The 72,089-nt window shown below is 45.6% G+C and overlaps 1 long non-coding RNA gene across 1 annotated transcript; it reads left to right on the top strand.

The window, feature by feature from the left end:
* Positions 1–19,697: 19,697 nt before the first annotated feature.
* Positions 19,698–57,357, top strand: LOC147708125 (uncharacterized). Its single transcript, XR_015296491.1, has 4 exons — positions 19,698–19,802; positions 44,475–44,580; positions 55,545–55,685; positions 56,169–57,357. It is a non-coding gene; the product is annotated as an uncharacterized LOC147708125 (long non-coding RNA).
* The last annotated feature ends 14,732 nt before the right edge of the window (positions 57,358–72,089 follow it).

Here is a 72,089-nt window from a genome sequence, read left to right as displayed (position 1 = left end):
AGAGGGGCAGGGTGGACTAGCTTTAAGGGCAATCAGGCAGTGCCTGATGGGCTGGTCTGACAGATCAGTGTGTGGGCTGTTTTTTCCAGTTTTGGGCCAGTTTTATGGCCAGGTGGGCCAGCTTTTAATGTTTATTTCATATATATTACCAGTTTATTATATATATATGATTCGCTAATTTGGGCCACTTTCATTATAGTGCCCAGGCCTATTTTTGTCCCAGTCTGACCCTGAAGTGGAGCAGTTTTAACTGCAATTTCGCTCCACAAGTGGGTTGACAAAAAGGTTGGCTATTCCCTGTTTCACATTTACAAAATGTTTTAGCCCATCCCTTTTAAGGTGTGCACTTGCAAAGATACTTGGTCTCATTTTACACTTACTGGTACTTTAGTCAGACTTACACAGCATGTGTAAACAACCCATTTATTATAGCAAAACTAATTTGTATCTATGTCTATATTTTACAGTGTTGGGGTAACAACTCTTTAGTTATAGTTAGGATGACCAGAGATAGTGATTTGTTTTATATTTGTACCTTAAAACCTTTGCACCCGTTTGACGAATGTCTGTGAAACTTTGCAGACCTGGAGCTCCCGTTTCAATCTAGAAGTCCTGAAAGTTTTACAGCATTTCATCATGGGATTGCAAAGAAAACAGGGCTGTCTCAAAACTGGCGTAAAATCCAATGTATTTTAAATAGACTTTTGCATTTAGTGTAGCACAAAAAAGCCGTCATTTGGATTTTGACGAAATTTAAAAGAGTTATACATTATGATGCTCGGGTAAGTAAGGCAAGTATTTCATAAGTTTTAAGTGCTTTTAATGTAGTTATAACTGTGGGTGAGGTAGCACTGTGGTACTACCTAAGTATATAGCGATGCCTGTCATTAGCTTATTGGCTAATGACTGCCTTTACAAAAGTAAAAGGCAGCTATCTTGTCTTTAGCTTGAGATTTCCTGTGTTCTGTGTTATGCTACTCAATGTAGGTAAGTATTAGGTTTGATATTCTTCCCATACCTATTACTAAAGTGGCAGTAGGTAGGGCAAAATATTTATAAGTTTATATATATATATTTTTTTTTTAACAAATACGGAGTAATGCAGAAGTGTTGCGGTACCCCCAAAAAATTACTTCTGAGCTACCAAAAAAATGTTGGGAAAATATACTCTAAGACACTTTCAGCTAGATTCATCATGGTCCCGATTTGCGAGTCCTTAATAGCGATTAATAAGGAATCGCTACTAAGGACTCTCAAGTCGGGATTCATGTAGAAATTGCAATATAAATTGCGATTCCTACAGCCTCCTTATTTGCGATTAGCAAATTGCTAATCGCAAATAAGGAATAACTCCCCATTCATTACTATGAGCCTAAAGGCCCATAGGAATGAATGGGGAGTCATTCCTTATTTGCGATTAGCAATTTGCTAATCGCAAATAAGATTGCGATTTCAAGGGTGCCAGGGGTGTCCAAAGGACACCCTGTAGCACCCCTGAACTGGGAATGTAGCATGATGTTGCGAAAGGACATGTGTGTGTGTAACATACCACTTAAGTTTCCGCTATTTACCACGAAGTCAGACTTCACGGTAAATAGTGGCCGGAAATTGCGAATTCGCACATTTTGAAAGTTTCATGAATTGCATTTAAGGAATCTCAAATAGAGATTCCTTAAATGCTATTCCTCGTTAAAATGCGAAATCTGTAATAGCGAATATTGCATTTGGGATGATGAATCCCAAATGCAATAATTGCGCTCGCAAAGGGCCAGATTCTCAGAATCTGGCCCTTTGCAAGCGGAATTTCCCTTGATGAATCTGGCTGTTTATTTTAATACTAGAGTGTGCTAAAGTGTTTTTTTTCCATATTTTAATATGCACAAAATAAGTGTGAGGAGTAGCATGTTAATTCTTAAAAATTACCATGTTACCACATTACTTAGGAAAAAAACGCAGTTCACTGTTTTAAAAATAAAGGGAAATTTTACAACAACAATGTAAACCTACGAAAAATAATTTGGGGTACAACTACTCTCCCGTGTTACTCTGTAGCTATTAAAAAAATATCTAGAAAGTTATAAATAATTTGCTCTACCTATTACCACTTTACCAGAGTGGAAGTAGTAAGAGTAAAAATAAACAAATGTAATGCTTACCTACATCGTGCAGCGTAACACACAACATAGGAAGATTGTATCTAAAAACAACATGGCTACTTTTAAATTTTGTAAAGGCAATGATTAGCTAATCAACTAATGATTTCTAATAACTATGTACTGAGGTATTACTGCAAAATACCCCCATATTTTGCAACAATACCACAATAACAAATATTACTAGCTTTAAACGCATTTAAACTTATAATTACATTACTTACCTGCACTACACAAAATAAACATGTGTGCACCAAAATATGTAATTCTGACAAATTTAAACAAAATATGACTTCCGGTTTTTGCACTACACAAAATATAAAAGTGTATGCTCCATATATTTGATTTAGGCATCTTTTGGTAGCACCCTTTTTGTTTTAGACCCCTTCAGCCAACCCCGCAAAAATGTTAGTCCACCGACAATTAAACTGGTGGATGACTTCATCCCTACATATTACAGCATGAATGCATACACCTACATTTTGCATTTTCTTATCATTTGAAGCTATCAATATATTGATAGTTGTGTACTTCCTCGATACACTCCTCTGCTGAATCGCAATGAACACCGTAACACATGACACTATTGTATGGTGTGCTGTGCAGAGAGGCCTAGGAATGCTAGTGCATGAATATGAATGCTTTCATGTCACAACGAAGGTTTGTTAGAAATTCGCACTGCCTTGAGCCTCAACTTCAAAGTTCAATATTGTAATGATCTTTCATCGAAATCACAAACTCACTCAGAAACCTAGAGGAGACTCATTCCACAATATGTACCATACAAGACTTCTTGCAATGCCTTAAGGGTTCTTCCTCTCATAGTCAAGAAAGAGAGTGGGAGAGGTGTGTCTTGAAAAACCCCCACTTTCCATTGCTCACAATCCTGCATGTTTCTAAAGCTATAACCAGTGCATAATTTGTGCTGGGGTTTGCTGGTGCTCAGCACTGGCATTCCATTGTTAACAGCGGCACTTATATATGGCAGTCCCCCACATGGTGGCACTGTCTGTCTATTTTTGAAAAAAGCTCATCCGTTTAAGAAGTAAATACCCTCCCCTTTCTTCCCCTCTTTTCTCCTCTCCCTTCTCCCATACTTCTCCCCATTTCAAATCTCATTGTCTTCCATGCATCCCCCGCTCCCCACCCTTCCTTCCTCCATACAGTTGTCTTCTATTTCCAACCCTCTCCTCATCTCCTTTCCTCCAGTCTTCTCTCTCCCATGTCCATCTTTCTTTCCTCACATCTCCAGCCTCCCTCGTTTTTCTCATTCTCCTCCCTCTTCTCTTGCTTCATACCTAACACAGTACAATTCAGCCATTATGTTACAACACTATTATAGCACATCACTCAAACAATACCACAAACATACATGTCCTGAAACATTAACTCGACTGCACTTTACCACATTATTCTGTACCCACGATACCATTCCTTTCACTCTACCCTTCTAATATCTCACACTGCCCATATATACCGCAGCCATAAACCACACCACCACAGGCACCAACTTCTCTGGAACACACGGACTCGAGTCCCAACAATATTTCATTTTAGGAACCAGTGCCTGGACTGGCTTTTCAGGTACTCGAGCACTGCCAGCTGAGTCTGCTTGAAAGGGCCAGTGTGTGAGTCATGTTTCTTTCTTTTGTCCCGTAGGCCATGACAGGGCCAACAAAAAAGCATCCCACATGCTGGCCCTTTCAAGCTGGCCGAAATGGCAGTGCAAGACTCCTAGACTGCCCAAAAGCTCTCCCCAACTCTGAGAAGGGCTCCAGAAAGTACCCCAAAGTCTGGGCTTTGCCTAGGTACAGTGGTACCCACGGAGAAGCTTTCTTTTCTTACTGTATTTTCAGAGGCGCTCAGCTCCTTTCACTGCTGCTACACAGTGTGATCACAGGTGGGGGTGGCGGTTCTTAATTTAAGATGAGGGTTTCTGGTGCCGGTGCTGAGCACCAGAAACCCTCATCAACACCAGCGCTTACACTGCCAACTCAACCCTAAGATATTGAAGCGCTTTCCATGAGGATCAGTTAAAGATACATTCAGTGTTGGTAGGCATGGGGAGATTAGGTGATTTGCCCAGAATCACAGGATGTTGAGCCTACGCCGAGACTCGAACAGGGTTTTCCAGCTCCAAAGTAGGGAGCTCTACATCCTCTCCCCACTTGTAGGGTTTCATGGTTATTAGTTGCTTCTGTTGTAGGCGACGTTAATAGGAGCAATGGACTGGTACAAGCTACCTCTTGACGAGAGCCCCGGGACATCATTTTTCATAAAATAACCACTCAGGGTGGGGGGTTGCAGGTTCGCTGTGACATTGGGACCACGCCCCCTGAGGACTCTCATTGTGGTGGGCAGTAAAGCTTTTTGCAGCTCCATCCTTTAGATCAGTGTGTATGATTTTAATTAACACTGGAATTCTAACATCTTCACACGGAATGCCATATCCGCCCCTTCACCGCTTTATTGATAAACCTTTCATTGCTTCCAAGAATAGAATCCACAAACCAAACATTAAATCGTAATTATTTACACTTTTACCATAGTTACCAAGTGGTCCATTGTTTTGTGTAATACTTTGAGATAGTCCTGGCCTTTCAGGCACCACAATGCTGCCTTATGGGACTTGTAGTTTTCTTTTAACATTATAAGTAGGCTTGATAAAAGGTCAGTTGTTTGCAATGCTTTGACATTTTACATAATGTCTACTGCTTAATCCACATATAAATGAAATATAAACCCTATTCGCCTGCTTTATGGAAGCCAGTCAGTCAAATATCTTTATTTCGGTTAATTAAAACCATAAAAGCAGTACACAATTCAAAATTTAAAACATTCACACAACAAACAGAGGTAAGATTACAATTAAACAAATATGCACATGATTGCAGTTCCTATATGAATGCATTAAAAAAGAAATATAAAAACAAGGAAAGGGCATTTTAAAAAGATTAGATACAGAGAGAAGATACTAAGCAGCCTAGAGTCACTTAAGGTGCCAATACCTAATATATTTGGCACGTTTCTCCACTACGTATTTAACAAAATATCTACTTTAGTGATTATTTGTCTGGGAGGGACTCATATTATTTAAACGAGCTGCTGCAACCAAGAAGCTAGCCACACCAAATGTAACCTGCACAGAGTCAAGCATTTGCAGGTGTAGAAGAGCAGGCCTCACCTGAACAAAGTTTAGGTCTTTTAGGATTGGAAGCAAAAAATTTTTACGGGCCAGCAGATAACGATCGCAAAGCATCACTAAATGAAGCGTGTCCTGTGTAGAAAAGCTATCACAGGTACATGGTGGAATATTTTCCGGAGTCCCCCACTTAGTGTAGGATCCAAGCACGAGATGTATGAGGTTGAACCTAAACCTTACTAAGAGAAACCGGTGGTAAGGTTTGGTTACATACTTTAGGTAAGGTTCCATGGCTAGGGAGGTAGAGAGTTGGTATATTGTCCTCACCGTTGGTTTTCTGAGCTCAGCCTCTTCCCTCTCTGTCTCCAACACATTTCGGAAGTGCAACTTGACCCATCTTACATCCTCTTTCTTAAGGCCCTGTGGTTGGAAATACATGTCCGGACGCCCCAGCCTCGTGCATGCCGCTCTAACATACGCCAACCAGGGTATGTTGTCCGCTTTATCCAGGGCCATACGGTCTTTGAGTATGCGGTGATTCAACGTGATCTCATCATTTGTCCAAGTTTTAACCCAGCATAGCAGCGGGGACATTTTTAGGAGATCAGTAATGTAGCCCAAGCCCACTTCATTGTGAATTGAGTATGTGGGAGATGACTTTGGGAGTGACAGCAGAGCTCGTATAAAGTTATTTTCTATGATTTGAATGCCTTGTGATGAGGCGTACCCCCAAATATCTGCCCCGTACGATGCAATTGCTACGCATTTGGATTTAAAAATACGAATCATGGCCTCCATGGGTCTTGACCCAAGTCTTTTGGAAAAGTGCATGAGAGCTGTAGTAGATCTAGTGACTGCGTTTTCCTTCAGTTTCAACTGGGTACCCCAAGTTCCTCTTTCGTCAAAGGTGACACCCAAATAACAAAAGAAAGGTACCCTCGATATTGGTGTTTCGTTGCAACTAAAGGTTTTAATCTTCATGTTTTTCTTACGTGAGCCAGTTACCATGACATGGGATTTTGCTGTGTTGATCTTTAGATCCAAAGCTTCCATAAATGCTCCGAAATGGTCTAACAGTCTTTGAAGCCCCCTGCCTGTGCGGGCTATAAGGACGGCGTCATCCGCGTATAGGAGGACCGGAATAGGTGATCCTCCCATACGCGGGACGTCCGGGGTGGCTAAATTCAGGGATTTGCCCAGGGAATTAATGTAGAGTGTGAATAGGAGAGGGGCCAGGATGCAGCCTTGTCTGACCCCTCTCCCAGATCTGAATTTCTCCGTACACCTACCTTCCCTTGTTACCCTTACAGAAGCAAATAAGTTCTGGTGGAGATGATGCAAAAAATTAACCAAAGTAGTATCCAACCCCAGGTCCCGCAAAATAATCCATAGTTTAGAGCGATTAACCAAATCAAAAGCGGAAGATAAATCCATAAAACCTAAATATAAAAGCCCCTTCTTCACCACAGTGTATTTACTAATTATAAGGTGAAGGTTTAAGCATTGGTCTATGGTCCCCCTATGTGCTCTAAAACCATACTGCAAGTCGGAGAGAACCCCGCTCTCCTCCAGCCAATCCCCGAGTCTTTGAAGAATCACTCTGCCCAGGATTTTAACGGCAGAATCCAGCAAGGAGATTGGCCTATAGCAGGCGGGGTCCCCCCTGTTCCCCTTCTTAAAAATGGGAACAATAATAGAGGTAGCCCAGGAAGAAGGGAAACCAGCCGAAGGTATCGCATTAAAGACATTTGTTAGTATTTTTGACCAAAATTGCGGATACTGAATATAGAGATCAGGAGGGACCCCATCGGGTCCAGGGGCCTTACGTTTACTTGTATTTTTAATTGCCCTTTCCACCTCGGTGTTGTTGAATTCCATATCCATATCCATATTGCTTGGAACAAGGGGACTAACTAGTGAATTTGGTACTGTGGTTTCATAAATCTGTTTGAAGTGGTGAAGCCATCTATCCTCTTCAATCACACAGTCCATATCAGTTTTCCCATCCTCGGTAAAGAAAGGCTGATTGACAATGGCCCAAAAATTTTTGCTGTCTCTTAATACATCTGTGGCTAATAAGCTTTCCCAGGCTTCCTCCTTAATTTGAGACTTGCGCTTGGTGAGTGCAAATTTATAATCCTTTCTAAGGTTTGCCACTAATATCCTGTCTCTGGGTCTCTGTTTTAATGCTTTCAGCAGGGCACTGTGGTTTCGCGAGCATTCTCTATCGAACCATTTATGGGTGTTCTTAATACCTTGTCCACCATTCCTTAACTCCAGGTTCTTAGAGATCCTTGTGCAAATATCCACATAGGCGGCCACAACGTCGGAGCCCAAGGAAGTGGGATCTAAGCAGACTGCCATATTTACCTCAGTTTCCTGTGCTAATGTGTGAAAAAACTGTTCGGGGACAATCTTCTCCCACTTTATCCGCCTGCCCTGGTCCTTTGATAGCAGATCTCTAGGAGCTGCCACGCCTGTTTTGCAGCCATTAACAAAACAATCTAGGTCCAACGTTAGAAGGACAGGGTTATGATCGCTAAAGGTAGCAGTCACGACCCTATACTCAAGTGCCTTCGCTAGGACCCCTGCTGAGACGAAGATATAGTCAATGACAGTGTTTGCCTCTCTCCCAATAAATGTGGGCGCTCTGTATTCATTATTTCCTTGACCTGGTTCAAACAGATTTAAATTAGCAAGAAAGGTCTCGAGCCACTCACCCTCCTTTGTATGTTCGAAGTGGGGAATGCCCTCGACCGGTACTCCCCCATATCTATCGTTGTAACAATCCCCCTCACAGGGATGTATATTAAAATCACCCAGGATAACCATCTCTGGGGAGGAAGTGCAATCGTGACTGTAGACTGACATAAAATCTAGCAGGGAAGTCAAATGCTCATTCACAGAAGAACCCTCCCTGGAGTTATAAAGATTAATAAACAATAAAATATGAGAGTCCGAGATCGTCCACTCAACTATTAATGTATTTGTGGGCGCTGAGTCAAGTTTTTTGAAGACCCCCGCCAAATTCAAAGAGATTATTATGAGCAGACCACCCTTGGCTCTCCCTCTTGCACTTGAAACTGCTGGAGCAGAAAAGCTATTAAAACCATCCAATGAGAAACTAGGTGATGTGTCCCGTGTTTCTTGGATCGCCAAGATATCATAATGTTTAACAAACCCCTGCCATATGGGGTCCGAAGCCTTGGCAGTTAGTCCCGCAACATTCCAGGTGAGGATTTTACAGATGGGTTTGTCAGAATTAGGCAGGTCGAGCCTGTTAGGCAATCCTCTACTCTCGCCAGCTACAGGACCCTTATCAATAGACAGAGATGAATTTGGCTTTTGCAAGTCCAGGGTACTAATTTCCTTTTGCAATTGGATAGATGTGATATGATGCCTTTGACCATTCGGAGAGTCCTGTGTTTGTCAGTCGACCCAATCCGTGGACGACAGACAATCATAGCGATTAGCAGTTGGAAAGTTGTTAAGATTATCCTGCCCGTATGCAAAATGGTGGTAATGGTGAGGTTGAGTATAATGTGGCCCAGCGTAAACACCTCCTTGGCGCGGTCTACCCCTTCTTCTCCTGACCAAGTTCCATTCCACATCCCCCCCCTCCTCCCAGCCATAAGGTGGTATTTCCCATGGGGGGTTAAATCTCTGTCTGAATTTTGAGTCTTGTGGGCCCTTTAGCCAGCTCCATCTATTGTCAACTTGGTTACCTGGTAGATAGAAATAGGAGAGAGGCCTAGCGGTCACAGTGCTTGCTTGGTATCTAGGTGCACCGCTGCTACATATATAATCAACAACTTCAGTGTTCTCAAAGGTGACCACAACGCAGTCCCCTTGTAAGTTTTTCCTGTTGCCTCCCACCCACGGAGTTCTCTTCACCATTAGGATGTTGCTAGGTATGTTAGGCGGAAGGGGGTGGTTTTTGGACAACCAGTGGCATACTTTATTTTTGAGAGCCTGATAAGATTCTACCTCTGATGGAGAAATTTCAGTGACGCCGGTGAGGATGACTACGTATGGACAGGCATCGGGAGGGAGATGGATATTTCTGCGAGCAGCTGCCTTTGGTCTTGGGACTACATCAAGATTGGAAATCTGTGGGGTGGGCTCGTTAGATGTAACTTGCGAGGTTGGATTGGATTTGGTTACATTCGAAACTTGTCCTGTTTCAAGAGGCTTTGCTTTAATACCACCCTGTTTTGGAGTGTTGATAGCTTTCTTAGGCACGTTGTTTTTAGACACAGGTACGCCAATACCATTCAAAGATGACTTAATGGCTGTATTAGCTGTGTTGGCGACCTGGGGTGTCTTAGAGTTCGAAGTAAAACTAGGAGCACTAATATCCTTATGTATGTTCATTAGGATGGTTTCCAGGCAGCGTAATCTAGCCTCTATGGGTTCGAGCAAGACTTTTAACATATTAAGAATATTATTATTGTCCATACTTAATCCGCTCCCCTCTTGAGGTAGTTTAGCAACTTCCCCACTCAGCTCCAGGATTTCCTCCAGACTATGGTCAATAATTGTATCATCTGGAAGACTCAGAGGTAGGCCGTTCTTGTTCGGGATCAACCCCCCTATGTCATTGGGAGAGGCTACTAAGTTGTTGTTCATAGTGACAGTGTCAGAAGTAACATTATGATGAGTAGGAGCCGTGTGGGCTTTCTTCCCCTTGTTAGTGACTGATTTGGTGACCTTCTGTTTTTGTTTAGGGATTGCCCCTTCTTTTAAACCCCTTTCATTGATGTCAATTACCTTGGCAGGGGGGTTTGGCTCAGTTTGGTGAGTTCCACTATCTATCAAGAGGTTAAGATTGGGGGAGGCTTCCAGATCCAGTTGTAAGTTAGTACCCTCAAGGTCTCCGTTGACCCCGGTACTATGTACAATGGCATGAGTGTTTGAGCGAGAGTCTATGTTAGGCGTCTGTGCCTGGGCGATGAGACCCAAAGAAGATGTCTTGGCTAAGGCTAGATCTTGGGATACTCTCCTGTCCATTAAAATTATTCCCTCGTCGATTAGTGCATGGGTACGGGTGATGAAATCATCCAGAGTCCCAGTGAGTTTTTTTGCTCCAGCTGCAGCCATGCTTCTGGTTTCCCGACAGTTCATAGCAGAATACAAGTAATCTAGGAGCTTTTAAACTATGGGGTATGTCACGTATAGTTAATGCTAAACACTGAGGTGCATCTATTAACCCTCTGTATAATAATAGAGCATTTACACTACTTACAGTTCCAGAGGAAAAAATGATGGCAGGAGCTGGTGGTGTTCGACCAGGGTTTGTGGCCAAGGCCAGGCTCCTCAGGCCTCTGAGGGCCACAGAGGGCCCGCCCTTTGCCCGGGCTTCGCCCCGGGCGTCCCGCTCGCGTCCCGCGACGCTGATGGCTTGCTCTTTTGAGCGCCCCTCCTGGCGCCTTGGTCGTGCGTCAGGGAACGCGCCGCCGCCGCTAGGGCTGCCGGGATTTGGAGTCCCGGAGCGGCGGTGGCGTGCCTGGTGGTGGCGGTCGGAGAAGACGGCGCTATCCGGCTTGGCGTGGGTCCACTGGACTACTCCTGTCCCAATAGTTTCTTGCCAGGTATGATTTGCCAGGTATGGGTTCTCTCACACTATGCTGCTGCTCCCCCCGCTCCACCGAGGGCTTGCTCTTTTGAGCGCCCCTCCTGGCGTCTTGGTCGTGCGTCAGGGAACGCGCCGCCGCCGCTAGGGCTGCCGGGATTTGGAGTCCCGGAGCGGCGGTGGCGTGCCTGGTGGTGGCGGTCGGCGAAGACGGCGCTATCCGGCTTGGCGTGGGTCCACTGGACTACTCCTGTCCCAATAGTTTCTTGCCAGGTATGATTTGCCAGGTATGGGTTCTCTCACACTATGCTGCTGCTCCCCCCGCTCCACCGAGGGCTTGCTCTTTTGAGCGCCCCTCCTGGCGCCTTGGTCGTGCGTCAGGGAACGCGCCGCCGCCGCTAGGGCTGCCGGGATTTGGAGTCCCGGAGCGGCGGTGGCGTGCCTGGTGGTGGCGGTCGGCGAAGACGGCGCTATCCGGCTTGGCGTGGGTCCACTGGACTACTCCTGTCCCAATAGTTTCTTGCCAGGTATGATTTGCCAGGTATGGGTTCTCTCACACTATGCTGCTGCTTTATGGAAGCACATTATTTCATTCACATCGTGCATGAAAACAAGCATCGCCAAGCCCATTTGTTTTGACTTTTGGATAGTGTATGGAGAAATATGTTTTTACAAAGCTTGACATACAGGCATGATGGGTAAAGCAGGGGTACACTTTTCTAACACAAGTGGAGTTTAAAAATGGGAGTGTGATCCCCTTTCCCCCTCCTCTCCTCCCTCTTTATTTTCTTCAATAAATCAAACTTTAAAAAAAATGGGAGTGTGAGAAAGATAGTGCATGAGTAACAGTGTATCAGTGTGTATGCAAGAACATGAGTGTGGGCCTTGGTTGTGAGACGGGTGTGAGAAAATGTGTGATAGTGAGTCCGTGTGAGAGAGTGTGATAATATGACAGTGTGAGAGAGTGAGATGTTCTGGTGTGATACATACATGGATTACATGTTGAGATAAGCATATAGTACTCGCAGGATCAACCAGGTAGTCACACCTGCCGGAGATAGGAGGACCTGCGTGCCTGTCCCTGACCTACCATCGCATCCCTTGGCAGCTTGATGTGGGAGCCCCCACTTGCCAGCAGGAGGGCTGGGTGTACAGGGTAGTCACATGGGCAACGGTGGGTCCAGCCTGCTCTGTGATGACAGAAAGGAGCAATGCTCTCAAAACAAAACAACTGCCAGTACTGGAAAAAAAGTTTTTTGTTATTAACCAAAACAACTGCTATGAATGAAACATGGCAGAAAGGAGCAATGGGCACAGGTGCAGGCTGAGCGAAGCACAGGGTTGCCGGTATGAAAGGCTAGAACATGTCAGGGAACGATTGTTCTGAGATGCCGTGGAGATGTGCTGATGGAAGAAGGGCTACGGCACGGTTCACGAGGCCAGACCACCAGGTGATATATAGCTACTGACTGGTTGGACCAATGATGGGGCCAGGTGTCAAGCTGCTTAGCCTTCACACTGCTGGTTCGGGGGTCCCCTGGGAGTACAGAGCAGACCAGCCAAGCTCTAACTTTCCTATGACGGAACGATCAGACTACAAATGTGACTGATGTACCTTGTTCCTACTAAGGTGGTGGAAGGTACCTGCCTTTGTTGTAATTTGTGCCCACTAAGTGACTGAGAGGGCCATCTTTATCACCTATTCCCGTCACGTCATGCGAAGCTATACATTTTAATATAAAGTTCACACCTCTTTTTAACTTTAAGGGAGTACTCCTATATCGCCCTCCTGGGACTAGAGCAGCCTTTCTCACCAACTTAAGAACCATAACAGAATCAATAGCCATCGAAGAGTCTACCACAGTTATGGGTGACTTTAACTTTTATTTAGAACAAGGAACTGATAGGGACACTGTCGCCCTTACATCAGACCTAGAAATAATGGGCCTAAGACAATTAGTCACGGCCCCTACCCACCAGGCAGGACACACGCTGGATGGCATATTCTCCAATGTAGAAGGTCTACACGTAACCAATATTCTCCCCATGACTTGGACAGATCATTCTGCCATATTTAGCAGCCTACCTATTAAGGGATCATTAAGGAAGAAGGTCTCATCCTTTAAGCCAGGTGCTTTTAAAGTATGGAGGGACATAAACCATAATGACCTAAATATACTCCTGAATAAGACTAGTCCTGCCCTATCCAATGAACCTAACACCACAACTCACCAATTCCATGAATGGCTTGGTGATGCTACAAATCAACTAGTACCCATCAAATCCCACTCAAGGAACAGGAGCACACCGACTGCTCAGTGGTACACAGAGGAGTTAAGAACCCAAAAACAATTAGTTAGGAACAGGGAAAGGCAATGGCGCAGAACTTATGATATTGAAAGCAAGACTAAATATAAAGAAGCACTTACCATGTACAAAACTATGATAACTGCAGCTAAAAAATACTTCTCGCAACAAATAGAAAAAGCGAAAAATTCCAGCAAGCAACTTTATGACATTACCAAAACCCTATCTGGTAACACACCGGATTTAAACCCGCCCCCGTCACAATCACTCTGCGACGCTTTGTCCAAGTTCTTCTACTCTAAGGTAAACAATATATACCAAGCTTTTACATCAAAATCAAACATTAGCAGTGCCCCCACTCCCCCTACCATCTTAGGAAATACCATGACCAGTTTTAAAACCATAACCACTGATCAAATAAAGGCCATTGTCAGGTCAATCAAATCGGGGTCAGCTCTGGATCCCTGTCCCACCTCTGTTCTCTCCACGGTACTGGATACAACCATCCCGATTATTACTCATGTCTGTAATACGATATTGAGTTCAGGGACCTATCCTGATTCTTTAAAAAACACGCTGATCAAGCCTCTTCTCAAAAAACCCACTCTAGATAAGGAGGACTTGAAGAACTACCGGCCTATAGCAAGTCTCCCTTTCTTAGCTAAAGTGACGGAAAAGGCTATGAACCAGCAGCTATCTGAACATATAGAAAGTAATCATCTGCTCGATGATACACAGTTCGGTTTCTGTAAGTACCATGGTACGGAAACCGCCCTCATTAAAGCCGCAGATGATATTAGAATCATCCGTGACCAAGGAGGTACAGCACTACTAGTACTCCTAGATCTCTCGGCTACCTTCGACACGGTCGACCATAAGACCTTGGTCGACCGTGTCGGAAGGATGGGTGTTCAGCTCACTGCGAGAGACCTGCTCACCTCCTTTCTGGCCAACAGAACACAGGCAGTCACCCTGGGACCATACCAATCCGCCAAATTGTCATTACCGTGTGGGGTTCCTCAAGGCTCATCCCTAAGTCCGACACTATTTAACATCTATGTGTCGGACCTTGCTAGTGTCATCAAAGCATATGGGATGAGCCTAACCTCATACGCCGATGACACGCAACTGGTGTTGGCCATCAAGGGTGATGGGCAGGAGGTGGCAGAACGCTTCCAAAATGGAATGGCTGCTATTGGTGAGTGGATGGCAGGGAACTGCCTGAAGCTCAACTCCGATAAAACGGAGGTGGTCATCTTTGGAACTCTCTCCCCTGCTTGGTCTGCTACCTGGTGGCCTCCTGCTTTTGGTACCCCTCCAAGTCCTACTTCTAAGGTCAGGAACCTGGGAGTAACCTTTGACGATCATTTTAACTTCATGGCACATGCAAACAAGGTAGCGGCCTCCGCCCACTATAAACTCAGAATGATAAGAAAAATCATCCCTTTTCTGCCGGACGTGGCCGCCAAAACTCTGGTCTCATCCTTGGTTTTAACATCCTTAGATTACTGTAATGGACTTTTTCTTAATGCACAAGCCCGAGTCACAAAAAAGCTGCAGACTATACAGAACGCAGCAGCACGCTTGTTGTCTAGAACACCTAAATTCGCCCCCATTTCAGACACCTTGAGGACTTACCACTGGTTGACCATCCAAAACAGGATTAAGTTTAAGTCTCTATGCACAGTTTATAAAGCACTACATGACCAAGGACCTCGCTTCCTCAAGGACCAGCTCACTCCTTACAATCCGGTTAAACAGCTCCGATCCACATCCCTTAATCAACTAGTGGTCCCACGTTCCAGAACAGTCTCTTGGGGCGACCGCCGCTTCTTAGTTGCGGCTCCTAAAATCTGGAATACTCTGCCACAACACATTAAAACCAGTCCCTCACTCCTGCAGTTTCGAAAAAGACTGAAAACTTGGCTATTTAACCAATAACATGGCATATCTATCTGCACGAGCTTCTATTCTCTGGGGAGGGACATCTCTGTAGTCTAGCGCCGAGACGCCTACGGGTATTCGTTCGCACTCTATAAATGTCCGTAAATAAATCTGAGTGAAAGCATCTGACCTCCTACAGCCCTGCGTAGGGTTGAAGAGTCATATAAGCTCTCATCGGAGCTTCCAGGGCGGCCAAGCCATCTGGAAGGGCCAAGCATTCCTATGACGAGTGCAGACAAATGTGCAGGCTTGAAGTGACCAGATGTTTGGGCTTGAAGAAAGGCCACTTGGTCACACAGTGACTTATGAAAAAGATTCTGCTCACCCTTACAGGGGCCAGGAACTCGATGGAAGGGTTCTCAGAACCCCAGCTGGACCTCAGGCACCAGGCTATGATGGGTGTCATGGAACTTAGACTGAGAGCTCCAACACACCTTTTGCTTCTGGCCAAGCAGTGAATCTCGACCGGTGCCTATGGGACCCCATACTGGGCACTTTGCCACACAGTGGACAGTAGAATGCAACCAAGGACTTCCAAACCCCAGGGCTAGATTTAGCTCTGACCCAAGGCCTGGTCAGAGCTTCTCAACAAAGCCATGAAGGGCAGTCATCCGCTGCCCGAAGGACCGCTTTCGAGGCACTTTGCGACACGGCAGGTCAGAGAATGGAGCCCAGAGTCTTATGGCTTCCAACCCCTGGAGTAGCCGGAGCTCTGACCCTGGGCCCAGTCAGAGGTTCTTAATTCTGTCAGGCAGGGGAAAACTGCCCTGGCCTGCATGACCCAGTACTGGGTCCTTAGGGACACATTGTGCTGGAGAATAAAGCCTATGTCTAGAACCGGTCAATTCTCTACTGTGATGCCCAATCAGAGCCTCTTCCTCTGGTCAAGCAGGGGAGCCCTTTCCCGGCCTATCTGCATGACCCTGTCCCGGGCACATTGCCACATGGTGGGCCAGCGAAAGGAGCCCACGGCCTGGGGCCTTCCAAACTAGGATCAGGCTGGGCTCTGACACTGGTCCCAGTCACAGCTTTTTCACCCATACAAGCAGGGAAGAACTCCCCAGGCCTGTGAAACCCCGACCTGGCCACTTAGCAACACAACAGGCAGATTGTATCCCATGACCAGCGGGTTTGCATGGCTGGGCCTGCTGGAGCTTCGACTGGGGCCCATTCAGACCTTCATCTGCCAGCAAAGCATGAGAGCCCTCCCTAGTCCTGATGACCCTGACAATGACATGCTGTGATACAGTAGGCCAACGAATGGAGCCAGGGCTAAGAGCTTGCACCTCCTGAATCTTACATGGGGCACAGAGTTTCCCGGACACTCTAGAACACAGGGGTTCAGCACATGGATCCCAGGTGGGCCCTAACCAGGACTTTGCCCTGGGTCCTTGGCAGCGTTTTCCATCCACTGAAAAGAGTGACTGGCCATCTGGTTTCTTGTAGGGGGCAACCAAGATCCATGCACCATGCAGGGAGAGCAACTAATGGATATCTGTTCAGCCATACCTTGCCCTCCTGATATGGAGCAAGCCCATAAGCCATTCATGTAATCCAGGGGTACTCATAGTACGGCCCGCGGGCCAGTGGCGGCCCGGCAAGCCTTCCCTGGCGGCCCGCGGACCCCCGAGACATCATACCTGTGTTTCCCGAGTTTTTTTTTAAAGTGTCTGCAGCAGCGAGAGAGACTCTTGCTGCTTTGTGGGGGCTGCCGGCGGGCGATCCTAGGAATGGCCACAGTAAAGCTGCAGGGGCCTAAGGAGAGGTGAAATACAAAGGCATCATTAACATGCAAATGGTCTTTTAATGACCTGTGAAGTGCTCGGGTGCGGCTGTGAGCGTGTGTGTGCCCCTGCTGGCGCACAGGCAGGGTGAGGTGACAGAGGGTGACAGAGGGAGTGGGAGGGAAAGGGAGGGGGACGGAGAGTGAGAGAGAGAGAGAGAGAGAGAGAGAGAGTGAGAGGGAGTGAGTGAGTGAGAGGGAGGGAGTGAGTGAGTGAGGGAGGGAGAGGGAGTGAGTGAGGGAGAGGGAGTGAGGGAGAGGGAGTGAGGGAGAGGGAGTGAGTGACTGAGAGGGAATGAGAGAGAATGAGTAAATGAGTGGGAGTGAGTGAGTGGGAGTGAGTGAATGGGAGTGAGAGGGAGAGTGTGAGAGGGAGAGAGAGAGGGGGAGAGAGGGAGTGAGTGAGGGAGAGGGAGTGAGTGAGGGAGAGGGAGTTAGTGGGAGTGAGTGAGTAAATGAGTTGAGTGAGTGAGAGGGAGTGAGTGAGAGCGAGTGAGTAAAGGGATGAAGTGAGTGAGAGGGATGGAGTGAGAGGGAGGGAGTGGGAGGGAGGGAGGGAGGGAGTGGGAGGGAGTGAGTGAGAGGGTGGGAGAGAGTGAGAGGGAGTGAGTGGGAGGGAGTGAGTGAGTGGGAGGGAGTGAGTGAGAGGGAGGGAGTGAGTGAGAGGGAGGGAGTGAGTGAGAGGGAGGGAGTGAATGAGAGGGATGGAGTGAGTGAGAGGGATGGAGTGAGTGGGAGGGAGGGAGTGAGTGGGAGGGAGGGAGTGAGTGGGAGTGAGTGGGAGTGAGTGAGTGAGTGGAGGGAGTGAGAGGGAGGGAGTGAGAGGGAGGGAGGGAGTGAGAGGGATAGAGTGAGTGAGAGGGATGGAGTGAGTGAGAGGGATGGAGTGAGAGGGATGGAGTGAGTGGGAGGGAGTGAGAGGGAGGGAGTGAGTGAGTGAGAGGGAGGGAGGGAGTGAGAGGGATGGAGTGAGTGAGAGGGATGGAGTGAGTGAGGGATGGAGTGAGTGAGAGAGATGGAGTGAGTGGGAGGGATGGAGTGAGTGGGAGGGAGGGAGTGGGAGGGAGTGAGTGAGAGGGTGGGAGAGAGTGATAGGGAGTGAGTGAGAGGGAGGGAGAGAGTGAGAGGGATGGAGTGAGTGGGAGGGAGTGAGTGGGAGTGAGTGAGTGAGTGAGAGGGAGGGAGTGAGAGGGAGAGAGAGGGAGGGAGGGGGAGGGAGTGAGAGAGTGACTGAGAAAGTGAGAGTGAGTGAGAATGAGTGAGAGGGAGGGAGTGAGTGAGAGGGAGTGAGTGAGAGGGAGTGAGTGAGAGTGAGAGGGAGTGAGTGAGAGGGAGTGAGTGAGAGAAAATGAGTAAATGAGTGGGAGTGAGTGAGTGAGAGGGAGTGAGTGAGAGGGATGGAGTGAGTGAGAGGGATGGAGTGAGTGAGAGGGATGGAGTGAGTGGGAGGGAGGGAGGGAATGAGTGGGACTGAGTGAGTGAGTGAGTGAGAGGGAGGGAGTGAGAGGGAGGGAGTGAGTGAGAGTGAGAGTGAGGGAGTGAATGAGAGGGAGTGAGTGAGAGGGAGGGAGTGAGCGAGTGAGAGAGAGGGAGAGAGTGAGAGTGAATGAGTGAGTGGGAGAGGGAGTGAGTGAGACGGAGAGGGAGTGAGACGGACAGGGAGGGAGAGGGAGTGAGATGGAGACAGAGAGGGAGGGAAAGGGAGGGAGTGAGAGGGAGGGAAAGGGAAGGAGACGGAGAGGGAGGGAAAGGAAGGGAAATGGAGGGAGAGGGAGGGAAAGGGAGTGAAAGGGGGTGAGACAGAGAGTGAGTGAGAGGGAGGGAAAGGGAGGGGGACGGAGAGGGAGTGAGACAGTCGGAGTGAGACAGAGGAAGACAGGAGAGAGGGAGGGTGAGAGGGAGAGAGAGCTAGAGAGAGGGAGGGAGACCAAGAGAGATGTGTGTATGCCGGGACGGCTCAGTGGACGAAGGCGTCCGCTGCAGGGACCTATGATCAACCTCATGGTCAGTTTTATGTTGTTGCTATATCCCTTCCCTCTCCCCCACTGACCCTGCCCCCCCACCGATGCGGCCCTCGGACACAAACCAAACTGTAAATTTGGCCCCCGAGAGAAAGTTTGTGAGTACCCATGATGTAATCCGTAAACACAGCGTGGCCTTGGGACATTCAAGTAAATCCCTGACTGGGTGTGAAGCTTCAAATTAGCACTCGTTGTGACTTCAAGGGCAGCTCAACATCCTGAACTCAAAGTCTCACACCTGGACGTGGCATGTTTTGTTTATTCAGTTTAAGTACAAAACGTCACAAGTGATGTCCACATGGCACCCTTTTGGGAGTGGTGAATGTCTCAGGGGTGTAATTTTGCATCCCCCCATTTATAATTTCTCATACACCTAATGGTTAATCCACTGGCCTCACCAGAACCAAAAGACGATGCCTATATTATGTAAAGAAAGTAATGGGACTGACGTGTACTGACCTCCATGACTTTATTCCCTGGAACAGGCCGTGCACATAAAATAGTTTTGGCAGAGCTTTCCCCCACGAAAAAGAAACGAATTTTATTCATCAGGCCAAATGTTTCTTAGGCAATAAAGTGTCTGTTTTGTTTGGACATATAAATATAGCCGGCTTCCTAAGTGGAGCGGGCAGCCAGTGAATGTGGGCGGAGACCTGTCGGGGCTGCGAGCCTGGGGCCTTTCCCAGGCGGATCCTGTGTGTGCGTCATGCATTGTCTCAGACGATTACTCTGTTAATGTCAAATCCAATACCAGAGGGATGCACCAAGGGACAGACTGAAAAGCGCCATTCCACCCCACAGGAAATGGACGTCTCGCGCGCATCGCGGATCTGGCACCGGGCAGCAGAAGGAAGCAGCAGAGCGTGTCAGCGGTGCAAAGGTCAGCTCTAAGATCACAATTGAGAACTTGTTCCACGTTATAATTAGCCCCGTCTTTTACAGCTCTTGTTCCCCACTCCCTTGTTGGAACCATTAAAAAGATAAGCTGATGCAGGGAAGTAAATTGACTGGCTGGGTACCAAAGAAGGACGAACCGTAATTCTTAACCCTTTCCCTATGCACTTTTTCTGCCGTTTTTTATACAGAGCGAGCTCGACCGGAAGGTATTGGAGCGCTTTACATGAGCACCAGTTACATTACACAAGTACACATTTATGTTTAGTGGGCACGGGGAGATTAAGTGATTTGCACAGAATCACACCTGGTTACCCCGTTTCAAAGTCGGCAGCTCTGGCCGTTATGCCACACCCTCTCCCACTTTCTGAATCTACACAGATTCTTAGATACATCTTCCCAATTATTCTCCTGGATAGTTAGCTTTACTGGATTGACTGGCTAAATAACTATGAGCATAATTTATTTATGGAAAACGTCACATGTTTATGAATGATCAGTCACGCTATTCGGGTTCTACGTGCCATTACCCCCTCATGGGTCCTCCCCGTCCCAGTCCTAACAACGTGAGGCAGTCCTGCCTCCACCCAGCCAATCACAACGCCAGTATTCAAAAGTTACATAAGCCCCTCCCACCTACCGCCATGCCTGTTTTTTTTCTGCTCCGACGGCTGTCGGAACGCTGGTGCTCCCGGTTCCTGTTTCTGTTTCTGGCTTTCTTCAGGACGGTGCCGTGAGTGTTTCATATGCAGTTTTGTGCTTCTGCGTTATTTTACTGTGTGAATTTCACAGGAGTATTTCATTTGCAGTTTTTTACTTCTGCATTGTTTCCTGTGGGTTTTTCTCTCTGCGCGGCTGCTCCGGTCCCCCGGTCAGCTGCGCTCCTGTTCTGGGGTCAGGGACTCTCCCCGTTCATGTGCTGGGCTGGGGCGGGGAGTTTTTGTGGTGTTCTGGCCCCGGGTCGTTCCGGCGCTGTGGTTCTAGTGCAGCGTCCGGCCCCCACGGTCATGGTCTTTTGACCTGGGGCTGTGGGTGGAGACTACATGGCTGCCCATTGTAATTTTCACCGGTCTCATGTTGTGTGATTTGGTGATTGGGGGCAGTGTTGCTTGGAGGTTGCTGGGCACTTCCTTTGTTGTGTGGTGAGTTCCTGTTTGGTTCGATTGCTCGGGTTCACTCACCATGTGTGAAGGGTCGTCTTCACCTGTGCCTGCCTGGGCTGTTTCCATGCGGCATTGTTTCCGGGTTCTGCAGGTGGATGTCATTTTTGCAGATTCTGGAGCTGCGCTGAATACTGTGAAGGGCTACTGGTGTTCACGAGATCTTCCTGCCTATGCTGTCCAATTACCTGGGTTGATATAGTTTCAATCTGTGCTTTTCCACAGTTGTTGGTATTGGCTGCCCAGTATGCGCTGCCAGGGCCTACTTTGCGTTGTCCTGAGGATAGGTCTTTATTAGGGTGATGCTGGGTTGTGGCCCTAGATCCCTGGATGCTGTGGGGTTTTCCGCACAGTTTGTTTACTCTGTGGTGGTTGACCTTTTCCTTTCATGTTGTCCTGTTGGATATCCTGTCTGATGCATGGCTTGCGGCAGATACGCAGGGTTTTCCTCGTTTTCTGGGATGGTGGTTTCGCCTGGCGGACTTTGTCTCTCACTTTCCTGCATTTCCATGTGTTGCTTCTTCTTTTGGGGTGCGTGCTGGCTCTTGTTCGGCCTGTACTTCACTGTTCCTTCTCATGGGTTGTATGGTGTTTGGCTGTTTGCGGGCCTTCCTTCCTGTCTTGGCTTGATGGGTTGAGTCTTCTCCTCGGCTGACGTGGTCCTGGCGTCTTGGTCCACTGTCTGTTTTTCTGTGGCTCCTTGGCTTTTTGGCTCCCTCTACTGACAGTCTGTGTGGTGGTGCTCTGTCTTCCTCTCTGCCCTTTCGTGGTCGGGGGTGGGGGAGGCTGTGTTCCGTTTGGTTCCCGGCCTCTGTTGCGCCTACGGCTGCCCCTGGGTGTTGCTCGTCCGGGGTTTTGGGTATTGTTGTGCCCTGGGAGGGGGCTCTCTGTGACCTGGTGGTTGCGGTTGCGTCTCTTTTTCTTTGGGTCTGTGTCCCACTCCTGGTGTTCATCTGGCAGTGAGTTCCCTGTCTCCGTTGCTGTTTCTGTTACGGTTTTGGGGGCTCGGATCCGTTGTTCCTGGCTAGTTGGTCCGGTCTGCTTTCCGACTGGTGGGTCCTGTCGGTCTTCGCTCTTGGTTTCCGGATTCCTTTCCGGGCTGTCCCCCTTTTTGGGCTGGTTTCACGGTTGCTCCGTTGTCCTTTGACCCGTGTTGCATTTACCTTCTTCTTTGGGCGTCGTTTTTTTTTGTCTCTGGGCGCTGTTGTGCTGGTTCTGGTGGCGGAGCGGGGCCAAGGTTCCTCTTCCTCTTTGTTCTTGGTCCTGGCGCCCGTTGGTTCCTTTCTGCACGGTTCTGTGTCCCGGGGCTTTATACCATTTGGTGCCGCTGGTCGGTTGTTCCCCTTGCGGTCTGTCATTCCCCTCTTCCTGGTGGGTGTTTTTTGTTTTTTATTTTTTTGGGCTTCCCTGGATTTGGGTGTTGTCTGTTTTTCACGTTCCATCCGTCTGGCTGGTCCGCGGTTCCTGCGGTTTGCTGTGGATGGGTTCCTTTCTCTGTTTTGGGTGTTGCCTTTCGGCCTCTCTCCTGTTCCCCAGGTTTTTTCCGTGGTGCTGGCTCCTGCTGTGCAGGTTTTTTGCTGGTTGGCGGTTCCGCTCTGCTTGCACCTGTTGTTCTTTGTTCTGCAGGGTCAGGTCTGGTCCATACCTGGGTGGGTGACCGCCTGGGAGGTGCTGTTGGCTTTTCCCTATGTGCCTTTTGTCCGGTTTCTGCTTCCACCCTCCTTGTGACTGTTCTGGCGATGGTGGCGTTGTGGCCTTGCTCCGGTTACTGGGGTTCGTTGTGGTTCTGGCCGTTTTTCTTCTGGTTCCTGTTTGGGGCCTTCGGTTTCTCGGGGCCTGTTCGTCACTTTGCAGGGGGTTGTTTTCACCCTCCGGCTCGGTTCTCTTCCCTGTTGGCTCTTTTGTGGGTCCTGCTGGGTCGCCCTTCTGCCCTTTGGGGTTGGTTGCGGTTCCAGGAGGTGGTGGCTGCCTCCACGGCTGTGGTTCCTTGGGTTTGCCTGTTCCTCCTGTCCTTGGTGTTTCTTCTGATTGGCTCTTTGGGTCCTTTTCTGTGCGGGTTACATGGCTCTGGTTCCTCTCTCCCCTTTTCTGGTTCCTACTTTGGCCTGGTGGCTTTGCTCTCCCGACCTGGTGTTTGGGGTGCGTTTTCAGCTCCCTTCTCTCCTCTTGTTGTCCTTGGACGCCTGTCCTTGGGGTTGGGCGCCACATTGGGGTCCTTGGTGGCGGCCGAGTTTTTTGATTCGTGCTGGCCTTCCCGTGGCTATTTGCTGCTTGGGCCTTCTTGGGGGGGACCAGTTGCATGTCTCTGTTCCTGCTGGCTTCCATGTGTTGTTCCCACAACACTATGGCTCATTGGTGTGTCTTGTGCCTCTGGTGGTTCGGGCTCCCGCAGCTCTCTCTGGGCCGTGTCTCCTCTGTGGCCTTTGAGTTTGTGTTCAGGACTGTCTGCGTTTTCGTTCGTAGACGCTGCTTGGGCCGTTTCCTCCTGTCCTCTGTTTTGTGACCTCTGTGCCCGCTTCGGTGGCGCATTTTCTTTGTTTGGTTCGATTTGGTGTGGATTTGCATGGCCCCTGCACATTTCCTTGGCCTTCGGGCTTTCTGTGTGCCTTCCCTCCTGTTTCTCCTCCTGCATAGTCTGGGGATGTAAGGGTGTGTGTGTAGGTGTCTGTATCGTTAACTTCTCTGTCTTTGATTTCTGCTCCTGCTGCTGCTGGCGGGGGTCGGGTTTGGCCGGACTTCATTGACTCCGGCTCTGCTTTTTGGTCCACAGCTGGTTTTTGCCCTGATGTCACTTGCTTCTGACGGCCTGGCTCTTGTGCGGCTGTGGTTGGCGTCTTTGGGCTGTTCCTCTGTGGTGGCTCGTGGCATCCCGTTGTCACGTCGGCCTTCGGCCCTTGGGTGCTGTGGTCGTCTTTGGGGTTCTTTTTTCTCTTTGTGTTCTTCCCATTGGGTCGTTCCTGTGCTGGGGGATCCTACCTCTGTGTTGGATTTTCTCAGGACTATTTTTTTTACAGGGCCTTGCCCCTTCTGCTTTGTCTTCTCAGTGGGCGGAGGTTTGTGCTTGTCGGGGTCCTGGAGCCTCCTTGGTGGTTTTTGCCCCTTTGGAGAGTCGGTTTCTTCTGGGCTTTCGGCTTCGTCGGCCGGTCTCTCCTGTACTCGTGCCTTCTTGGGTTTTTGCCTGCTGTTTGGGGGGGGTCTGATGTTGCCCCCTTTTGAGCTCTTGCTGGTAGCTGTCTTGTTCTGGTTGTCAGCTACTGTGGCTTTTTTGCTGGCCATCACCTCTGCTCGTCGGTTGGGTGCTTTGGGTGCTCTGCTTGTTTCTTTTCCCTGTTGGGGGTTCCTGCCGGATTGGGTTGGTTTGTGGCTTGTTCCGGTCTTTCTGCCTGGGGGTTCTTCCCGTTTCCTTTGGCAGCTGGAGGTGTTTTTCCTGTTTTACCTGCTGGGGGGTCCCTAGTTCCCCCTTCTTTGGTGGTTCGCTGGACTCTCCGGTTTTTCCCACCTTCGTTCCCTGGTGTTTTTCCATTTTCTCCTGCCCTGTTTGTCTCCTGTGGAGGTGTGGCTTGGGGGATATGGTTTTCTGGTTCTGAGGTTGGTCAGTGGGTGCGTTTGGCGGTCTGCCTGCCTTTTCGGTCCTTTGGGTCTGCCTCCTCCGTCTCTGGTGCTGGGTCGTTAGACACGTTCTGTGCCTGCTTCCTGGGCTGGGGCGGCAGGAGTTTTCTATCCGGGAATTTGTTGGGCGGCCACCGGCTGTCCCGTCTCGTATTTGTGCTACCTTCTTGGCTTGTTGTTTTGCATGCCTCTGCTGGCTGTTTTTCTGTTGACGTCTTGGACGTTGCTGTTCATTGATCTTTACTGATTTGTACTCTGCATGGATCCCTGGTGTCCTGTGTTTTTTGTTGGTTCTCTGCTTGTGAGTTCCTCACGTTGTTAGGACTGGGACGGGGAGGACCCATGAGGGGGTAATGTCTTATTACTTACCGGTAATCTTCATTACCCCGATTGGGGTCCTCCCCGTCCCAGTCCTGTACCCTCCCGCCCTCCCGCTGTGTTTGTGTTGGAGTCTTGTTGATAACAGGCATGGCGGTAGGTGGGAGGGGCTTATGTAACTTTTGAATACTGGCGTTGTGATTGGCTGGGTGGAGGCAGGACTGCCTCACGTTGTTAGGACTGGGACGGGGAGGACCCCAATCGGGGTAATGAAGATTACCGGTAAGTAATAAGACATTCCGTAGCATTCCTGTCTAAATGCCTTCACAAAGGAAGAGGGAAGTTATATTCTATATTTCTCTCAGCAATGTACTTTTCTTTACTTTACTTCCGTTTTTATGTTCTTTGTGCTTTTTTTCTCCTAAGAATATCTTATGTTTTAGTCTAATTTATTCTCGATTCATTATATCTAACTATTTCTAGGTATGTTGCTTATCGCAATACCACCAACTAGTGACGCAGTATGATGAATCAGTAAAACTGCAACTAGTGACAGTGTATACATGTAGGAGCTCATAATAACAGCTCCAAATTTCAATATTTTAGTTTGAGTGAGTTGTTGAGGCGCATGTTAAATGCTGTCATTTTTACGGTACAGTTCTTTCACAACTAGCCAGTGCTTAATTTGTGAAAAAAAGTGCCAGGGCCCTTCTCCAAAGGCCACTGCAATTTGCACCACCCTTTGTCCCTTCCAGCGCAACCAAGTACAGCACCAACACAACTACTAACCGTCGCACTCCTCCAAGTGTAACAGTTCAGACTATTTCAGGCCACCCAAAGGTATAAGAATGGCATCGGCCTCATGTATTAGTCATTTTTGATGGGTTTTGAATTTTCAAACTCTGTTGTGGTCATCTACAAATTATTCAGACAGCGCCACCATGTGGTGGAGTGTTGTTCATGCCAGTGTTGACAAGTGCCGGTGCTGCACCCTGGACAACACAGACTCAAATTACGCACTACCAGTTACATGGACTCACTGGGCAGAATGTTTGTAAATATTAGATATTGCCTAGTTCAGTATTCTGGGGACCCCCAGGGGCCCGCAAAACTTACTCAGGGGGTCGAAGCTGCTTAAAAATCGAAATATTTATTAACATATTAATAAAGTATATATAAAGAAAGAAGCAAAACGTACAACTAAAAATTGAAAACGTTCTGTAAAGGGGATGGAATTTGAAATTGGATCCTTAAAGTTAAGTTAGTACCCTCAAATTGATTTGTGGAAGCAAAGGAAGAGCATCAAACATTACATAGTATGGGCGATAAGAGGAATTTAGAAACATTCCAACCATCCATCCTACTGAAATTCTGATTTTTTAAATATGATTATGTGAATTAAATAAAATATGTAATCATTTGTGTATTTGTTTGCTCAAGGATTGCTTCTGTATTTTTTGTGTATTGTTTTGTGGTTCAAATGATTGAAAATGCTTAGAGCGGGGTCCCCAGTTTCCAGTAATGATTTCGTGGGGCTCCCAGGATACAATAAGTATTCATACGGGATCTCAAGTTTCCAATAATAATTAAGTGGGGGTCCTCAGAAGTCAAAAGGTTTAGAACCACTGTCCTAGTATTTTACATAGCCATTCACACTGGTGGTTAATATATTTCTAAGCACTCACTAACAGGAGAACCATGATATGCTTTTATAAGAACCCAGGTTCTTCAGGTTTTAAACATCAACAATGTTCTGTTCTCTAAAAAATCTTTGCTCCCTCCTCAATTAATGTTTGGGGAGACAACAATGACAATGTGGTACGAAAGATTGGTTGAGGGCAGAAATCATACATTGTGGCAAAGATGAGTATGGGGAAAATCTTACTTGAAAAGGAAGCTAATTGGAGTTGAAAGCTCATCTTTTTAGAGAGCACCAACCCCTACCCACTAGGAACCAACATATAACATACCTCCTGTAAAGATCATCAAGTAGATTACATTGCTCACATCTTCTATTCAGCGCTGCATCACCATCTAGTTGGATTTGTACTGTATAAGGACCATTACACATTGGTGTGCGGTTACATTATAACATGCAATATTGCAACCACTAGATCGATAGCCACAAAATCTCCAAGGTAAGCAGACATGGTGTTAAGAACAGGAAATACATACCTGTCTTGATGATTTCCCGATCGACAATAACATGGCATGCAATATTTGTGTACGGTGGTATTGTTGACCGCAATGACATATAACCCATTCATTACATACATATATAACCAACTCGAAGAGATAAAATCGCAAACAGGCATACACACACCACAAAACAGGCTAACTTAGGACACGTACCCACAGGGAAAGTAAGTCCCCATCAAAAGAAATTTTACATGCAGCTGTCACAGCCAGAGCTTAATGAGGAGAATTGCACTACAGAAGGTGGGATGATAGTGGGACAGTAGAGAATTTTTAATTTTAGAAGCCAGCAAAGTGTTTTCAGTTAGAGTTTCATGTGATGTATTGTATTGTAGTATTTATGTTGCTCCTACTAACCATATGCGGGACGCTGAAGCACTTATCCATACAAAAAGCAAGCTGCACTGTGTAGGCTGTGTGCTTGTGAGAGTATTGTTCTTGTTTTCAGCCTATATGGAAAGTGTTGTCATGTTGTGCGTGGTAATCACCGTTGTGCGGTTGTCGTATTATGGGACGCAGTGCCTGGCGGTGTGGTGGGTTCGAGTATGTTGTTATGAACCACAATGTACCCCAATCTACGCCTAGGTATCTACACTACCTCTTACCTACATTTTTGCTACCTTGCGCTGCATAACGGTCCTAACATGGACCTTTTGCCCAGTTATGTTCTGAATAAATGTCGATCAGTTTCCTGGAAACTAGCCTAATTTATTATGCATGAGGATTCTTAGAAAAGTCCCCTGCACATGACGTACATCACAGCATGAACGTACTCTGCATAAAAGTCATGGTCATCTTCATCCTAGAACAAAAGAACTACTTTGCACAATTGCTGGTGATCGTACTCACAACATACTGATTGTGTAAGGCACACAGCGACTGTCTTTTTGGTATAAAAGAACAATACGGAAAACTAAATAGTCAGAAGAGAAGCGTCCACACTGACATAAGACGCTGGGATTCCTGCACGCAGAAACTCCAGCACGCAGTGGTCTAACATCCCTTGTGGTATGACCACTCAAATAAAGGGGCCCCTGAAGCGAATAAGGTAGAGAAAAGTCAGGGGGGAAAAAGACAAGCTGCTCAGGACAGTAATTCTCTACCACAATGGATAACAAGCGCTGTATGTCACTAATATTTAAACCCAGGGAGCTGGCCTAAGGACAGAGGCATATCACAATAAAGATTTTAGAAACATATCAACATTTTATTAATAATTAATTCATCATGATAAATACTACATAAGCATAATAGGTCCCACAGCACATTCACTCACACATTCACACCAACAGTTTCACACCAACCAATTCATACTCTCGCATTCCAAAACCTCCTGAAGTTCAGGAGTTCAGACGTACAACCACATACATGCTAGGTACACTTAGGTACACTTAGATTTGGTCCGCATAGTAGGAGGGCTTGATAACCATAATGTCTATATGCCTGCATATATTCACTGTTTTAGTACCATGGAATTCTACCTTTTATTTACTCTGCTGGTGCTTGTAATCTTATGCATCTGTTTCTACCAAGTGATTGTCTCAGCAAACATGTTTTATACTAGAATGACGCTGGTTCAAAAATGCTTACGGAAATGTCCCCATTGTTTATTCTGTGTTTCTTTCTGAGTCCAAGTGAGCACGGGTGACTGAGCGAAAAGTAGTGTACTGTTTCCGCGATCCCTGAAGGATCAAGGGTTGTCATGTTCAATAGCTGCCAGAAACTATTCGCACCTTGGTAAGTTTAGTGGGGTTATAGTGGTACTGTGAGATATCTGGTCTACAGGCTAACATATCCTTTGAGGGTGTCTGGAATCAGTCCGGACACCAATCCCTTAGTTTATGTTGTCTAAATGCGCAGATCCTATGTATTTTTAGGAACTGCACAACAATTTGAGAGATAGACACGAAAATTATAAATATATTAGGAACTAACCAGCTTCGCCACAGGCAGTGTGATGCTTTATGCCCATAGACCAAAAAGGGGGTAATCAGAGACGGGCAAATAATCCATACAGTGACATGCGCCAGGCAGTGATGCATTTGAATGAGTAAAAGGATATAAAAAGGCAAGAATGGGAATTGGTGAAAAAAGTAGCAGAAATGCACCATTTTCTTTTATTTCGTTTGTATTATATTGTCTGTTGCTGGACAAATACATCCCATGAAGGAGGAAGTATGTAGAAGAGCAATCTGGCAGCCTGAGCAGAACCTACACAACTTTAAAAGGCCCAGATTCCACCTACTCCTGCTAGGCTGAAGGAAGGCAACAATTTGAGCAGGGGCTCGTACCCCAAGCCCCTCTCAGGCTCTTGAAGGCGGATGAGCACCAGTCAGGCAAAACAAGTTGGGACGTAGCTTAGATACCCCAGCTAGAGGCTGGCCAATGCATATAGGTTTTTGCCCTGACAGCACAAGAACAAATTGACTTGCTTGTGTTACCCTGCTGACATTAGCCCTCCATGTGCACCCTATGCCTGCAGACCATTTTCATTTCTAGTTTACATATTGAGGCAGCCTCCTGGCAGGGAATTGTCTCCCTGAACAACCTTCACTTTCATTATTAATAGTGAATGATATTGTAGAGTAAGAAGAGAGAATGCAGTGAAAGGAGACTTACAGAGCTTCTATATTTTGGCTAGAACTGCAGCTGGGCACTGATATGGTAGTTTTCCGTTTGCTAAATCTTAGTCCACCTCTTCTCTGACATGTGAGCCGTGTGAATTGTTTTTGTTATATATGCCCTCATAACTTAATACCCTTCCAAACTCATTTGTCTAATCTGTTCTCACTCTGCACCACCCCTGCCTATGAACTCTGCTTTCACTTTTAGCCAGAGGCCTTTAAACTTAAAAACTAGTAGCCAGTAGGTGTCCTTTCCTGTCCTTGACATCTCCTAATTTAATATCCTGAATACTGGCTCCAGCCACCTTAGTGCATTAATTGGGTCTATTGGATACTGAAGCTTTGGTCTGGTCTGGGAAAGTGAGCCTTTGCCTGCCATATTCATGCAAGAACTTTGGTCTGGGTCACACGGGCTAATTGCAGGAAAAAATCACACTACTCATCACTACTTTATGGATGGTCGTTATGTTTCCGTCTAGTCTTGCTGATTCCTGGGCACTTAATCCCATGCTGCTGCCTCTTCGCATTGCACAGATATGATCTGCAATCTGCCTTTCTCATTATTAAACAATGCAAGTACGTTGCGCCCCGCTAGTGCGCCACACCAGATTGTTGGCTTGTTGCAATGTATCAGGCAAGTCTTGCTGAATCCTAGGGATTTGGTCCTGTCCTGCAGACCCTTTCCATTGTTACGATATGACCCGCAATCAGCCTTTATCAGCATTTGAAAAAGAAACTATAGTGAGCCCTATCAGCCAGGGAAAATTAAGACTGGTCGAAATGATTTATGTATACTTGCAATTTTTGATTGAAGATTTCAGCACTTTATATTCCTTATGCCCCACGGCTACTTTTCTGGTCATTCCCACTGTAGGAGGGGGAGTGCCTTTAGCAGCATCTTATATTGATATCTGGTTACTTTAATGTCTGCATTCACCTTGTGCAGAACTTAGAGCAAAGACTACCCTTGCACATTTTTTTACATTTTGGACCAACATGAAGCTTATTAGGCAGGCCATGTCAGTGACGTTTTGTGTGTTTTTCTCTATGGCGATATAAACCTTCCGTGCTGGACCAAAACAAACTCAGGTGACCTTCATTCCAGAATTCATCAGTGGATGTGGCTCAGTTCCCACGCCTATCAATTTATTTGAAGATGGATCTTCCAGAGATATCATTATTGTATACAACTTATTCGTTGTATTGCTTGATGATCTCCCTCTCTACAATCTTGCTGCGATCTGGTAGGTTTAAACTGAAAGAATAATCAGCCGGCTGCCAGGGATCAGAAAAAACTTTTTCAGAAAGGAGATTCGTATGGCATTTTTGTTGACCATTATATCTGAGGTCAGGCCAGGGCTGGCTTTAGTGATGATGGCTTTCAGTGCAACAACTTTTGCTGATGCCCTCCCCCCATGACCACCTTGGATGATGGAGGGAGCAAATGGGAGGATTATTATTGGAGTGTGGGGTCATGTTTTTAAAATAGACCTTCATGCACTTCAATACAACCACTTAATAGGAGGTGGAAGATCACCCACCAACTGCCAATACTATGAGGTGAGACAGTAAATAGCCTTTCAGCTGATCTAAGTCAGTGCCTGGAAGATGCAGATTATGACAGGGCAGTGGTGGTAGGTGGTTGACCCAAAGTCCACTCTAAATATATTGTTAACAGCTAGGGCCATATGTATCAAGCCTTTTTTCCGTTTGCAAATGGGCAGATTCATAGTACGAGGTAGGGGAAAAGGATTGGAGGAAAGATAAGAAGTGAAAGGGAGCCATAATAGATCAGACTTAATTTTTAGAGGGACAGAGGTAGAGGATGCGATAGCAATTCTATGTTCATCACAAATATAGTTCCACCAAATATGGACAGAGAGTTTAGAATTATCTTTCCAACACGATAAAATAACTTTAAATGCAAGAGCAATAAACAGGTCTAATAATTTAGCAGAAGAAGATACATCAATATTCATCTCATCTGATAAAGAACCTAAAAATATATTTAAAAAAGATAATTGAGAAGAACAAGAAAACATTGGCATGCAAATATTCCATATTTCAGTCCTCTTCTCCCTCTTTCTTTCCTTTTTCCTTCTTCCTTCTTTACTGTCCTTTTCCCCCTTTTATCTTTTCTCATATACTTATTTTGATATGGTCATGGCTTTTCACATTACTTTCTTATGTATTTTTACCTAATTACTTATGCCATGTTTCTATACTACTTTTAAAATGCCTAATAAAAATTTCCTGAGCAAATGGGCAGATTCTCAGAATCGGCTCGTTCGCGAATTGGAGAAAAGCATTTTGGGATGTATCATCCCAAAAGGCCATCGTAAAATAGAGAATTGCAAAATTTGCGATTCTCTATTTTGGGAATGCAATTAAGGAATTCCGATTCCTTAAATGCAATTCTGGAAGCACCGAAAATGTGCTATTTGGCCTTAAGGAATTACAAATTACCACCAACTTCAAATTGGTGGTAATTTGCAATTTTCTTAAAAAAAGCACTTTTATGATTTTTTAAAAGTGCCATATGTCGCACATACATGCCCTAAGGGCATGTATGTGTGCAAAATGTGCACACATGCATATTTCTTGGGTGCAACAGGGTGTCCTTTTGGCACCCTTGTAACCTTGAAATTGCATTCTCGGTTCAAAAGCTTTATTCGGTTTGTAAGTCACAACCATATAAGCAATCATTAAAACACAGTTACATCATTATTATTGTCAGTCCTTATTAAATACACAGATAATACTTGTCAACATAAATAAGTTTGTACACACCTTTGGTAAATAGTATCGCGCAAACTCGCAAACAGGTGCCTTGTGCGCTCTAAACTACATAATGTGCAAATGTCGCAATACAGTACCATGTATAAATAATTTACATTTCGTACAAGATTTTCCAAAGTGGCAAGTGCTATAAGTAATACATTATGTACAAATTTCGCAATAAAGTGCCATATGCCAACAGTGTACATTTCGTGCAAATTTTGCAAGAAAAGTGCCATGTGCTACTAATATTTGAGTAAATAAAATTGTGGCGTTCCGACGTGGTTGACATATTTAAGTATAAGTCATTTGTGCAGGGCCAAGAGGGTTCATAAAGTGCTCTTGTGCTATTTTAGTTAATTGGTCAAGGCAAAAATATGTAAACTCATAAGACTATAGATTTCCTAGCAGCTATACACTTTAAAATATAAGATGCGACATAAAAACAAATATCTGAACTCTCCAGAGAAAACATTAACTTAATAGCATTTTAAGTCGATCGTACATTGTATTTTAAAAGGATAGGTTTCAGGTAAAATTTCCTTAGAAATGAAAAAAAATTACAGAACAGTAGAAAATTACAGCAACTTTGTTTAGATATATTGTCACATGGGCATACGGAGTTACTGCTTTTTTTCATGATTGGAAAAGCCACAAGATGATCAACAATCCCTAGCCTAAAACGTGTCAATACGAAACAATGGGAACATCTTGTCACTCCAGTCAAGTATACCTGAAAGCCAATTCTAAGATTTAGTTGCTGGTAAAATACAAGTGTCGGTTGATCTCCAAACAATCTCCCTCGCACCACCCTTTTGTGAGCTAGGAAAGTTCCTTTTAGCTCCTTTTTTGGCATCAGTACTGCATATTCTGGCTCCGTCTAAATATTGCAATTGAACAAAAGACTGAACTAATGATGGATATAACTTAGCCAGGGAATGCCGGAGCAGTGGTCCAACTTCATACAGTCATTAATTATGGACTGAGTGAATAAAGTTTCATTTTTGGACCAGATGGAGCGCCATAAAAGCAGGGAACGTAGGGAGGCTAGGTCCGAAATATAATTAATTCCCACTTCCTGATTCAGTGGAAGCGGAAGTTGGTACACTTAGCAACCGTTTAAGGAAAGCAGTTTCGTCTTTCTGAAGTGTTTTGTCGCAACAGTGGCCCCAGACTCCTGCCCCGTACAAAGCGGAGGATACACACCTGGCGTTATAAATAGCCACCATATCTTTTAGTCTGCGATCCCCCAATTTCGTAGAAAATCTTGTAGTCTGCGATCCCCCAATTTCGTAGAAAATCTAAAAATGCTATTAGTGTTCCTACTCATCTTGTAGCGCACATTTTCGTATTCACATGACCATTTCCTGTTCCCTGCAAATGTTACACCGAGATAGCAGAATGATTTAACCAATTGCACTTTGGTATTTTCCAGATAAAAAGACCTAGTTAGGTTGACTTTCTTCCCGCATGTCATGATAAATGTCTTTGATTTGTTGATTAAAAGTTTTCTTCCATTAATAAACTGTATAAAATTATTAATAAGTCGCTGGAGGCCTATAGGGGTACGTGATATTAAAACAGCATTCTCAATTTGTGATTCTTTAATTGGTAATCACAAATTGAGAATATCTTCCCATTCATTCCTATGGGCCTCCTAGCCCATAGGAATGAATGGGAAGGTATTCTTTATTTGCTAATCTCAATTTGCGATTCATAAATAAGGAGTATGTAGGATTAGCAACATTTTTAGCAAATCCTACATACATTGCATTCTGCGATTCTCTAATTGATTCTCTAATTCGCTAAAAATTACCAAAACATTTTTTGATACATATGGCCCCTAAATCTTTTGACAACAACAGACAACTAATCCTGCCTGTAGCAATACCGAGAAATAATAAACTGAAACCTATTTTACTTTTTATATTTTTTAAGATTTCTATAGCTTATTTCTAACATTATATCACCTATCTCATAGCAAAACAAGTGTTGACATAGTTTGTGGGAGTGCTCATTTTAATTTTTAATATGCATAGAACAAGTGTCATAACTGTATCAAACTGAGAGCCCTAATTTAATCTTGATGGAGAGGAAACATCGTCGTAACAGCACTTGAGTTCCCTGCTGCCAAGACTATGGTCCACCCCCTGGATTTAAATTCGGTGATGACAACAGAAACTGCTCCGTCCCTTCCATGGTCAAACTCCTCCGACGGACGGACAGACTAAGTAAGGGCTGTATTGGGATTTTTTTTTTATTAAAAAAGGAACTTTAACATATGCTTCCATCATGTTTGATGGCGCCATCCAGCAGTTACAATGCATTGGCAGGACCCGCCATAACTACTCGTTTAATCCATCGGCCTGGCGGAGGGGAGCCCAAACACCAAATGATAAATCGGGCCCTGAGACTTTTAAACTTACTGAGTAGTTGAGTGTAATTTTAAAATGCAGAGAGAAGGCATATCATATGTTATCACACTGTTATTTACCCTTAGTGTCTCTAGCTCTTAGACCCTGCTGCAATCCATTGTAGCTTCATTTTTAGGTCAAGCCTAGTGTTGCAGCGCATAGTCTGCTCGCTTTGCAAGGCATGCAGTATTCAGTATAGTGTGGAAGCTTTGTGGAAGCTCCGCCCACTGTTGGCCCATATTTTTCATTGGCATAGGTTCTAAATGCTGCCTTACGATTGTTTTTAGGCTTGTTAGTCCCTCCTCATGACGGCCATGCCCCTAATTGTATCCTTCCGTGGCTACTGGCCCCTTTACTCCATTTTACACCATTTTCTTCCCTGTCTCTCCACCCCCCACCCCCTCCCGCAGTCCATGACTTCTCGGCGCGGTCCCCACTCCCATTCGTGCCTTCCTGCCCTCCGAAGTCCCATTTCCATGCATAGGTCTTGCATAAATGTGAGTCCTATTGCATAGCAGATGCTTGTTACAATTGAGTTTACAAAGACGGCTAATTTGTGTAGCAAAGACTTATTCCAGATGCTGTCAGTAGGGTTGAAACTCAGATTCAGTATCGCAGAGTAATCAGACGTTTTCTTTAGATTTTTTTAAACATTTCTTTATTGAGCATTTAAATAAGTTGTACAATGGATAAAGTGAAATATCACTGCTGTGCAGTTTGTGCAGAGAAACCCAAACATTGGAAACTCAGAGTCTAAACAGAAACAAAATCCCCACGACCCCAGAAAGCCTGGTACTCCACCCGCAGCCTCATCTGATGCCAAGTCCCCCTCCATAACAGTTCCTCACTCATAATTCTCTTTTGACTCAGCCTAATTGCCTCCCAATCCGTCCTTTTCCGACCCTTTTCTACCCGCAAACACCAACTGACCTGAGCATGGAATTCGTAGGACTACATGCAAGTGTCTCTAAGGTAGGATTGTAGCTTGTACATATGGCAATCTGTGGGGTCTTAAGTCTTCTGAATGAGCAATAGAGCTGCTGTCTGTCACCTCCCCTCTACCACTGTGTGATCTCTGTGGGGTAGCCAGTCCACCATTCTATGGTAGTCCTGTCTGTTGGGGTCCCCCTGGTGCACACATAGGGCCCCATTAGGATGGCGGGCGGATTGCCCCCGCCAGGCTGGCGGTAGCCACCGCCAGCCTGGCGGGGGAAATCCGCCCGCCATCCTTCCCTGTATTCCCCCCCGCCATATTAGAATGGCGGGGGGGACCACGGCGGAGCAAAACACCGCCCGCCACTTTTCCGCACCGGTCGCCTTGCCGCCGGGGCGGAAAACGAGTAACATGCAGGCGGTGTCTGTCAGACACCGCCCGCATTATTACAATGGGCATTTTACAATGCCTTTCCGTGGCGGCATTGCCGCCACGGAAAGGCATGCAGTGTTCACTCTGGGGGCCCCCTGTGGGCCCTCAGAGTGAAGGCCAAAGGGGGGTGGCACACGGGGGGTACCTGTGGTACCCCCCTGCATTTACATAATCAAAGCGGTAGGCACCGCGCAGTGCCTGCCGCTTTGATTATGTAAATGCTGCACAGCATTTTTAGTATTGTGGCGGGCGGAGCACAGAGCTCCGCCCGCCACAATAATAAAAATACAGGATGTGCCCGCCACAGTGGCGGGCACATCCTAATGCTGTGTGCGGGACCCCCGCCCTTAGGGCGGGCGGTCCCGATTTCCGATAGGAAGGCGGGCGGGCATCCTAATGGGGCCCATAGTGTGAAGTGTAAGACCCTCTACCACAGGAATGCTGGAAAGAGCCCTAGGTCTATTTGCTATGCTTTAAGGAGGGGAATAAACACCTCCACATATCTTCGAATGTCTGGAGTAGGTCTTGTAGTTTATATATGCACTTTTCATATGTAGCTTGGCAGAAGAGTTCCGTCGGCTATTCTACGTTTGTGGGGGTATGGGTGGTGCACCAGTGTCTAAGAATATATACTCTGCTCCCATGAGAGCTGTTGCTATCCACCACATTTGTAAAGAAGAGGCATTATCTACTTCTGCTAGATCATATAGAAAGGCCAGTTTGTCAGATTCTGTAAAGAGAAGTCGGTTAGTGTTATGTAATGTATGTCAAATTGCAGCCCAATTGTTATGGACCTGCCCACAAGACCACAAAATATTTTAGAGGTCACAGTGAGGCTGGTCACACCTCCAGCAGTGATCATACAGTATTAGCCTGGTTCTCCTCAACTTATAAGGGGCTCAATACCAACTGTAGAGCACCTTAAAATAGGTATATTTCATCCTGGCCTCCCGAAGTGCTGGGTATGAGGCATCATAAGGTGTGCCCAGTCTTTTTCTGTATGTTGGAGGCCTAGTATCATCTGCCAGTATGTTTTGGTCGCGTTTCGAATTCTAGAGCAGCATGAGGAGTCCATGAGAATCCAGTACATGTTTGTGATCATGCCTCTTGATTTCCCGCAAGTAAGCATGTATTTGTGAATTGGTGAGTCCTGGGGCAGGTCGGGCCCTGGGCCAAGGACGGTGCACATGCAATACCTTAAAGGACCAGATTAGTGATTAGTGGGCAGCAAAGTTCTGCGCAAAGTTCTGGAAAGGATTTAAAGGTATCCTTGCGTTAAGGTCCCCTATATCCCTGTTTCCATGTATCTCCCACAAGAAATATCTGACCATCCTTGACCCAATTCTGATGCTTGTAGGAGGTCCCTGGTGTAATGCTCTATTGGTTTTTAGGGTCCGGTGAGAGTCCCCCCTCCCCCAGGACAACCACTTTGCACTCATCAAGGGCGGGCACGTGACAGTAATCCAGGGTTTCGTCACATATAGGTTACCTAGTATGGATGGGGCTGACGCTATTGCATGTTCGATTGCTACCCACTCTGGCTGCTCTGTGTCGTCTGCCAGCGAGTCGACTAACTGTGACAAAGATTGGTCCAGGTACAATAAATACATGTCCAGTAATTAAAGTTCTCTGGTCCGTTTGTCCGCATGCAACCAACAGGGTTTGAGGTGGTGTTTTCTTACTGCCCATACAAACTGTTTTATCTTCTTATTGAGTGTTTGGAGTAGATTTTTAAAGTTGGGGAGCAGCAGCATGCTGAAAACATAGTTAAAACATGGCATTAAGACCATCTTTTTCATGTTGGCCCTTCCCCACAATGAGAGGTGTAAGGAGGATCATCAGTCTTGGTCAATAGCGGGATCAGCATGTCAGGGACCATGTTTTACAGACTTCTTTGAACAAGAATGCCTGGATGTTTCAGTCTGGAAGCTTTGTAGATAAAGCCAAATTTGTTGCCAGATCGGACTCTAGGACATTTGGTAACGGGGAAGGGCACACTGGTCCCCTGGTTGATCCTGTACCCTGAGAATGCTGAATAGGCATCAGTAGAGGAAATATTTCTAGAAGAGCGGCTGGGTAAGAATCCCACCTGTGAATGATGGATTAGGCTAAGGAGTACTATCCTAAGCCTGGTCACAAGAAACTTGGCTGAAACCTTCATGTCCATGTTCATTAGGGAGATAGGGTGATATCTGGCACACTGGTGGGGTCTTTTTCAGCAGTGAGAATTAAGCTAATAATTGCTTTTCTGTACCCAGCCAGTAGGCTACCTCTGTCTTCTACCTCCTTAAATACCTTATAAAGTATAGGGGCTACCAGTGTGGTATCCGTCATACAAGGGGCTTTACTGTTTGCATAGCAGCTAAAGCCTCTATGATCTCATCCTCCATGATTTCTCCCTCCACTAGCTGCGACCCACCTCTGAGAGGGTGGGAAGATGAGCACAGTCCAAGAAGTACCATTCCCTCAGAGGGTCCTTGGTGCCTCTGTGCTGTAGAGGGTACTCAATAAGCACGAAAATGTATTCACAATCTCTATCGGGTGCTTGATCAATAGGCCTTTTGAGTCCCTAATGGACGGTACTGTAAGATGAGCCTCGCGCTGACGGAGCACTGCTGCTAGCAGATGCGCTGCTTTACCTTCTCACTGCTCATAGTACTGACATCTCTGGCGTAGGAAAGCATATTCGGCTTTAGTTGCAAAAAGCATATTCAGATAACATTTCGCTCTCTCAAGCCGCTGCAGCACCTGGATGTTTGGGAGACCTGTATATTGCTGTATCAGCTCTCGGATCTCCGATTTTTGTAGTAGTTGCTTAAAAGCAATTTCCTACTTATCGAGATCTGCATCTCTCATCAGTACTCCCCTAATGGCTGCCTTGCATGCGGGCCATGGAACCTGAGCAGACGCCACTAAGTCTTTGTACTTTGCCAAGTACTGTTGTATATGCACAGCTAGTTTCTGTTTACCAATGGGTAGTATATAATAATACATGTTTAGGCAGCAGTGCTTTGACTTCAGGGCCATATGTCCCATGTCTAGCTCCAGGAGCACCACAGCATGGTCCCAAATTCCCTCATTCAGTATCCGTCAGTCTCTCAGTGACGCCATTATGGAGTGGGGCAAAAGAGAAAGTTTTCAATATGGGAACATGTGCCATGGACTCCCGACACATAAGTGTAATCCCTAACTCTGGGATGAGTCAGTCGCCACGGACCTGTCAGTCCACAGTCCATCATAATATTAGTCAGGCTCACAATGCCTCTTGTCATTGGGTTTATCAAAACTGCCGGTCAGGTCAATAAGAGGATCCATCGCAAGGTTCCAGTCCCCACCCACCACCACCCTGGTGTGCCCAAATTCCACAAAAATCCAGGACAGAGTGGATAGAAAGTGGGTCCTTTCCCACACTGGGTGCATACGTGGATCCCAAGACTACCATTTAGCCCATCACGCCAAGCTTGACTAAGATGTACCATCTGCAACATTTATCCAGGTCCTGAGAACTATGCACTGTAGTGTTCTCCTGATAAGTATGGTAGTGCCATACTTTTTAGTAGAGTGTTAAGTTATGTTATAAATTTTATAGAGAGCACAGCTGTCCCAGCAAAGGGGCGTCCCAGTTCTAAGATGCAACTGTCATAGGAAGACTGAGGGACACACAGAGGAACCAATTATGTACTGATTTTATGGCTGTAGGGAATAGCACTTGATTTTGAATACTTCTAATACTCCCAGGGAGGGAGTTCCAGAGCTTCGGAGTGAGAGCACGAAAGGAGCGCCCTCCTGCCCGTAGTCTCTTAACCCGGGGAACAACCTCCAGGTGCTGCCCAGTAGAGCCCAGTTGGCGGGTAGATATGTAGGGCATAAGGAGATTAGCTAGGATATCGGGGGATTGGAAATTCATGATTTTATGGGTGATACAGGAAGTTTTGAACTGGATAAGTTTCTCCACTGGGAGCCAATGTGGTCTGCGGATAGAGTCGGCAGTCGAGCAGGTTCTCAGCAGTCCGAGAAGCATCCAAATCACAGCATTTTGTGCCCTTTGAAGGCGAAGTATCTCTGCTCTATTTGTCCCTAGGTATAGGGAGCTAGCATAATCCTGCCTGCATAGTATCTTGGCCTGGATGATCACCTGACGGGTGGTGGGATCGAAGATTCCCAACAATAGTTGACGGCAACGTAGGAGCCCAAAGCAGACCTCAGCTACCGCTATTGTTTGAGCCTGAAAAGCAAGAGCGGTGTCTACCCATACTCCAAGATTTCTGACTGTCTGCTTTGGGGCAGGCGGAAGGCCCAGAGTGGATGGCTAGCAGTGCTCACTCCACAGATGAGTATCTTTACCCACCAACAAGATCATTTATTTACTGGCATTAAGTTGGAGGCAGTTGGCGGTCATCCAGTCTGCGATAGCTGTTAGATCTTCCTTAAATTTGAGCACATCCTGTGCAGAACCATCAGCTAGTGCAACCACCAACTGTGTGTCATCCACATAGGATACCACAGTTAATCATCTGCTCCTGGCTACTGCTGAATGTAGATGTTAACTAGGGTAGGCCTCTAGGCCGAGCCCTGAGGAACCCCTTGGCGAACAGCATGCACCTGGGAGCAAAAGGGGGGGCAGACACTTGGATGGTTCTCTCCGATAGAAAGTAGGTGAACCAGCCCAAGGCAGGGTTGTTAATGCCGATATCCTCCAAGCGCTGCAACAGGATCTGATGGGACACTGTATCGAATGCAACGTTTACATCCAGTAGGATCAGAGCTGAGGTACGTTAGACATCTAACGAGCACCTCAGATGTTCTGTTACAGCCAAGAGAACGGTTTCAGATCTGTGACATGTCTGGAAGCCATTTTGGGAGGGGGTGAACATAGTGAGAATGAAATTGATGTAAGCTTCAGTAATCTTAGATACCAAAGGGAGAAGAGAAATAGGGCGAAGAGTATCCGGTTTTGAGAACAATAAGCGCAAGTTTTTTAAGAAAAAGGACCACCTTGGCATGTTTCCAGGCCATGGGGACTACCGCAGAGGACATAAAGAGATTGATGAGTTTGCAAAAAGTAGAGAGAAGCTGAGGTAAACATTTCTGATATTGATCAGTTTTAAGAGGGTCTGCGTTGGGATCCTGATTGTGGCATCACTTCTTGAAAGAGTGCCACGAAGACAGTGAGTATGGGAGTGTCACTGGGCCACGGGGAGGGGCCTGTTGTAATATCATTGTGGGGGAAAGTCCTGTAGATGTTCTCAACCTTCTTAATAAAGAAGGCGGCGAGGACCTTGCATGGCTGATTGGAAGAAAGAGGGGAAGCTTTGGGTTGCCCTGAGTATTTTAGATCTTTAAGCAGGGAGAAGATACATTTAGCACGGTTACTGCTGTTTCTGATGTCATCAGCAAAATAAGCAGGTCTTTCCTTCTGGATGGCCTTATGATAGTTCTTGATGGCTACTCTGTATTGTATTTTCAGAACTGAATGATAGCCTTGTCTCCACACCTTTTCCAGCATTTTACAAGTTTTCTGAGCAGAGGTCTGACTGCCATTGTACCACGGGCTCAATTGGGTAATGCGAATCTGGGACCACCTGGCGGGAATTAAGGTGTCGAGGGAGTGCGTGAGCAAATCAGATAGGGTGCTCTCAGCCCCGTTAGGATTGTCAGGAAGGCTGGGTGTCTGACTCAGGAGGAGGGCACGGTACTGCTCAATATCAAGTTTATGCCAGGGGCACTTTAAAACAGATTTACGAGGTGCGTCCTGGAGGGGCTCTACTCCCTGTAATGCCAGGTAGTGGTCGGATCAGCTCGTAGGGAGGGGTATATTGACTGTAAGAACAGGTAGGTTGGAGCAAACAGGATCCAACAAATGTCCAGCTGAGTGTGTGCAACTTGGAAATCGCTGGGTAAGTTGTAAGGCGTGAGATCAGCTAAAGAAATTGCCAATCTCATAATCTTGACTAGCATCTACATGCAGGTTGAGGTCTCCAATGATGCTGAAATTGGAAGATCTGACAGCTAATATGCCAGATGCTGCAATAAGTGCATCACAGAACTCTTTTGAAGGCCCTGGGGGCGATAGATCAGGAGCCCAGACAATGTAAAATTGGCATTGAAAGAGATCCTGAAACAAGCACACTCACAGACCGCTAGGGCCTCTTTAATCAGGGTGCAGGTGTAGCCAGTTTTAAAAATAGTTGCAATGCCACCACCCCGGGGAGTGTCTCAATGTTATAACCCCGAGTCAGGGCCAGACCACGCTCCGCCTCATTATTGGCAGTGAGCCATGTCTCTGTGAGGAAGAGGACATACGGGGTCTCATCATGTATTAGGTCAAATACTTCGCAAAGTGTTTCACCAAGGAACAGCAATTCAAGCTTAGAAGCTTGACAGTATGTGAAGGGAGAGGTAAGAGAGTTGCGGCTGCCAGTGAGCTGAAAACGGACTGTATACAGCAAAAGGGACCCTCCAGCGAGACACAGAGTTGGTGAGCACATGGACTTATCCCCTTGCTAATGGCAAATAGGTCATCCCGAAAGAATGCACGCTTAGCACAGACCAAACCAGCAGCATGTCTGGTGTCTGGTGCCATCCAGGTGGAGACGGGCGCAGACAGGCTTGTCTTTAGCGCCTTTGGTGCACCAGTGGCGCACCCGGTGCTTACTTCCGCACCATGGCAGGCTTGAAATGGCCGGGGGGGGGGGGGGGGGGGGGGCACAACTGACTCCTTCCAGTCGAGCTCCTGATTGGGTGGGACTCAGCCGTTGTGTCAGCCCTGTTGGCGTGATTCGTGCTAATAATCCTCCCCGCCCAGTCCTTTTTCAATTTGTCCGATGCTACTTTGGAGAGATGAGTTTCCTGCACCAATGAGGTCTCCCTCTTTACCCTGTTGCATCCCCCAGCGTACCTAATAACTATCATACAATAGTCCTCAGCAGTTGCAGGAGTTATGGCAATCTGACTCACGAGGTCAGTCAGGAGGGGGGCCACAGAGCTATTGCTCAGAATTCAGGTATCTTGAGGAAGAGCTCACCAAGCAAGTCCCACCCACCCTCACCCTCCTCACAACGCTTGCAAGGAATGTAAGGCAGTGCTTACTCCCACGCCCACAATGCTGGCACTCCCACCCTGCATGTTTACTCTCTCACCTTCTGCCGCAGAGCCAATGCAGTTCAAACCTACAAGGGGGATCGAGACTTGTCCCTGTCCCAGGTATTAGCTTGAGATGAAGCCTACTTATCACTACCCTCCCATTTCTTCAACACCGTCTCTAGGCGGTATCTCTCCAGGACAGGATCATCATGGCTGACCGTCTGATTGGAGAGCTGTACACTTCAGATTGGGTGGCAACAGTAGGCCCCTCTCTGGAACTTTACATTTTCATTGCTCTAGAATCTGAGGTGTCTATGAACTGCTACAGTTCATCTAGGTCCATTAATTCCCTGTGGACACCATTTATGGTTAGAAGCTTTGTTGCTGGTACCAACCAATGTTCAGTTTCTTGATCTGTGACCTGAGAGCTAAGAGTTGTTTCCTATGGCACGTGGTATCACTGAAGTCTGCCACTATGTAGATGTTCCAGCATATGTAGATGAGCTGACCGTTGTGTTTCTTCGCTACCGAGATCAGTTGCTGAGCCTGTTGATGTCGCAAGAAGCTCACTATGATGAATTGAGGGATCGTTTTGTGCCTGTCCCCTCTCAGATGGATGTGGTGGACACTCTCACACTCCAGTGGAGGGGAGAAAACTAAGCCTGTTAGTTCAGGCAGGAGATTGGATAAGAAAATCTTCAGATCTTCCTCCTCCGCACCATTCTTATGGAGCAGACATTGTTTCTCCTGGTATGGTCTTTGACATCCACCAATTTTCTCTGCAGCATCCACAGCTCCTCGTCCGCCTGGTCCACATCTGGTCCCTGCTACAATATCGTTACACAATCTTCTAAAGCCATCACCGTGAGATCGATCATTGCTAGGCGCATATGGAATGTCCCCAGGTGTGTCCACAAGGATATGAGATTGCCAGCCTTGGACTTAGTGTCCTCATGCATGTCTATTGTGGTAATAATAGAGGTGAGTTCCCTCGTGAGGGTGTCTAGGGTAATATCGCCATGTCAGCGTGGCAGGGGTTCACCCTACCCTTTACCGCTTGCAAAAAAAAGAGGCTGCTGTGTCACTTTAATTTTCTGTTTACTCTTGTAGGTTTGTCCTTCAGAGGTCTCAATGTCGGAGGAGGCTGAATTGGGAGGGGGGAGCACGAGGACCAGGAGGTCTGCAATCCAGCCGTGGATCGACGTCTACAAAACCAGTGAGTGATAAAATGAAGATGCAGAGACATATCATATGACCATGGTCACTGAGTCCCCCCACCCCGAATGGCAATAGAGTGCTCCAGGATCCAAATGTAAGCTTCTCAGATTCATGGCTACCCAAAGGACAACGTTCTGCAGGTAAGGGATCGCTCTCTGATGCAGGGTAGAGATCCACAGGTGAGGGACCATCTTCTGATTTCATAAGCCGGGACAGTGCCTGACTCTCAGTCTGGGTAATAATAATAATAATAATAATATTATTAATTACATTTATAAAGCGCCTGGTTACACTGTACTAGTGTGTCCCCGCGCTATAGAAGCCAACGTCAATTCTAGGGAGAGGTGTTGTCATTCAGTCAGTAGCACTCCCTCTGCCCAAGCGGTTTCAACTGCCTCCCTGTGAAGCCGTTGTCCCTGCCTGTGGGCAAAGCAAGCATCAAAAAGATCTGGGCCTGGTGTTAAGGAGGCGCAGGCCTTGGAAACGGAACTGCCTAGGGCACCTTGTCATCTTGGGGCAGGGCCTGGCCCATTAACACTCAAAGTCATCCACTGAGCGAAGGCACTTATGCACAAACTTGAGTCAAGAGGGGCGGTGGTGTGTGTGCGACAAAGTCCTCAATTCCCTACCTCCGTTACTCCACGCTGGTCTGACCGCTGTCAGTGTGGGCACTTCCTTTTCCTGTGCTCCTGCCCACGGTGCGGCCCTTTGGAATGCATGGTTGCACCGGCCCAAGCACCTGCAGTGGGTGTTAGGGCGTTGTTGTATGGGAAATGCGCTGAAGTGCTAACATTGAGTCGGGGCGGGTAGCAGCCCCTGACACGTTCCTTGCTATTGAGGCTTCGGTTCCTCCACGGTTTTCCGGTCCCTGACGGGACTCTCGCAGCATGGGCGTGGCCTCGTGCTCCAGTACACAGCGTCGGCCTACTGCATGAGCTGCTGCATCGGTCTCGCAGGCCAGACACTCAGCAGAGCTAATTCAGATCATATCAAGGTACCCCCCCAGAGTCCACTATTCTGGCTCCCGATTGCCAGGCTGGTTGACTGCCCAGGCATGCAGTTTTGAGAAAGTCAGTGCCAGGGTAGTACCAGTGGGAGCCAGCCATCCTGGTCATGGCCAGACTGTGCCCTTATTCACATACTTTCAAATTAAACAACTAGCCAAAGCTATATCTTTTTACAAAGGAGAGGTCTTTATTAACATTGAAAATGTGGAGCAGTTGAAGTGCTGGCCTCCAAAACCAAACCAGATGGTTCTTGCACTTTCTGGAGCTAGTTTTTATGCACAAAAAAATTGAATGTGCTTTACTGTAAGCAATTCAAACAACTATATATATATGGACAGTGTTATAGTGTGGGGCAGGTTCGCGAGCTCTGCCTATCTCTAGAATCGTGTGGCTGCCAGTCCATTTACTGTGACATTGTCTACAGGGTTTGTTTATGTCATAGTGATGGCTTCATTTTTAGTTTGGTGAAACTTGAACGCCCCTGTAAATTGTCAGTGCTCCCATGTTCCTGTCAATCGTGCAGTTTCTCTCTATCATTTAGCGTCACAGGACTCAGAGGGTTTCTGGAAGCTGAGCCTCAGCTTCCTCCTTGCACAGAGACCCTTGACCCTACACAGAGACGTTTTAAGGCATGGGCAAAGTGGCCTCTGGTCCGGGGCCCCAGCCTTTCTGGGGCCCCTGATAGAGCCAGCTCTGCCCTGCAGAGAGTCATGCTCTAATGACCTTGAATAATTCTTAAACAGATTGTTTCAAATATGGTTTTCTTTTAATTTATTTTAATGTGGGTGATATGTGAGTCACTTAGACACATTGCAGAGAAATGTTGCTTTCGTGTTTCATGCAACACCCATACAAAAGTTTCTTTTAGATCAAAACAGAACCTTCATATGTCACAGAGATTATTTGTAGTAGTATTAGTGAGCTGTCACAATATTGAAAACACTATTCACTATATTTGAATATCATATGTAAACACATTTAGAATTTGAACCAGAGTGCCTATGCACTGTCAGTGACCTGGTCAAGGAGGACATGGAAGAGCTGAAACTGGATCAAAAATTCAAAGCTCTTTCGAGAAGGGACCCCCAAAATACTTCTGGCCCAGGGCCCCCATAATTCTTAAAATGTCCATGACCCTATGGCCCTCTGCTGTGCTTCCAGGTCACATCAGCTCTGACCCAACCCATTGAGAGCAGGATGACCGTCACTGGGAGTGCCTGCCTTGGTTCACTGCGCAAAGCAAGGAAAACTCACAATGGCCCCCAACACCAGGAAAAAGTTCCCTGAATATCAAGGCCATTGTTTTTCACAAACAGACACTTTTAGAACTTGCTTGTATAAAAGAAAAAAGAATGCAAAGCGGGTGAAAAAAAGATTATATCTGCTCAGAATGCAGCCCTGTGTACAGTGCAGTGACAGATATACTACAGGCAGAGAAAGGCTCGCAAGGTGGCCAGGGATGTGTAGATATGGTGGAAGGTCCAAGGTGATGGAGACCAGGATACTCATGTAAGACTGTCCTGACAAGAAGGCCGACAAATACGAGGTGAGAATGAGACTGAGGGAATGAGCAGGATGCGCAATACTTTAGGGTAGCTAAATCCTTCTCCAGGTTCCCTAGTTTCAGTGCTTAATTTGTAAAATAATAAGCGCCAGGGCCCTGAGCAGGAGGCCACTGCAGCTTCCACCACCCATTGCCCTGTAATCGCTGCCAATGATAGCACCCACACAACTACTAACTTTCTCTCTAACCTTCAAGTGCGACAGTTCAGATTATTCCAGATCCCCGAAGCTAAAGGAATGATAGGTATTAGTATTTTTTAATGTATATTGTATTCATAAACAACAGTTGTTCTGCTCAGCTCTAAATTAGATGAGCAGCGCCACCATATGGCAGAGTCTGGTGATGGCAAGTAAGTGCCAGTTCTGAGCACCGGAAACCAACGGCTCAACTTAAACACTGTCTTTAAATATCCTCGAAAAACATATTACAGCCACAATAGTCAGAAAAGAGTTACAGAAAAATGTAATTTATTTCCCAGTAGGAACTAGTTCATCAGTCATTTGTGCCAGAACATCAGAGTAATGGGCTTCATGTTCTTGCATTCATCAAGGTAGCACACACTCACTAATGTCCTTTTTTAGGTCTCGGCTAGCGTAAGCTGCGCACATGCGCAGTCTCACTGGCGAGATTTTATGTTTTGAGGAAGCTTTCACTAGCGGGCTTTAAGCCCTGCCCCTCTTTCCCATTGGCGGGCGTCACCGTTTATGCTAAACCATGGCCAGGCATTGGAAAAGAGCTTGCAGTGACGTACACTTTTCTCTTTTAGAGCCGTCCCACTTGGACGTGGTCGCCTGATTTACGTCCGTCGTACAAGCTTTCTTATCTTTATGGGGCCATGTTGGCCCCATAAAGACAAGAAAGCTTTCACAAAGCACAGAAGTGAAAGCTGACCGTGCTTGTTTCACTTTCTTTCAAAAGGGAGTGATGCACAAACCTCTTTTTGCACTGAAAACCTGGCCGCTGTTCGGGTCGTAAAGCGAGGCTTGAGACACACACATCGGGGGCGGTAATTTGCGTGACGAAAGTGAAAGCTGACCGTGCTTGTTTCACTTTCTTTCAAACGGAAGTGATGCACAAACCTCTTTTTGCACTGAAAACCTGGCCGCTGGTCGTAAAGCGAGGCTTGAGACACACGCATCGGGGTAGGTGATTTGCGTGTGACAAACAGTGCTTGCGCTGGTTCGGCTCTCCCAGCACACTGAATGGCGGTAAGCTCCCCGTATGTGGCAGCAGAAGACAGAGTTGTGGGCAGGGCGAGTGGCCCTCCTGTTTCACCATGGTCGGACTGGCCCTCTGGGACCTATGCGGCCCTTTGTGGGGAGCTGCAATCTCTCCTCCTTAGTAACACACATGTGAGCCGGCCCAAGAAAGACATGCTGTGGTTTCGTTGTAGGGGTGCGATCCGTGACAGCTCCCGGCCGCTTCACATGCAGATGGGAGAGATGACAATGGAGGGGGTGGCTGCATGACCGAGGCCGATGACTAAGTGTAACCAGAAGCCCCGCTCGGGGGTTCATCTCTGGAGCTCTTTGTGTGTTCTAAAATGCTGTCCCACCCTGTGATGGGCTCCTAGAGAACACCCTTTATGATCCTGGGGCGGGTTTGCCCCTCTGAGGAGCGGCTGCGTCTCTTCCTCGTCCCCGTATGTGTAAGCGGAGCCGAGTCTGCCATAGATGGACTGTCAGGGCCTCTCGTTGTCCGCTGCTCTTTGGGTTTCGTGTCTTGTTTCCAGGCATGTGTGATGTCTGGCACAGGGCTTCCCATGTCTGCCCTTAGCGGAAAGAGCGCCTGACTGACGGTGACTTACTAGGTTTTTAGGCAAGATTGAAGAGTGAATGTGTTTAGGTGTGGCTTCACAGCGCAGTTCTACAATAGAACTGTTATGTTTGCAGGGATGAGTGGGGTAACCTCTGTAAGTCCGTGGGTGTTTGTCCTCTGCATACAGCGCAGCAGGGTCTCACTATATACTCAGCAGACCCAGGTGTGTAAATAACAATGCATAAATTTAGTTCTACAAACCCACTATTTGCAGCCGCAACAGTACCCTGAATATATGTAGCTTGCCAGAGTGATGTACGTGGTGAGAAATGGAACAGTTTGGAATGGATTACGGAATGCAGGTTTAGAATGGCATGGGAGAGTTTGTTACAGGAAAGAGCAGAGGAAGCAACAGTTTAAGGAGGCTCTTATTGAGACCCCCCATCTTAATAAAAGCCCTTTATGACTGAATTTCCACTCTCGTGAGTAACCAAAGGAGGACACCCATAAGAACTTTGCATATTCATCTCGGGCACCCACAATAAAATGCACTACCATCATAACTGCAAGCTATCAGATGTCAGTGTTAAACCTCCCCCCCAAACTCAAAACGGTTGAGTCCGGTTTACCTGGTAACTTTATAGATGCTATGTGGGCCCGTACAACGTGCAACATTTTCAGCCAGTCCTGGCTTTTCAGACTACAGTTCCCATGCAGGATTGATTTTTAACTCATAGTTATAATGGGGAAAAGGTAAAGTAACAGAATGCTAAGTGTCATTCGTGAAAAGCCTTGTCACTTGTGTACTGGTGCCACTAAAAGCCTACACAGCATGTAACAGAGCAGGGAGCTGTAAAATTCCTCAGATTAAAGAAAAAAGTTGAGGCCAATTTGGGCACAAATCTGAAGAATGACACCGATGTTGACAACTACGTTCTTCGTGGTTTTAATGTAGCTCCTTCGCCTTTGTTTTCAGCAGATGTCTCCTTATTATCTATTGGATAAAAGGCGTCTGAAGGAGAGAAAACAAGTCTGCGACATCCACAGGACGAATATAAAAACAAAAATTAGGAAGCATGAAAGAATGGTGTGAAAAAGATATCTCATTTGTAGCCTAAAGAATATATCCCCATCCCCTGATATTTCATATAAGAGGGCCCAGTCTACAAGGTTCATTAGTTCACCTCTACCCCATACCACTCCTTTGTGGCAGTTTTCAGCCCTCCTCGCAGGTACCTGGTCCGCTACGTCTTCAGCGGCGCCCATCACATCGCTGGTGGGCGCCATGACTCACTGTCTCCGCTCCGGAGGAAGCCACCCAAAACCTTTGGACACGGGTGGGGTCAAACACATGGTGGGACTGGCCCTCAGGCACCAATGCGGCCCTTTGTGGGGAGCTGCAATCTCTCCTCCTTAGTAACACACACACGAGCCGGCCCAAGAAAGACATGCCGTGGTTTCGTTGTAGGGGTGCGATCCGTGACAGCTCCCGGCTGCTTCACATGCAGATGAGAGAGACAACAATGGAGGGGGCGGCTGCATTACCGAGGCCGGTGAGTAAGTGTAACTAACGGACCTCAATACGTCCAATTGCGCTCGCCATGATTCCGTTCTTGGGGGAAGCTGGCATCACTTAACCGTCCCCATATCTTCCACCTTACTGTGCTCTTAGCTCCTTAAAACCACTCTTAGCAGATTCACTGCTTACTTAATATCCCTGGGAGATGCACCAATGGACCCCAATACGTCTGATCGCGTTCAACGCGATCACGTTATCAAAGCCCTTCATGGCAGACCCATAGAACTGCAACCTTGCCATCGTGGTTCAATGCAACTTCGAAACAAGCAATTATAAATACACCAGCAGCATAGCAGGGCCCCTGAAACTTCTCATGTATGTTTGAAATCCCCAGGAGGCAGACTTATGGATCTAAATGTGTTTGAGCGCATTCTACACAATAACTTTTTGTGAAAAGTGGACTCTAACAGACGGTCCGCCTAGCTCTCTCCTCATCATGATCTAAATCCCTCACTTCTGTGGAGTGGATGTAGTCGTACGGTTAGAGCTATAGACCTCGGAGCTGATGAACCAGGTTCGAGTCTCTGCAACGACGCTCAACATCCTGTGATTCTGGGCAAATCACTTAATCTCCCTGTGCCTAACAAAAAAAAAGCATTAAAAATGCAAAGGTTCTAGGGCCAGATGTAGGTGGCCATTTACCGACCGGTAAATGGTCATTCCATATGTAGGTGCCCTATTTTACCGATTCAGTAATTTTACCGAATCGGTAAATTTACCGATTCGGTAAAATACCGAATCGGTATTTTTACCGATTCGGTAAATTGGAGATGTAGGTGGGACTCTTCTGAGTCCCACAGGCCTTACCGAATCGGTATTTTACCACCCAATCCAATTGGGTGGTAAAATACCGAATCCAGGTGTGCATGCACATGTGTGCATGCACACCTGTGCCATGTGACAGTCAGACATGCCCTTAGGGCATGTCTGTGTGCCACATGTCACACGTGCCTGAATTCGGGGTGCTAGAGGGTGTCAAAGTGACGCCCCCTGCACCCTTGCAAAAATCGGTATTTAACGAATCGGTAAATACCGATTCGGTAATGACCATTGATTCCTATGGGCTTCAATGCCCATAGGAATCAATGGGCATTACCGATTCGTTATTTACAGAATTGGTAAATACCGAATCTTAACGATTCGGTATTTACCGATTCTGAATTACCTACATTCCCCCCCTCTAATTTACCACTTCTTAAATACCGAATCGGTATGATTCGGTATTTTAGAAGTGGTAAATTAGAATTACCTACATCTGGCCCCTAGCCTTTTATTAAGTTAAAGCCATTTGCTTTGCTATACAATACCATTAACAAAGCAAATGGCTTTAACTTAACCAAAAGCGAGACCTGTTGCATTTTCAGTGCTTGTTTTAAAAAGCCAGTACCAGCTCCCTGAAGCATATCTTTGCATCAATGACATGTTATCTGTGGGAACAGTTGTGAAAGCCAGAACATCTCAAATGTAATGTATTCTATGTACTTGTAGGGAACCCATAATGTTCCTTAATGAAAAGGTGATGGTAAAATGATTTGTTCATTTGATTTCTGATTTAAGGTTATTCGCTTATTAACTAGTTTTAAAGTTATATTAAACAATTAGTATTGGATACCTAAAACACACAAGAACCCATGGCACTTATCTGTTCTTTGTTGAGAATCCCCTCTCCTATTTCCACGCAGAACCACTTACACCATTATAACGCCAAGTAAGCTGCCACGCATGTAGTCCTATCAGTCGTATACACACGGGCACTAGAATTATGCAACAGGATGGACTAAATTGTGCGGCAGCAAAGGGCAAATTATGTGGCATAATGCAGCACATTTTAAAGCAGCATTACCTCATTAGTTGGTCATTTTTACACGTTAACACTTCATAATATACATACAAAATCGTAGTTTGTAGTTGTATGTATATTGTCCTATCTGAATAGGTCTATTGCAGTGACAACAAATATTTGCAGGTCCTGAAGAAAGCCACGGAGAATATCTCTCCATAAGGCTGAAACATGTCGACCAAGAAAGCAGTGATTAATTTCTAACTGCTTTATTTTTGTATTTGTTTTCACCTCTCTTTCACATATTTTAGAAGGAAGACCTAAGAGACAGAACATTATAAGAGAATATACCGTCTCCAAGGTTTATCCTTTTTAACACACTATTTTCACTTTTCTCTTGCACTGCACACTAATGATACCCTGATAAACGATTTAGCTACTCAATCACATTCATTGTTCTTTCCTTCTTTAAGAATCAGAGAGAAGGTTACAACTCTTGAAAAGTTGCTATCTCTGATCATATAAGAGAGGCACTAAAGAGTTGTATATGGACCCCAGATGATGACACTGGGCACAAGATTGTGTAGTGATGGGTTACCATTGATCCTTACGTGGTTCAGAGCACTTTTTTCGTTCCTCTTTTTTCGAGATCTTGATAAGAGCACAGCATCTGTATGAGCTGTAGTAGCCTTAAGATAAATATCTATAGGTTTTTCTTAGTCTGGTAGGTTCCTTCGGTTGTTTAAACATATTAGAGGTAGGGGGACTGAACCCTTACTAGACTTTAAACTTTCCCTCAGACCTTCTTGTGTTTTTCTTATTCCCCAAGAGCCGCCATCAACATACTCCCCGAACATGCCAGTTCTAGGAAAGAAGAAAACTAAATAGAGAGTAGAATCTACCGACTGAATGTCATCTACAATGCTGTCGCTCTGGTGTAGGAAATTCAACCTGTGGAATCCTCTCCATATTTAGAGTGCCCTCCAGAAATGGTAGGATCCTCATGTACCACCGAACTCCAAATCAGGACTGTAGAAAATGGATTCTGCCCATTTAATCCCCCAGAATTTTTCTCATTTGTCTACCTAGTTTTTGGACTTTTACTGTTAGAGTGTCTCACTATCCAAGTCTCACTCAGTAAATTCCACTAAATGGACTTAGAGTGCTAACCACCAGTGTCTGTCTATTGTGATAAGGCGCTGCTGTACGGCTAGGGTAAGAGGCTCTGTGCTGGTTACACTACCATCTTGCACAGCCCGGTATATGCTTATAGATAGCCTGTTGCAGAGGGGTTGAATCAAGTATTGTACTGAGCTTTGGTCGGCCTTATAATAAGAGTAGGCATTCACAGTGTAGGTCTAAGGTGTTTACTGAAGGTGTGTGGCGCTTACAGTGTATTACATATTATTGGCAAAATGTACCCTAAAGTAGTTTCACGCCACTTATACCTTCAGTGTCCAGTGAGGTATCAATCTGGGGGTAAACAAGCACCAGAGTGTAGATTTACAGTCCCTAACAACATATCTACATGACATATGATACTTTAAGAATTGTGATGATTTCATTACAAGACCAGAGGTTACCATTATACATAAACTTTTTACTGCTGCCCCAACAAGCAGCCCCTTAAAGAACATAAAACACAGCATAAAGAAAACATTCCAGTTTAAAACTTTCAAAACAGTATGTAGCTCCATGTCACTAAGCATATTCCTCTTTTTATATTCTGCTCCTCAACAAGATAAGTACTATGATTTACATGGAATTTGCTATGTCTTTACTTTGTGCTTTAATTATGTTCATGCTTTATCAACCATTACTTACTTTATTGTAGGTACATGTGTTTTTTTCTAGATCACCTCTCTAATTTATGATTGAGTTTTTTTTATTCTTTTCTTCTTGAATCTTGTATATGCCTTATTGGTGCTTCGATTACTGTCTTTTACTTTGCCAAGTTAGGTAAAAAAAAAACTGGCGAGAAATGGTCTAGGAAGGAGCAATCCTTACACATAAATTGTTTGGAGTTGTTAGCAGGTCTAAATGCTTTGATGAGTTTCAAGTCTATTATAGCAAACAGTGTGGTGTTGATCCGGTTGGACAATTTCACTGCTTTATCGTATATCAATTGCTTAGGGTGAGCAAGATCGAAACAACTTGCAGATCTAGTCAAGAAAATGTAGTATTTCTGTTGGGAACAGGAAATTCTCTTGAAGGCAGAGTTCATCCCAGGTCAGCAGAACCAGAGAGCAGATTGGAACTCGAGGTACTTGAGGGACACCAGCGACTGGAAGCTGAACCCAGTATTTTCCAAAAAGATTCAGATTTCATAGGTCCCTTTCAGGTAGACCTGTTTGGCAGCAGATTGACATTTCAAGAAGAACAGTTTTACATCTAGAAGCCAGACCCCAGAGTGCTGGCAGTGGATGCTTTTGTGCAGACTTGGGAAGGAGAGAATTGTTATGCATTCCCTCCATTTTCACTGATCCAGAGAGCACTGTTAAATGTTCGGCTGCATCATTCTAGTAACCCCGTTTTGGACCTCTAAGGTTCGGTTTCCTGGGTTAATGAACTAGCAGTAGAAGTTCTCTTACTAGTACCAGTGAGTGCAGAGCTTTTAGAAGGACCTGAAGGAGAGGAGAATCCTTTAGTACTAGAAGGGAACTTGAACCTTCTTGTATGAAGGATTTCAGGGGATCTGGTAAATACTCTGGTTTTTCCTGAGAGGCTAAGAATCTGCTGGATAAATCATGGGCGCAAGGTACAAGGAAAAGATACAGAGGAGTGTGGAGAAAGTGGTGTAGTTGGTGCATCGAGAGGGATTTGGATCCCATGGAGGTTCCAGCGATAGATGTGGCTAATTACCCTGCTGAGTTGTTCAATTCAGGCTTGTCCTCTAGAATGGTAAATTGTTACAGATCAGGTGTGTCAGCAGAAAATTCCTTGGTAAATAATTTTGCTATTGGCAGGGATCCTCTAGTCCACAGGGCGATGAAAGGAATAAGACTTAGGTGGCCACCTAGAGCTCGGAATGGCTCCGCATGAAACATCAATTTATTATTTACATTTGTGTCTCCTGGCCAGATAATACTTATCTTTCTTTGAGATAAATATCCTGGAAATTAGCTACTTTTCTCTGTCTAATCTCTTTTAGAAGAGTCTCAAACGTTAAGGCTCTAGAGGTTTGTAATAGATTTTATTCCCCAGACGGAGTCTAATTTGACATCTGGAAAGGGACCAAAACCATTTCTAATAGTATTTTCCATTCACTTTTTAGAGACTGCAAGAAGGTCTGTGTGGTGAGCTGCATGAGAGTTAATGAACAAATAATGCTGGAATTCAGACCTGATGGAGAAGATCAATTGTTAATTTCCTATGTGAAACCTTATAAAGCAATATCAACAGCTACTATTTCATGGTGGGTAAGAGCAGTGATATCCATGGCTGGAATCAATTTGACAAAATTTGGAGCTCACTACTCTAGGGATGCTATGGCTAGTAAAAAATGTAGTGCAGGTGGTACACTTGCAGACATTCTAAATGCTGATTAGTCAAGTGCTAGCACCTTTGCGAAATATCACCTTAAACCCGTGGACCATGTGAGCAGTCTAGCACTGAGGAATTTTAAACATGTATAATGGTAGCCTCTTGTCTTGTAATGAGTTGGCGATTCTCCAATTACCATACAGAGAGATTCTTGATTTTATTTAAGACAATGGAGGCTACTATTATATAATTCCCACCACTCCTAATTTGCCTATTTTTCAAATGTGCAATTGGAGTTTGTTGACTCAGTTTATTGTAATTGTATCATTAACCTGATATTACTTTACAGAGGTAAATAATTATTTACGTCGGATCACTTGGTTTTTCATATCACTTGGTTTCTTCTTTCTTTCAGATAATTCCTTGCAGTAAGAACCTTTTCAGTCAAGCCAAAGGAGAATTTTTCGTTTCGGCGCAGCCTAAAAGAGGAATATGCTTTGTGTCATGGAGCTCCATACTGTTTGAAAAGTTCTAAAGGGAAATGTTTTGTTTATGATGTGTTTTATGTTCTTTTAAGGTCTATATGTTGGGGCAGCAATAACATTTTAATGCATAATGTTAGCCCCGTTGTCTTTTATGAAATCAATATTCTCTCTATATTGTAATTGGAGAATCACCATTCCCTGGCTCTGCGCAATTTAATTACTCCGCTCTCACATTTTGAGCAGGTCAAGAATCAATTTTCTGCCAGGTCATTGGCATGCCTACCTTTGAAGTAGATGCAGCCTGTCCTAATCTTTCTAAGAACCTGTGAAGGTGTCAAGTCATCCAGACAATGTCATCGATAAAATCAGCTAATACAAAATCAGTCCGGGACAAGTGTCTTGTTATCTATATTTCAAGGTCGGCTAACGATAATAGCATAAACAATGTAGTCTGAATTGATGTGTGTTTAATATTTTAATTTATGCAAATGCATCTCAGACTAGTATATTGATGCACACAAGTTATATCTGTATTACCTCAAAAAGTCCCCATTTAACATAAAATTAACGACAGAATAAAAGGCTCATCAAGTGGCCTTTGGGCTAGAGAGTTCCTTTGCCCTCAGATTATCGCACCAGAAACTGCCAGAAGAGACTGACAAAGACTACCAGATTGCCATACAGTCGCAATATGCCATTTTACGCAGAGAGATGATACCAAGCCAAGTCCGAGAGGAGGGAAGCTCAGCCTAGCTGATGTTTGTTTTCCCTTCAAGGGAACACTGTCTCCCAGCTACTGAGCATCTTGCTGTGAACAAGTATGCAGTGCCCTAAATCCTAAGATACTCTAGATGCAAGTAAAGCTATTCCATGCTCTCATAGTATAGTGCATAGGAGTAGACTTTAGGGTCTTAGGTTGACAGATAATATTTTCACGATAGTAGAAATGTTCATATTTTTGTTGTTAGTGCTGTTTTAATAATATTCTGTGTGATTATTTTACATGAGCTAAGCTACAGGATGAGACGATTGAAATAGAACACTTTTAATCATAAAGTGTGTTTCTCTTACTGCATTGATGGTGTGTGATATTATAAAAGATAAAATTGGGTTTGAATTACCACTGCGTTGCTCAACTCTTTGTTAAGAATGTTGAAAAGCCTGACAAAGAGTGAATATTTGTTCATATATTGATTATGAAATTACATTTCACACATTCACCTTGTAAGGAACCTTAACATCAAACCTGGATAGCACAGCGGAATGTAACATAGGGGTGTTACGCTCCCAAGACTCCATTTCTCGGATAGCCCCGCACCTCCAGATTGGCTTCCGCATGAGCAGCGGGCACGTCACACTGAACAAGTCTCCGTTCCACACCATGATGACATATCCGCACGTGCCACACAACTAATCGACAACCTCAGATAAAACAGGGAGTAACATCAGAAGCAGGTAAGATGTGAGGCTCCAAGGACATGAAACGGGTATTCTGCTGGGCGAGAACTTTTGATGAAGTACAACTCGGTGGTATATCTCATGAGGTGGTTTTTACCTTGGCTATTCTGTTAGTAGCACCTTCCCTGCTCTCTATGAAATTAACCAAACAATGAAATATGAACACATGCATACGTTTCTCTTCTTACAGAGTTTGACTAAAGGGTCTGCCATCTCCAAGACCTTATGGATCCATAAAATATACTTGGGCACTGTAGGTCTTGGTACTTATCCCTCTTGCATGCGAGTGTGTACCATGCCTCACACTACACTGTTTGTTGTATTTATTATATGAGTGCTCTCACTAGAGTGTAGCTACAGCAATAAGTGGTGGAGTGATGGGTATTCACTATTGCACATGACTTAAAAAATGCACAGTGTATGGATAAAGCTTCATAAAAGCAATGAATACGGAACACAACAGCACGTGTTTGTGCAACTATGTGAAGAATGACAAATGTGTCTCTTTTTCGTTCCAGACCAACCAAGGGAAATCCCCGATCTATGGGTGTAGGTATGTGCATAATTTCACACCCTCAAGCTGGTAAAATACCACTGAGAACAGGGATCAAAAGAGAAACCGGTCCTGAAAAAAACCCAGTGACCCAGGGCCGGACTGGCTACCGGGCAGTTTGGAATGCTGCTGAGCTGGGGGCTGATTTCGTTCATGGAGACCTGCGTGTGCTAAATGAAATTCGTTTTGCTTTAAATATTTCGAAGTACACGCAGGTCTCCATGAACAAAATCAGCCCCCACCGCAGTGATATCAGCCCGCCGCTCGGCAGCATTCCAAACTGCCCGGTAGTCAGTCCGGCCCTGCAGTGACCCAGAGGGGCAATAAATAGGGCTGAAACTTGTGGACGTCTGATGTATGGGTCATGATATTTATAACTGTTTAACCTTGCCAAAGGTATCCAGAATAAAGAATAGACTGGAGAAACTAGCTGGCAATTTTAATTAGAGATTCCCTCCTGGTAAGAGCTCCGCTTACAAATAGCATCAAGCCTACCCACTCACACTAGGTGCAGTGGGTAAGGATCCAATGACGAAGCATGCCACGGGTGGTACCTGTGGGTGAGGATCCTTTTATATTATCTAATAGATTCCAGGGTCCCACTATTCACCACACATACCTTTCTGGGGGCAATTAACATAGGAAAACCCTCTCACCTTGATAGGATTTGGATTGACTAGGAAGCTGATGGTGTCCTAGATTTCTTGCTTCTCATTCCCCTTAGTGATACATGGTAGTTACTTTCAACAATTATAATGTCCATTCCTCAAAGGTAGAGACAATAAATTATAAAACCCCAGTCTGGCCTGATTCCCAGTGTTGTGATTTAAAAAATAATATTACAAAACTAAGGCAAAAAAGGTCAAATCCGAAATGAGGGTTAGCATAAGAACATCAGAGAAACTAGAGTAGCATATTCAACTTTAATTAAGAGGAATAAGATGTTCTATTATAAATCTAAGGACAAATAACGATACAAAGCATTATGTTGATGTGTCCGGAAATGAGCTACTAATATTAGTTCTCCCAGGTGCATGGTCGCAGAAGACGACTAGGTCAGATATTTGAGCGAATCGTATGCAAAAAAAAAATCCTCAGCCCCAATGAGTGATCTGTGCCAGATGAGAAATTAGTGTCATATTTGTCAGAAAACCCCTTGGAAAAGATAATAATCATTTTGAATTTATCAAGGGCAGCTGGCTCAGATAACCTCCCTGCAGTTGTTATAAAAACAAATTTATTTTGGTGGTCTAGGTTTTTTGCTATAGTGTTTTCATCAATCACCAAAACAGTTCAATATCCTGAAATCTGGAAAGATGCAGTGTTTAAAGCAATTCTTAGAAAAATCTGTCAATCCATCAGTTGGGATTTGTAGAGCATGGCTAATCACCTGTGAGATATCCAGGAGCTAGGGACTTGCTGGATTCAGTCGAAAAGCCAGGTCTTCTGTCCCTTTCTGAATTCTGGGGGAGAGGACACTGCTAGGAGGTGGAGAGGAAGGTCGTTCCAGGACTTGGCGGTGAGGTAGGAGAAGGAATTTCCTCCACTGCAACTTTGGTGGATGCAGGGAGTGTGAGTCAGAGAAATGGAGCACAGGTGTCTGGAGGGTTGGTGGAAGTTCAGGCTGTGGTTGATGTATGCTGGTCCTTGGCCATGGAGAACCATATATGCATGTGTCAATATCTTGATTTGGCATGTTTTCTGGATGGGGGGCCATTGGAGGTTCTTGAGGTGAGGGGCGATGTGGGTTCATTTTGGGCGGTCAAGCATGACCCCGGCAGCTGATTTCTATATTTTCTGGAGTCTCTTCAGATGTTAGGTGGTGATTCCTGCATAAACCACATTGCCGTAGTCCAGCTTGCTGGTGACCAGATTTTGCGTGAAGGTTTTCCTGGTATTGTAGGAGAGCCATCTGAAGATCATTCGGAGCATGCAGATGATGTGGAAGCAGGGGGAGGGGACTGCACTGATCTGGCTGTTCATGATGAGGTAGCAGGTGTGGTTTATTAGTGTGAGTGTGGGTCCATGTTGTTTCCAAAAATCAGCACTTACGTCTTCTCCATGTTGAATTTCAGGCAGTTAGTCTTCATCCAGTCGGTGAAACTCGTTATGCAGTTGTGTAAGTTAGTCCTGGTGGTAGAGGGGTCTTCTGAAAGAATAGGATGATCTGGGTGTTGTCTGCATAGAATATGGTGCTGATACCGTGGGTTCGGACGATGTTTGAGATGGGGGTCATGTGAGTGTTGAATAGGGTCGGGCTGAGGGATGAACCCTGAAGGACACTGCAGACAATGCTCTTTGGTTCTGAGGTGAAGAATGGTAGGCAGATTCTCTGGGCTCATCCGGTGAGGAAGGATGCAATCTATTTGAGGGCGTCTCCCTGGATCCCAATGTGGTGGAGTCTCTTGATGCGGGTGTGGTGGGATACAGTATTGAATGTTGCTGAGAGGTCGAAGGAGGATCAGAGCCATTGTTCATCCTTTGTCGTTGAGGGTTCTGATGGCGATGGGCAAATCTTCATGCGCACTTTGCATATTCTCCATGCAGGTTGCATAATAGCCTGTATGGAGAACATGCCCAGCCTCCCATTATCTGGCTGAGGATATACTAATAGATGTATAGGGTGAAAAATAGGGTAGTGCATTGGAAAGAGTAGTAGAAGGAAGTTTGAGATGAGTCAGAAAGTTGGGTTAGAAGATATATTGAGAGAAGTATAGGGTGAGAAATAGGGTAGTGCATTGGATATGCTGAATTATAAGAAAGTGATAAATATATAGATCCATAAGTACCTTGAAAGTACATAGATGCATAAAGGAGGGAGGTATATTTAGATTAAAGATATTGATAGAGATACAGGATGAAAAATAGGATAGTGCATTGGATATGCTTTTCGGAAGGAAAGTAACAAACACACAGATCCAAGTACATGAAAGGTACATAGATGTACAATGGAAGAAATACATGTAGACCAAAGATGCACCAGATAAACTCTGGTTTTCAAGTGTTATTGTACTTTAATTTTTTTTTAACATAATTATTCTACATGTTTATACAAAGCAATACATAAAGATAGGTACATATCTACAGTGAAAAATGATTATATACAGAGGGATATGCTGTAAATTTCTGTTTGGGTATGGTGCTAATGTGGGGAAGAGACAATTCTTGAGCAGTTTTCTGAAGATAAGGTGGCTGTCCTTGGATCTTATGTTGGAGGTTAAAGAGTTCCATACTTTGCCTGCTTGATGTGTGCTTTTTCTTCGAAGTAGCAACATGCAGGCAGTAAGAGGGGGTGTCCTTATTTTAGGTTCGATCTGGGCCCAAAATAAAGGCAGAATTTAAAGCGCCACCAGCCCTTCTTTTGTTTGACAATAATCCTTGCTGGAAACTTTCTGGAGCCTAACACCAAAACTCCAACGCTATGGGAGGCAAAACAAAGGCACTCAGGGGCCTATTTACAAGCCCCTAACGCCACATGTGCAGCACACATAGAAACAGTTTAACTGCAGGTAGGTAACCCTTCCTGCACATAAACAATCAATAAAATAAAATGACGTTTTGCAACTTCTATGTGTGCTGCAAAATTACGTTTTGTAACTTTTATGTGTGCTGCAGTAAGCAGCACCTATAGAAGTTACAAAACATCATTTAATGATTGTTTATGTGCACTATGGTGCAAGAGTGCCTAGGGTGGTACTAGGCTGCTAAATTTAACTCTAGCACAGGGGGAAACGCAGGGCTGCACAATATTGTTGTACATATGGTACATCCCTGCATTTCAGAAGTGGCAGAGTGTGGGGTTGAACGAAGGAGGCTAACACCACTCTCCGCCACTTCTCAAGTACTTAAGAGAAGCTGTGATTCGAGGTAAGCTTCTGACTTTGTTCAATCACTGTATATATACATGAATAACAATTTAAATAGCACTTCCTATTTTTTTCCATAGTGCTGCTTATCCCAAAGTAGGGTACCAGGGCACTTTGCATCACACATACATTTTGCATTGACAATAAACCATAAAAATGTGTAAATCAATGTACAGGATGTTACATAAGACAATGAGGGTATCAAGGTGTGTTAGTCACACATGGTCTTTACTGGTAGGAATTATTTGTTACGAATTCATGGCCGGGAGAAGCACAAAAAAATGTAATGCAGTGCTTGCAATTGTCTGTACTAATAAGACTTTGTTGATACCGAAAGAAACTCTTTTTAAACAATAGATTGAGGAAAAAAACATAAGCTTCTAAACCCATGCCTTGCAGTTTGCATTCAGATCCTTAATGCCAATTCATAGCTCACTATTCTACATTTGAAGGATTTGAATTTATGAACTGCAAGTAATAAAAGGATATCTGTGTTGAAAGCATTAACCCATTTACCTATCTACATAAAATACAAAATTCATCTGCATGTTACACGATGTGCTTTGCAGGAGGCACCGTAACCCTCTATGCTACCTTATGAGTCAAAACTGTGACTTGACAACTCGGAACTCTCCAGCAACTACATTAACCACCAGAGTCATCTTACCATTAGTATTATTCTCTGAGACTTACCGAGCACCTACATTTCTCTGCAACAGGTGCCTTAAACCCATAAGATTATTTAAAATCCGGCCTTAGGAACTAAGTAAGCCAGAACAAATGTAATGTCTTGTTTCTCCTTATGTCAATTTCTTTGTGTCAGAGTTTTAAAGATCAAAATGCATAAGTTGACTGTGGAACTGCTTTTCATAACTCCACCATGCCTGACTCCAGCCCAGTTTGTTGCTACACCTTGCCTCCCAATGTATGGTTTCCAGAGTAAAGATTTTCCAATTGCAGAGCTGTTGTGACCTCACTAAGTTAGGGACACCCTTCAAATTGTGCAGTTCGGTAGGAAAAGGAAAAAAATATTATCTCCAGCACTTTGAAAGAGCTGAACAGCAGTAAAAAGTGCAATGTTAACAAGCATTGGCAAAGCCAATAGGTTTAGCCTACGCAAGAGCTAATGGCTTTGCCAATATCTTTTAGCCATGTTATACAGCAGCATGGAGTGAATCAGAGTAGATTGGAGTGCAGTGACATAGCGTAGAGTGAAGTAGGGAAGAGTGGCTTGAAGTGGAGGAGAGTGGCGTAAAAATGGTTTGGAGGGGTGTAGATTGGCGTAGAGCCTCGTAGAGTGGAGTGGCATGGACTGGAGGGGCATAAAGTGAAGTGGCATGGCATAGAGTGGTGTGAAGTCGTGTAAAGTAGAGCAGAGTGAGGTAGAGTGGTATAGAATTGAATGGAGTGGCTTGGAGTAGCATTGAGCAGAGTGGCATAGAGTGGCACAGAGTACTTTGGTACATGTAGAGTCGAGCGGCATAGAGAGAAGTGGGATGGGGTGGGGTGGAGTAGAGTAGAGTGGTGTAGAGTATAGTGGCGTAGAGTGGCATTATGTGGAGTGGGGTAAAGTGGCATACAGTGGCATTGTCTGGAGTGGCATGTCAGATTACAGTGGAGTAGAGTGGAGTGGTGTGGAGTGCAGTGGCATAGGGTTCAGTGACATAGTGTAGAGTGGTGCAGAGAAGAGTGCAGTGGGTTAGACTTCAGTGACATGCAGTGGCATAGAGTGCAGTGATGTAGAGTAGAGTGTGATGGCTTAGAGAGCAATGGCATAGGTTGCAGTGGGATTGAGTGGTGCAAAGTAGAGTGGCATAGATTGCAGTGGCATAGAGTGGTGCAAAGTAGAGTAGAGTGTCATTGAGTGCAGTATTGTAGACTGGAGTGGTGCAGAGTAGAGTGGAGTGAGATAGAGTGCAGTGGCAGAGAGTGCAGTGGTGCAGAGCAGAGTGGTCGCCTGTAGAGAGGCGTTAAGTGCAGTGGCACAGAGTGGAGCTATGTAGAGTGCAGTGGTGTAGAGTAGAGTGGTGCAGAGTGGAGTAGAGTTGCACAAAGTGCTGTGGCGTAGAGTGCAGTGGTGCAAAGTAGAGTAGAATGGGGTAGAGTGTAGTGGTGTAGAGTATGGTAGAGCGGTGTAGAGTGTATTGGTGTAGGGCGCATTGGCATAGAGTGCAGTGGTGCAGAGTAGAGTGCAGTGGAGTGGAGGGCAGTTGCGTAGTGTAGAGTGCAGTGACATAGTGTGCAGGGGAATTGTGTAGAGTGGTGCAGAGTAGTGTAGTGGCATATAGGGCAGGGGTATCAAGTACAGTGATGGGGAGTGGTGTAGATTACAGTGGGCCTAGAGTAGAGTGATGCATAGTAGAGTGCTTTGGCATATAGTGCAGTGGCATACAAAGAGTGGTGCAGAGTAGGGTGTCATAGAGCACAGTGGCATTGTGTACAGTGGTGTAGAGTGGTGCAGAGTAAAGTGCAGGGGTGCAGTGTGCAGTGGCACAATGTGAAGTGGCGTGGGGTGTAGCGGCATAGAGTAAAGTGGTACAGTACAGTAGAGTAGCATAACGTGCAGTGGCGTAGAGTGCATTGGCATAGAGTAGAATGGTGCAGAGAAGAGCAGACGCATGGAGTGCAGTGGCACAGAGTGCAGTGATGTAAAGTGGTGTAAAGTAGAATAGCATAGAATGCAGTAGCATATAGTAGAGTTGAGCAAAGTAAGTCAAGTGGCATATAATGCAATGGCATGGAGTGTACTGGTGCAGGGTAAAGTACAGTGGCGTTGAGTGCACTGTTGTAGAGAGCCTTTGTGTAGAGTGCAATGGCATAGAGTTCAGTAGCATAGAGTGCAGTGACGTATGATGCAGGGGCAAAAAGTGTAGTGGGGTAAAGTGGTGCAGAGTAGAGTGGCGTGGAGTACAGTGGCAAAGAGTAGAGTGGTGTAAAATAGAGTAGAGTGGCATAGAGTGCACTGACCTAGAGTAGAGTAGTGTGTTATAAATCACAGTGGCGTAGAGTGCAGTGGCGTAGAGTGTCATTGAGTGCAGTAGCACAAAGTACAGTGTTGTAAAGTGCAGTTGCATGGAGTAGTACAGTGTAGAGTACTGTAGATTACAGTGCATAGAATGCAGTGGCCTTGAGTAGATTATTACAGAGTAGAGTGTTGTAGAGTGCAGTGGCATAAAGTGTAGTGGTGTAGAGTGGTGCAGAGTAGTGTGAAGTGATGCAGAGTACAGTTGCGCAGTGTGCAGTGGTGTAGAGTGCAGTGACATAGAGTAGAGTGGTGCAGAGTAGAATTGCATACAGTGCTGTAGCGTAGAGTAGAGTGCAGTGGCGTTGAGTGCACTGGCATACAGTAAAATGGTGAAGAATAGAATGGCATCGAGTGCAATGCGTAAAGTGCATTGGCATAGACTAGAGTGTCATAGAGTGAAGTGGCACAAAGTGCAGAGTTGTAAAGTGCAGTTGCATGTAGTGGTGTAGTGTAAAATACTGTAGATTACAGTGGCATAGAGTGCAGTAGCCTAGAGTAGACTGGTGCAGAGTAGAGTGTCATAGAGTGCAGTGGCATAAAGTGCAGTGGCGTGGAGTGCACCGATGTAGAGTAGAATGGTGCAGAGAAGAGCAAAGTGACGTAGGGTATAGCGGCATTGGGTGGTGTAAAGTAGAATAGCACAGAGTGCAGTAGCATCGAGTAGAGTGGTGCAACTTAGAGTGCAGTGCCATAGAGTGCTGTGGTATAGAGTGCAGTGGTGCAAAGTAGTGAATAGTGGCATACAGTACAGTGGCATAGAGTGTACTGGTGCAGAATAGAGTAGAGTGGAATAGAATGCATTGGCGCAGAGTGCAGTGGCGTAGAGCAGTTTGCAGTGGCATACAGTGCATTGGTATAGAGTGTAGTGGCATAGAGTGCAGTGGCATATGGCGCAGTGGTATAAAGTGTGCAGAGTAAGGGGGCTTGGAGCGCAGTGGCCTAGAGTAGAGTGGTGCAGAATAGAGTAGAGTGGCATTGACTACAGTGGCATAGAGTGCAGTAACCTAGTGTAAAGTGGTGTGTCATAAAGTGCAGTAGCATAGAGTTTAGTGGCGTAGAGTAGAGTGGTGTGGAGTAGAGTGTCATAGAGTTCAGTACCATAAAGTACAGTGTTTTAAAGTGCAGTGGCATGAAGTTGTGCGGTGTATAGTACCATAAATTACAGTGGCATAGAGAGCAGCGACGTAGAGCAGAGTGGTACAGGGTAGAATGCAGTGGCATAGAGTAGACTGGTGCAGAGTAGAGTATAGTAGAGTGTAGTGGCATAAGGTGAAATGGAGTAATATGGTGCAGTGGTGTAGAGAGGTGCAGAGTAGATTGCAGGTGCACAATGTACAGTCACGCAGAGTGCAGTAGCATTGAATAGAATGGTGCAGAAAATAGCAAAGCGGCATAGAGTGCAGTAGCCTAGAGTAGAGTGGTGCTGAGTAGAGTGCAGTGGCACAGAGTGCAATGGCGTAGAGTACAGGGTAGGGGGTAGGAGAGAAAAGAAGCATTATGGAAGGGGGTTGGTGATAGGAAATAGAATCTTCATGGACACATATGGAGTGTTTGAACACAAAGAAAATGTTGCTCCAAAAAGGTAACAGTGGATGAATACAAGTACTTGCTCCATGCTCCAGGGGAGGGCCAAACAGCAGGAGAGGATATGATGCTGGCGCCATGACAAAAGGGGATGAAGGAAATGAGAGCGACGCAGCAGCTACCAAATGAAAAGCTATGGACAGCTATAAATCCACTGAACGTAAACAACATGTCCCACAGAGAGGCAAAACCTAAAAAATGGTATTGTTTCTCTCATCCTCACAAGAGGCCTTAAACAAATAAAGCAGGCGTATATCCTACAGGGTTCATCCCGGGCTTCTGCCAAGCCACGGTCAAAATGTGGTAGCGAATGCTGTGAAACTGGTTCCCCGCGAAAATCAAAACAAAATTCTGCCTAAAATTAAACTGTAAACTGTTGAAATCATCCATGACGTCTTATCTGACAGACTATCTGACAGCGGTGACGGCGCTGCACCATAAACCTTTAGACTCTGCTCGAGTTACGCTTTCAGGACACGTCGGAAAGCCAGCTTTACGAAATATAATATGCCCCGAAGGAATAATAAATAATAAAAGGCATAACAAACCGCGACCGAACAAGAAACTAAACATGGGGTAGCATGAGGCTGGAAATTGAGCTTAGGTGGGGTGCACGGTAATCATGAAAGGGTCTGAAAACAAATCAGAATTACACAGCCCATGCGTGCTTGCAGAGCAAGAAACCTTTACTACAAAGAAAGCGGCGACAGCTTTTAAAGGCATGATGGGGGAGCAAGGGAGGACAAAAGATAAGGAGAAGTGAAGAAAGACGGGAGTGAGGAGAAAAACCTGGCAAGAGAAGAAGTTGGGAAAGCAAAGAGGAAGAAGGGAAAGAAGAAAATGTAAGAGAAAGAGGGAGAGGGAAGCGAGGAAGGGCATGAGATACAGGGGAAGAAGGAGAGGAGTGAAGAAACTGAAAGCGAAAAGCACAAGGAAGGGGCTAGAGAATGGAATGTGGGAACGAGGAAGGGCAAGAGAAACGAAATAAGGGTGGGAAGAAGTACAGAAATATTGAAAGAATGGAAGGAAATACAGAAAAAAGGAAGTATAGAGAAAACATAAATGGGAAGGGGGAGGGAGTAAGGAAGGAAGGAAAGAAGGAAGGAAGTCATGGAGAAATAAAGGAAGAAAAGAAGATGCAAGGAAAGAAGAATTAGGGAAGAAGGGTTCAAGGAGGAAAGTACTAGGGGCCTCATTTATGAAAAGTGACGCATCGCTGCGTGAAAACAGCGATGCGTCACTTTTCATTGTGCCCTCCTTACGCCATGCTGGATGCGTCATATTTATAATATGACGCATCATGTCGCAAGGAGTTACAGATACGTCAGTATTTCTGACGTATCTGTAAGCACAAAAGTGACGCATTGCTGGAGTGGGTCACAAAAGTGACGCAACTCCAGCAATGCGTCCTTTCACGGCCTGCGTCAGTCTTACGCCTGCTGTGAGGCAGGCGCAAGATTTTGACGCAACGGCATCCTAAAAGTGACGCAGTGAAATCTCATAGATTTCACTGCGTCACTTCTACGACCCTTCCTTGCGTCAATACGCCCCCCTTGCATACATTATACCTGGAGCAGGTATAATGTGGCACAGGGGGTTACAAAGTGACGCATCTACCTAGATGCGTCACTTTGTAAATATGGCGCAACAAGGCGCATTTTACGCCACTGGTGCATCACAAAAAGTGATGCACCGGCGGCGTAAAAGTGACGCAAGGCTCATAAATGAGGCCTAGTAGCGAATTATGAAGTGTGTAAAGGCGTGGTTAGGATGGGTGGATTCACAAAGGGGGGAAGGAGAGATTTGGAGGTAAATGAGTGAGAGGGGAAGGGGAAACAGAGAAGAGGATGAGTGTGAGCAGGAAGGTAGTCAGGAGCCATTTGTGTATTTTGGGGCAGATTTATGTTACCTGGCGCATCCCCAGGGATGCGCCAGTTAACGTGTGCCACAGTGCGCCACAGCTCCGCCACCCATGGTGCGCCGCATTTATAATGCGGCGCACCATGGTGCAAAAACGGCACAGATGCGTGACGCATCTGTGCCGGAAATGTGGCGCATTGCTGGAGTTGCGTCGTAAGCGCGACGCAGCTCCAGCAAGACTCGGGGGTACACCATCTGCGCAATGCTGCGTCAAGACCTACGCCTGCTTCAAGCAGGCGCAGGGTTTTGACGCAGCATTGCCCTGAAAGTGACTGAGTGAAATCTCATAGATTTCACTCAGCCACTTTCAGGAGGCGTTCCTGCGCAGGAACGCCCCCCCTGCGCAGGAACGCCTCCTTATGGCGCAGTGCTTTACAACATGACGCATCTCCTAGATGCGTCACGTTGTAAATAGGGCGCATTGTTTGCGCCGCAGTTGCGTCAAATAAAGTGACGCAATTGCGGCGCAAAGAGGCGCAACGGCCTCATAAATCTGCCCCTTTGTGTTTTGGAAGCAAACTCCCCTTTGTTTCTGCAAAGTAAAAAACAGTATGGGTCGCTGCGGGGCCAAAACAGCATGGCGCGGTGTCAAAATCTACCCTGTGATAACAAAGTATAGGCGCAGGGCCACTGCTGACATGGCAGTTTGCGGCCATCTGAGCGACCTCTACAGTGTTCTAATCTTACGGTTTTCATGTTCTTACAAGGTGACCAAGTCGATTCAGATGATAAGAACTGCTGACGTGTCTTATTATAGTCACACATTAAGCAGGCCTCAAGAGACACCTTATGTAAACAGTAGAAGTGGAAAGACGTTATGCGTCTGGTTTTGAGGGACACCAAGTAAAACTCTGTGTGGGGCATGTTCGCGAAGCCCTGTCACCATCACTCACACAGTGCCTGACTCAGCGGTATTTGCAGAGCCGCGAGGGCCTCGGAGAATGAGTCAAGCGCCTTAGCAACTCCTCAAGGTCAGAGTTCAATGCTGCGAGAGTGCCACTTCCTTTGATGACCAGGTGTACAGGCGAGGAACGTTATCCCAATTATCGCCAGCTGTTAAAAAGAACGAAAGTGATGTAGTTCAGTCAGATAAGACGGTAGGATCAGCGTCAAACGGAGTCAATTGCTGTTGTTTTAATACACGATGGAGTCAGACCTTCCTAAAATAAGCAGACATTCAAAGAAAGCTCATTCTGAAACGCCTCTTTTGGGTCAGTTTTGGTCTCTCCATCCACTCACATTAACTCATTCATTTCCTTTACTCTTTTTAGCCCAGTTTGTATGAATTTAAAGAAGTGCTTTTCAAAACCACAATTGATCTCTTAATTATGTTCAAACGGCGTTCTCATGTCTGTGCACATGCAAGTATGCTCTGTGGTATTGTATTTTGTTTTAGGGCATTGCACGAGAGAAAGTGCGTCACTCATTTAGAGATTTTTAATTCTGAATCAATGGTATCAACATTTTAACCAAGACTGTATAATATATTGTGAGTTTTTAAATGTCAGTTTGTTATGTACTTTTATTGGTTTACTTTGATTATACACTGAATAAACATAGATAGATAAATTGATTGATTGATTGAACTCATGCATTCATTAACCAAATGGACATACAATTTGGGGCATGGCGTTGTTGTAGATGGAAAAGGTAGAGTCGGCATAGCTTAGACTTTGATAGGGACTAGAGGGATAGTTTTTGAGCAGCTGGGAACTTCCTGGATAGGGCTGAGCATAACCCTTAACTCACTCTCTCATTAGCAGCAACTACCCCAATGCCCTACTTAACTTTGGGTGGATATGGTTTCCACTCAGGAACAGGCTCGATGATGAAGCATGCCACTAATCAGTGAATGATTGTTTAATGTCTTGGTTATAACAATATTCACATCTCCAAGCCATTCACTACCCAGTTGGCTCCTATCTTTGGTAGAATGAAAGGGAGCAGCATTACCTGGAATGGTATCTAATATGGGAACGGCAAATCACTATTACCAACGGCGTGTGCACATTGTGGGTAAGCCACGTTACCATTGTAAGCTCAGAGATGACAACAAAAATAAGATTTGCCTGAGCATGGATATTCTGCTCTGTGGCTAGAAAAAAAGATTGGTGTACACACCAGAAGGGACTGAGGAGAAGGAATGGACCAGCGAGGGCAGGCTCCCCAGTCAAAGAATCAATACACAAAAGAGCCCTCGGGTCAGAAAGATAGACCGACGTCACAAATGGGAAACAATCTGACTGACCGGGGGTTTCCCTTTTTAAGGACGGTTTCCCTCACACACCAGAGGTGTCGTGCTTCATCATGGGGAATCCTCCTCGCACCTTGAAGCCTAGTCAAGATGCGGACTACAACCGCCTCGCTGCGAGGAGGAGCTCAGGGAGGTTTTCAGGTATTACCAAAACCCACTGAGAGCAAATAAAGCAGTCAGATTGTTTCCCATTTATGACATCACTCTGTCTTGCTGACCCGAGGGCTCTTTTGTGTATTGATATCAAAACCAATCAACATATAACCCAAAGGAAGCTGGACAAGTTGAGGCACAATGAGGTATCTTGACCTGCAGCAGCCCTCCCTAAAGTGGATGCAAAGACTGAACTATATAACTTTTTACACTAGGCTCTCTTGTTTACCACAGTGGTGTAACATTAGGCAATGCAGGCCCTGAGCTGCAGGGGGCCACCAAGCTTCAGAGTGCCCACTTTGGCACTGTGCATGAGCAACGGGCCCCTACTCTGAAAGCTCCTGCCTGGATTAGGGGGGCTCCATCTACTTTGCAGGGTGGCCCCCTCAAGTTTCGTTGCACCGCTGGTTTGCCATGCTTTAATGTGGTTCATCCCACACACAGAAGTTTATGAATAAGTCCCTCACTCGAACACATCACAACTCGCCGCATAGTAATTCAGTTATGCAATTAACACTGCTCCTGATTGCTGTTACTGTTGCTAGTCATTGTTGCTAACTGAGTTTCTTATGTGGGTTTTCTGAACCAACATTTCCCTCAGTAAAACCACATATAACCATGCACAAGCAAATAGTCTTTTTACTAGTGCAAAACCATGTCTGCAGGACTAAATAGGTGTCTCTACAGATACGCAGGCATTTACTCAAATCAATGTTTTTGTGCGCTTGAATCTACTCCCAGAAACAGGAAGGAGGTTTTCCAGAGCTGGAATGCCCAAAACCTTTGTGCATACTCCTCATCAGAGGAGCAACAAGCATTTACAATGCAACGGTTTCGCCTTTGGAAAAGTTAGAGCTATTAGCATTGTAAATGACAACATTTTTATTTATGTGTTGGCTTTGAAAACATAAATAAATGGCATTGTCATTTACAAAGCCAATAGCCTAATCTCTCTCAAATGCTACACCTATTGCATTTGACCCACACACACACACAAAACTGGATCACAAGAAGGGAACAGAGGCACACACAAAACCG

The sequence above is a fragment of the Lissotriton vulgaris genome, chromosome 6 (assembly GCF_964263255.1).
Source record: "Lissotriton vulgaris chromosome 6, aLisVul1.2, whole genome shotgun sequence".
Taxonomy (NCBI): domain Eukaryota; kingdom Metazoa; phylum Chordata; class Amphibia; order Caudata; family Salamandridae; genus Lissotriton; species Lissotriton vulgaris.
Note: the sequence above shows the minus strand (reverse complement) of the source record. Positions and strands in the feature narration are given on the sequence as shown.